A 72,089-nucleotide genomic window follows, 5' to 3' on the forward strand; every position below is an offset into this window, starting at 1 on the left:
TCTTTGTTTATTTATTTATTTTAGTTGTAGCTTTTCTTCTTTGAAATTGCAATGTCACAACGTGTAAACACAGTGTCGAGGCTCGGGAATGAGGAAGACTTTGGAATAAAACACAGAAGAAAAATCCCTAACTATTAATTATTAATTTTTTTTAGTTGAAAGAATCAACCTCTCACCCTCTCCTTTTTTTCATCAATTTTATAACTCTATATTCAAGTGAGTACTAGAAACTTAAACTCTTTAAACATTTGTCAGGGTTGGATTCGTTAAGTGTTTAAAAAGGTGGTAGAAAATAATTGTTGAGTGTTGGTGAGGTACAGGCAGTATTTGCAATTCCCCGTTTGATCGGAGACATTGTTATTCGTAAATCGTGATCGATGATCCGTTTGCATCGGCGGTTACTTTGGGTCAACACAAGCATCATCTGCAGTTTCTTTCCTACGTGTGTCGAATCTTACTGTTTATCATTGCTGTCAAAGCTTCTAGAACGAAAGAATTTTACAGGCCTTCATATTTTGTCAGCTAAATATTGATTTTACTAACGGGGGAGAGGTTTGAGGCGGTGATAAAATAATTTTTAAAAAATATGATTTAAATTTAATTTTTGAATAAATAAAAAATATGATAAATTAATTATTTCATTAAACTTGACTATTTTATTATTAAGTATTATATTTAAGAACTAATTTAATAATATATTATATTTTTATAATTATTTTGATATTAGGTTATAAAGTTTAGAGATTCTTTTATCATTAAATTATTTGTATTGTGACATTATTTTCATATTAAAGAATTAAGTTTAAATTTTTATCTTTTAATAATTAATTCATTATCTGTTATAATTTCATGAATTAATTTATTATCTTATTTCACAAATCCTTTAGGTCCCATTCGAGATTACGGTACAAAAAGTTCAAATAAAATAAATTTGACTCCACTTTTTTTTTATAAGTACTTAACTCCACTTTTTATTCTCAAATACTATAAATGTATGATTTTTAATTTCAAAAATTCCAATTATATTAATTGAGTATTTGGATATCACAAATATATAATTTTAATTCTCATATTTCAATTGAGTTTTTAAGTATAGCAATTATATAATTGGAATTTTGTTTTTTTAAAGGTGAAAGAATATTATTGCTAATGTTTTGGCCCACAAGATGAGTTCCAAAACCCAACATACAGAAGAAAAATAAAACACAAGGGTATCTGTTTTTCCTCCCCAAAACAATAAAGCTAAATGCTGCAAATGACTGGAAAACAAGACATGCAATTTATACATATAGCTCTAATTTAAAAGCTGCCACTATCCCCGGAAAGCTAGAAACAAAAGCTAACATATACGGAATTTGTTGATGTGGTCTTGATCGATGATGTATCACTTACATGATAAGGTCAACATGACAACATGCTAACATGATGTGTAATTTGATATGGTTGTGTGATTCCTAATTTGGCATGTACAACTTTAATCTTTTAAATATTATAATTGTGTGATTTTAGTTTTTTAATTTTTATTATATTATAATTTTAGCCCTCCAAATTCACCTTTGTCTACAATGCTAGCATACCAAATTGGTATTTGAGATACTAAAATGCACAATTGTAAAATTTGGTGAACTAAAATTCCACAATAATGAAACCTAGAAACTACATACCAAATTAAGGATCATATAAGCATACCAAATCAGTCATCATGTTAGCTTGATATCTTCGTGTGAGTGTCACATCAGGTAACACATCAATAAAAATTATGACCTCAATAAATCGATTTTAATTGACAAATATATTAAAATCATACAATTACCATGTTTAAAAGACTCAATTGATGTAAATGTAGCTAGCAATAAACCGCACATTTTTATACTTAGAAGACTTAATTGATACACTTAAAATTTAGGAGACTATAATCACATAATTATAATATCTGAAAACCAAAAGTCCAATTAAACCAATAAGTCATTTTTTTAACTGCAACAAAAAAGTTATGAAACCAATAAGTTATAATGTCATATTTTCATATATTATTTGGTGACTTAATAGAATAAGGAAAATTTATTATATTTTTTATTATATTATGTTACATTTCACAAGTTATTCCAAGGGAGAGTTGTGGGTTTTTAAATAATAGGTTAAATAACTTAATAGGTTCATGAATTATTATTTGAGAATGTTTAAATACATCTCTAAATAAAAAAAATGTAATTAGTTTTTTAATCTTGTAAACTTTTGTAATTGGATAATTGGAGTTAGATTATGGAGGCTTAAAATCATAAGAAAATTAGAAGATTTATTTGTTTTAGTTTGGAAACCCAATTAAAAATTCGTAAATATTTTAAAAATCAACCTATTGATTAATTTAACCTAATTAATAACATAGGATAAAGATTTTTTTTTTCTTTTTCTTTTACCTCATACTACTTTCTTCCTTAAATATAACATTTTTTAATAAATTTATCATATGAGATAGACAAAGAATAAGTAAGTAACGTTAAATTTGTTAATAATTTATTTATTTTTTCTAAAGTTATCCCATAAAATTATTGGAAATCTTCATCTCACACTTTCCAATTAATTTCTATTTAAATAATTAATATGTGTTAGTCCTCTTCAATCCTTACGGAAGAGATAATGAATTTATCTTATTAATTTTATAACATCTATTGTAAATAAATTAAGAATATTTTAATTAAAAAAATTAGAGTTATTAAAGAAAATTTTGAAGATTAAAGCCATACAAGATCACGCTATCTCCTATTTTAAAGTCAATAGAAATTTTATATTTAGAGTGACAAACAGGAAATAAGGCAACATTAAATTCTGTTGTTTGGCCTTAGATGAAAAAAAAATACCTGTGGTCTTGTGTATAAGAAATTCCTAATAAGTAGTCAAATAAATTAATTTTAAATAATAATATTATAAAGTTAAATTTTATTTTAAAAAATCCTCATATAATTAAATGGTTTAAGTGATGAAAATTTAATGACTTTATTCATAATTTAAGAAATATTTTTTTCAACCAATAAATATAACATATTATTAATAGACCTATTAATGCATTCACTTTTATGTAAAATGTGTGAATGTCTCATTAATAAATTACACACTAAATTAGGAGTATATAAAAGAAAATTAGTAATTAATATATTAAAAAAATTGGTATATGTTTCTTATATGAAGAAATTTCTTTCTTTCTTATATAATTCATTCGTTTCGAATTATATGATATTTAAGGTTTTGATATAGGTACTAAAAAATGCAATTAATTTTTTGAATTTTAAGAAAATATTAGATAACTTTTTAATATATCTTTTATCTTTCTAATTACTAATTTGTTTACTTTTCTTATATACTACTTCCACTAAATATTGATTAACGATAATCTTTTAAAAAAATATTTATGCAACATTGCTTTTATAAAATGACATATATTTTGAAATATTTTTTTTTTTTCTTTAAAACATAGTATAATCTGAAATGGAAGGAGTAAAGAATAAGGGATATTACTTAAAATTAAATTCACATTATAAAATATATTTTAATAAATTTTGCATTAATCTTTGTAATACTATCAGTAACCAAAAAAATTTTAAAAAAAAATTAATTCTGTTATAACTTAACAATTGTTATTTGAGTTTATGGTGATGATAAATGAACAATAATTTTACACTATTAATTAATTATAATTTATTAATGATATGATTTTAAAGTAATTATTATAAAATTAATAAATTTATAATAATAATTTTTATCGGATGATATTATAAAATTGTCTGTACATAATTTTTCTCTTGTTCTTTATATCTGTCATTTATTGTGTATGAAGCCGACCCGACCAATACAGTTAATGCACTTACATCCCTGCCAATTAGCCAACAGGCACTTAAAACATGTGCCCACAATAAATTTATCTAAACAAAATTATACGGGATGAAACACCGAAGTAAAAGAATTAGTCGGTGATTGATTTTCAAGTAAAATTTTCTTCCATCAACAATAATCATATAATACAAGCAATATTAGTCTTTAGTTGAGAAGATTGGAAAACATTCGTATCTCAGACTTATGAGAGAAAACAATAAAAAAGGAACTACTAACCTGTAAGATTTTGCCAGGATATTCGCCAGTCAACTGGAAAATCACTTACACCAGAAGTCAAATGCACGTTATTCACGTGTAGTTATATTACGAAACAACGACAAATTTTTTTTATTTATTAAGAATTTAAGATACATCTATGCACGTCCTTCTATATTTTTTTTTTAAAAAAAATTGTCATCTATTTCTAATTTCTAATTAGTTATAGATTTCATATATTTATATTCAATGAATCTATTACATATTGTAAGGATCTTAAAATTTATGACTCCCTCATATAGTTTGAAGGTAAGTAGAACTTATCTTGATCCATAAAAAACATAAGTTCTTCCATCTTCTTTGTCGTAATTTATCTTTTTCCTTTTTTTTCCCTCTCAAATACGTTCTTGATGGTAATTAAAGGGAAAACGCTTATGGCTGAGATAGAACCCTTTGTCTTTTATTAACCAACTTCCATCAAGTTAGTTATCGAAAGTTTATTAACTTTTCATTAGTTTAACAAACTTCCATCAAGTTAATTATCGGAAGTTTATTAACTTCCTATATTTGTCAATATGTCTCTTTATTTTATTAAATCAAGTTTAGGCTCTTAATTCACATGAGTCACATTATTCTAACATTCTCTCACTTGACTCTTTGACTCTTGTGATGCCATAACACTTCATGATTTAATAATTACATAAATCATAATGCGCATTAAAAGACTTTAGATAAATTGGTTCCATCATTAATCATAATTAAAGATAAAAAAATAATAAGAGTCATAGCGGTTACATGTCATTTAATCAACATATTCCCTTTCATGTACTACTATATTATCCTTCTCTTTAATATGATTGTAAAATGAGAAGTTCATAATGGGTTCAAACAAAAGTCATTCTTTAAAAAACATAATATGTTTTCCACAACATAATTTGCATGCATATACACATAAAGTAGAAAACACAAATTTCAGAAACTTACATAATAATGAACTCCAAGTGTCTAATAGACATTATTAATAATAATAACATTCAACATTCACTAGCAGACATAATGCCCATATTCACTACATGGCCAGTAAATACTTTGGGCGATAACCCTTTTGTTAAAGGGTCAACAATCATTAGATTAGTGCTAATATGTTCTATTGACACTCTATGTTTCTGAACTTCTTCTTTAACGATAAAGTATTTCAATTCCATATGCTTAGCACCTTTAGAATACTTGTCATTTTTATAAAAGAAGACAGTTGCGGTATTATCACAATAAATTTTCAGCTGCTTGACAATACTGTTAACTACTCCAAGTCCTGAAATAAAATTTCGCAACCAATTAGCCTAAACTGTGGCCTCAAAGCATGCCACAAATTCAGCCTCCATGTCTGAATCTGTATATCCAATCACCTCAAGATGACCAGATCTCTCCTATAATTAAGCATGTGATCCTTTTTCCCTTGCAAGTATCTTAAGACTTTCTTTGCAGCTTTTCAATGATCCAATCCTGGATTACTTTGGTATCTACCAAGCATACCAACTGCAAAGCTAATATCTGGCCTTATGCATGTTTGAGCATACATCAGACTCCCAACAACAGATGCATAAAGAATATTTTCCATCTGTTACCGTTCCAGATCATTCTTTGGACATTGCATGAGACTAAATTTGTCTCATTTCTGCATTGGAATGGAAGATGCTGAACATTTATCCATTCTGAATCTCTCTAAAACTTTATTAATATATGATTTCTGAGACAAGCCTAACAGTCCTTGTGATCTATCACAAAATATTTCTATTCCTATCACATAGTCTGCCTCACCCATATCTTTCATTTTAAAGTTGTTAGAGAGAAACTTCTTAGTCTCACTTAATAGACCAAGATCATTAGTTGCAAGCAAGATGTCATCAACATAAAGAATAAGAAATATAAATTTTCTCTCACTAACCTTCAGATATATACACCGATTAGCAGTGTTTTCCTTAAATCCAAAGGACGTAATAGTGTAATTGAACTTAAGATACCATTGCCGGAAAGCCTGTTTAAGTCCATATATTGATTTCTTAAGTTTACACACCATGTGTTTCTTTCCTTCTTCAATGAACCACATTGGTTGGTCTATATAAATATCTTCCTCTAAATTCTCATTCAAAAAGGCAGTTTTAACATCCATTTGATGCAACTCAAGATCATAATGAGCTACCAGTGTCATGATAATCCTGAAAGAATCTTTCTTAGAAATTGGAGAAAATGTTTTCGTATAATCAATGCCATTTTTTTGAGTAAAACCTTTAACAACAAGTCGAGCCTTATGTCGTTCAATATTGCCATGAGAGTCACGCTTAGTCTTAAAGACCCATTTACACCCAACTCTCTTGCATCCTTCAGGAAATTCCACAAGGTCCCATACACCATTTTGTGCCATTAATTTAAGCTCATATTTCATAGCATCTAAACATTTTCCAAAATCATCACCATTAATGGCTTCTGAAAATGAAATTGGATCATTATCAATGCTTAAGTCATTTTCTAACTCTTGTAGATAAATCACATAGTCATTCGAAATAATAGATCTCCTTTCTCTTTGAGATCTTCTTAATACTATTTCTTGTGATTGTTCTACTATAGGTTCATTGTTAACCTTAGGATCATTAATTTATTGTTCTTCTTGATTGTTGTGTGGTTCAACAGAATAAGGAACAACAATTCTTGAAGTAGAAGCACTAGTTAAAGGAATTTGTACTCTAACTTCCTTAATCTCCATATTTTGTGAAGTTTCACTATTCTCAATGAACCTGAAATTTCCAATTTCAACAATTCTTGTACTATGGGTAGGACAATGAAATATATACCCTTTTGATTTTACTGGATAACCAATGAAATATCCACTGATTGTTCTTTCATCCAATTTCTATTCTTGTGGATTATATTCTAATTTCTGTCTCACAACCCCAAACATGTAGGTGTCTCAAACTGGGTTTCCTATATGTCCATAGTTGAAAAGGTGTCTTTTGAACTGCCTTACTAGGAACCTTGTTCAACAAATACATGACAGTTTTTAAAGCATACATCCACAATGATATAGGTAAAGATGAATTACTTAACATGCTCCTAACCATATTCATTAAGGTTCGATTACGCCTTTCTGACACACCATTTTGTTGTGGTGTACCTGGCATTGTGTATTGAGCATAAATACCACGCTTTTCAAGGAACTTAGCAAATGGACTAGGATGTTGTCCACTTTCACTATATCTTCCATAATACTCACCACCTCTATCTGATCTGACAATTTTCACCTTTTTGTCTAATTGCCTTTCCACTTCATTTATAAAAATTTCTAAGGCATCCACTGCTTGAGATTTCTCATGCAGTAAATAGACATATCCATAACGTGAAAAATTATCAATAAAAGTGATAAAATACTTTTCTTTATTGAAAGAATTTACATCAAAAGGTCCACACATATTAGTGTGATAATTTCAAGAAGTTGTGTGCTTCTTGTGACTCCTTTCTTTGTGTGTTCTATTTGTTTGTCTTTAATACAATCCTCACATACATTCAGATCAATAAAATCCAAATTTTGAAGAATTTCATTCTTTACTAATCTTTGCATCCTTTCTTTGGAAATGTGTCCCAAACGTTTATGTCACAAGTAAGAAGAACATTCATTCACTAAACTACGTTTAGTGTCAACATTATGATGCAAGGTCATAAGAGTTTCAACATATAAACCATGTTTCTTATTGACTTTCTTTCCAACTCCCTGATTATTCACATTATGAATGGAGTGACTTTCTTGATTTTTAAGTCTGGTTTCCTCCTAAGCTAATATACTATGCAATTCATGCACATTCCATTTGTCTTTCATGGTATTATAGTTCATTTGGAAGGGACCATACTCAGACAATAATGAGTTCAAAATGAATTGCACAAGGAAATTTTCATCCACCACCATTCCAAGAGACTTAAGTTTTGCTGCAATATTTGTTATCTCAATGGCATGTTCATGCATAGTACGAAAACCATCAAACTTCATGGTAGTTAAAGTACTCATTAATGTCCCAGCAAGAGACTTATCAGTAATTTGGGAACGTTCTTTCACATATTTCATAAATTCTTTTGCACTTTCAGTTTTGGGAAGAGCAGACTTTATGTTTTTTGATATGCTCATGTGCATAAGCATCAAACAAATTTTGTTTGACTTTTCCCAGGCCTTATAATGGGTTTTCTCTTCATTGCTACTAACATCAATAATAGCATCAGGTTTTTTCAACTTGAAGAGTCAAATCAAGATCCAACACACCAAAGTGAAATTGGACTTGTTCGCTCCAATCAGTGAAATTTAACCCAATAAAAACCGAAATAGACATACCAAGAGAATGCAAAGATACAAGAAGGGATACTGCAATTAACACATGCTTAACATTGATATCTTGAATCATAAATTAAACATACAATACAGATTCAAACAACAAACAAACATTCTATGTATACTAATGTTCTCTTTTGGGTGATACATTAATACACACAAAAAAAAACATACCGATGCTAATAATTTTAACATTATTTGGTAAGGCATATGCATTAATTAGAAATACTTATTATCTTTGGATATATAAATAAAACTAATAATACATACATACATACATACATACATACATACTACCAACAATCATATCCAAAATTATAAGAACAACTAATAAACCTTTGGGTGATCCATAAATATCTTATAATAATGAACTTCAATTAACCCATAAACCAATAATCTATAATTTAGCATCCATTCTTTGGGTAATTGAAACAAAATTTTCACTAATTTGGAATTAAACAAAACATAAAGATTTGACCACTTTGGTGATTACAAATCCATCATACATTTAATCCAATTTACTTGATCCAATTTTGAATTGAAATTGACGTAAGAGAGAGATATTGAATTTCAATTCAAGACATTCAAAAATTGGTTTCAGGGCATTCCAAACTCAAAAACAATTATAATATGCACAGTGGAAAACAAAATGGTTTGAATAATTTTCCAATTGGAATCATATTCATACAATGCGTGGAAGAAACATCATTCATGAAGAATCATAAATTCAATAATCTAATGCTCTGATACCACATGTTAGTTATAAATTTCATACATTTGTGTTCAATGAATCTATTACATATTGTAAGGATCTTAGAATCTATGATTCCCTCATACAGTTTGAAGGTAAGTAGAACTTACCTTGATCCTTAAAAGGCATAAGTTCTTAAATCTTCTTTGTCTCAATCTATCTCTTTCCTTTCTTTACTTTTTCCTCTCACGGTCTTGATGGTAATTAGAGGGAAAACGCTTATGGCAGAGATAAAAGCCTTTGCCTTTTATTAACCAACTTCCATCAAGTTAGTTATCGAACGCTTATTAACTTCTCATAAGTTTAACAAACTTCCATCAAGTTAGTTATAAGAAGTTTATTAACTTCCCATATTTGTCAATAGGTCCCTTTATTTTATTAAATCAAGTTTAGACCCTTAATTCACATGAGTCATATTATTCTAACATTTCCTACAATTTTAGGCCACCTAAGATGTTGGCTCACTTACTTTGTGTAATATTTATTTTAAAATAATAATGTGATAAATTTAAGTTTTAAATTATATGATATCATTTTATATTATATTTTCTTTATAAGATTCAAATTTAAAATGTTATTTTTTTTATAAGATTCAATTTATAATATTTTTTACATCAATCATTTTTAGACAAGAAATACTAGTTTAAAGAAGAATGAAAATATATTATCAAACTATTAGAAGAGAGATGTATTGATGACAATGATAATTTTAAAAAAATTATAAATTTAAGATAATTTTATTGTTATTAACTAAATTAATTATTCTTCTTTGGGGATGAATTAGATAATTGGATCTTATATATAAGAATTGATGATATATATATATATATATATATATATATATATATATATATATATATATATATATATATATATATATATATAATCACATTTTAAAAATAAATAATTATAAATATATAAGTTTGTAACTATTTTTTTCATACTTTTATATATTATATATATCAAATTATAAAAACAGATATTCATAAATATATAAGCTTGTAGCTAAAAATTATTTATATTTTAAAAGTATATCATATAAAATAAAGTTAATGGATAAAATGTTGAATAATTTTAAATAATAAAAAGTTCATTATTGTTTTAAATTAATAAAAAATATTAATTACTAAAATTTATTATTTGTAAAAAAATAAGCATAATAATATAAACCTTTTTCATTATTAAATTATTATTATTATTGCCATTCAAGAAACGTAATATCTACCATACTTCTAGCTTTCATTGCTCTTGTGTAACTAAATTTAATTTGTTAGAATATTGGTATATAATCCATTATGGATATAGTTAGGCTATGCTTTATAAAATTAGTTGAAATATTAACTGAAAACTAAATATATAGTTCATTAGGCTTATTGAATTATAAGTATTTGATAATATTATCTATTCAACTAGTTATAAAATATAAAATAATAAAAATGGACATATCTATGTGATATTTTTATATTATATTTTATTGATAAATTAATTAAAAACTAAAATTATAAATGCCCTAAAATATATTTTTATCAGCAAAATAAAATAATAAATAAATAAAGTAACCTATCAGATAACAATATCAATATCTTAAAGTATACGCTAGAATAATAAAATAGATATTGTAAATAGTATAATGGTTAAAATAAATAATGGAGAATGAAAATATCCAAAAATTAATAATAAATATCAATATAATAAAATAATAACGACATTGATATCTTGAAGTATAAACTGAAATAATAAAATAAATATGGTAAATAGTATAATGGTTAAAATAAATAATGTAACATAAAAATATCCAAAAAAATAAAATAATAAAATATAAATAAAAACCTATTATTTATTAATATCATTATTTTATAAATAAAAAAGATAAAAATGTGAAAATTCTATCTTATGAAAAGCTACAAATGAAGATGATTATTGATGACAATTACAGAAAACACACAAGATCTCCTGAGTGTCTAGGATCGCATCCTTCACCAATTAACAGATTCAATTTTGTTGGTATCATATCCAATAATTAAGGCCTGCCAAGAAAATACTAACACCTTCGAAGGAGTCAATTTAATTAGTGTGTTTTCTGTCATTTTTCTTGCTTCCAATTTTTTGAAGTAAATGTTTGCAATGCCCTATAAATTTTGCGTGAAGATTTGCCTCGAAGAAATCTTCATTTGCCTTCTTAAGCTTCAAGTACAAGCATTAACAGATCAATATTTTGAGTTCCACCTTCTAATGAATTAATGCTTTTGTACTTGGGTTGGAAATTCCACATCTTAAGATAAGTATGTTATTCCAAACAGCATCTTTCTTTAAAAAGTTCGACCTTCATTTTCCCAATAGGCTTAAGTTGAACCAACACGAGTTTTTTATCCAATGACCACCATCACTCCAAGGTTTTTTTTATTTAGGGTGGTGCCGAAGAAAAAAAAGAAAATAAATAGATTTTATACCAACCATTTTTTGCGATTATTAACGAACCAAAGCCGTCAATATTAAAATTTCTTCCAGTGATAAATAAGTTGAACATGTGATACTGACCCAAAAAAAAAGTTGAGCATGCGAGAAGAATCGTAAAATTTTCTTGTGATATTATAAATTTAATTATAGTGATATATAAGTTAAGCATGCGACAATAATCATAAAATTTCTTGTGATGATATATTGTGAGCGATGTTTTCTTAAGATCTAACAATTACGTTAAAAAAAAGTTACGATTAAAATAGTAAATAATAAATAAAAAGATGTAAACATTTAATTCTTTAATATTTACCGATTGTCTAATATTTTTCCAATTGAAAATATTATAAAAAGATATAGAATCATATTTGAAATGATTTATTCTCCCTGATATTGGCATATTGTCGAATCTAATCCTTTCTATAGATTGGTCGGGGTTCTTTTTTTTTTTGGTAAAGCTATGGACAGGGTTCTGATTCCTTGTGATGGCACTAAATTTTTCGTTTAGCAACTCTCTTTGGTTCTCCTAAGACTAAATGAATAACGGTAATTGTGTGGTTGTATTTTCGGTTTGTAATCATTTTTGGTATAATCTTGGAAAGTATAAGATTAACTTCATAGTAAAATGAAAAAAAAATGAAGTGAGAAATCATGGATTCGAATATTTTTATTGATAAACTAACAATTAATATTTGTCAATAAGAAAATTATTGACATTTTCAATATATCATTGAAATCCTTTCTCATATTTTAAGCATAGTTTTAAAACTCAGATAAGATCGAATTGACTATCAAACTAATCATGCAATGAATTCAATGTAACTTAGTACGATCTGATCAAATTTGTGTTTAAATCAACAATTATCTAATTGATCTCCATTAATCTTATATGGATCATAGCTTTTTTAATTATTTTTTTACTCAAAAGGACATAGTTTTATTATTACAATGTGATTGTTTGATTTATTTTTTTTATATTACTTGTTCAATATGTTATGTTTAACGAGTATTTATGTTTAATTATTAATTCTATTTATGAGTAGTGATTTTTTTTACTTTTGTTTTGATGGAAAAAAAAAATCATATTTTCTAATACATGTGGGTCAATTTTGATCACTGATTTGACCGGATTGATTATCACATTGGTTTTTTTTTGGAGTATGATAGATAAATTGTTTATTTGGAATGACACGTTTGATAACATGGCAATGATATTAAAAGAAAATATATCACACGTCATTGGGGGTTCAATTAAGCGTTATTTATTGCGTTGGCAATGGACGCATTATTGACGTCGCAAACCTGACCCAACAAACAAAGCCACGAATAAAGATTAAAGAACCCACAATTTGACCAAAGGCTAGCTAGCTGTTAGTGAAGACATGGGAGTGCCCACTTTTCAAACAGTATGAACTAACCCAAGAAAATGGGATTAACATATTCACACTATGGCTATGGTCAATAGAGAGAAAGCGGGTACGTAGCGTGTACATGCCCCCTTTATAATACACTCTCATAGTTTCACCAATTTGTTCCATCGTTGCTCCCATCCTCCAACTTTGATAACAACAACAACAACAAACACTTCTTCTTCTGAGCCTTCTACCTTTCTTTCTTTCTTCAATCAAGGTAAATTAACTTCTCAGTCTCCTTTCCCAAACATGCACATCACTATCTGCTTGTATTTCTCCATCATCAACGAATTCTTCAGATTTTTCATACCCTTTAACTAATTCTGATGTTTTTTGATATAATTCGAAACAAGATTCAAATAATATCTGCTTGATCAAAACAATATCTTATCATTTTGATTTAGTTTAAGGTTCTATTTCAATTTTAGGAAATCAAAGAGTTTTTTTATCTTTCAATTCTTCCGAGGTTTTGATTGTCTCCTTTGTTCGACTTTTAATTTTTCAGTGTCTCATAATACCAATATCCAATTAATTTCTAAGCAAGCGAGGTGAAGGATGATGCAAATTTCGTCAAACATGTACATGCCTGAATTTGTAAGCATACACAACCTTAATTTCAAGCAAACTAATAATCACAAAATAGATATAATTACTTACCAATTTTTCTTCACATTAACACAGGGAATGGAGGACCCCACTTTGTTTCATCAATACCCTATGGATTCTTCATCAGCATTATTCCAGCTCGAAGATCTTGACTTTGAGTCCTTCTCCGCATCCCCAAAGAACTCTTCCTCTCACAATAAGCGATTATTCAACTCAGAAAGCACACAAAACTCTTTCCACAAAAGTCCTCATGAACAATATTCTGTTGCCCCACCAAGACCAACCAAGCAAAATAAGACTGTGATGAGCACTACTTGGAGTGCTTACAACGCTCATCACCATCATCATGACATGGTGGCTCCGAAAGCTTCTTCTTCTTCGTCCTCCAAAATCATCTCTTTTGATCAGCACTCCAATGCATCTTCTGTTACTTCCCAACAACTCTACAACAACGTGGATGCGGCTGCCAAAGTGAAGAAGCCTAAGATTGAAACTGGGTATGGTGAAAACTTGGATTTTTCAGCAGCTGCTGCGGCTGCTTCTCAAAGTATCTGTGACAACAACAGTTTTCTAGATCACTATGATAATCAAGATAAAAAGGCTGCGGCTTCAACGACTAGAAACCCTACCCAAGCTCAAGATCATGTGATAGCCGAAAGAAAACGAAGGGAAAAGCTAAGTCAGAGGTTCATTGCTCTTTCTGCCATAGTTCCTGGACTCAAGAAGGTACCATTTGTAATAAATTTCATGCTTGATATTTACTTTATAGTGCCAATAACCTACAACTTTGTACAAATTATCTAAACGTTTTAGCACTAGGCTCACTCTAATAAATGAGTCAAATTTCATGCACGATGCATTGATGTCAAATCATGGACACAGTAAATGCTTTTGCAATATAATTACTGGAATCATAGAAAATTATGAACAAACATGGCTGATACAGATATAAATTGACAATTAGAGTTACTGAAGCCTCCGAAACTGTAATATTGTGGCTGTGATTTGAAACCTTAAACTTATATAATACATTTTATTTAATTTAACTGGGTGCAGTTAACCACTAAAACTCACTGAACTGATGACAAATTTAGTGGTGGAAAGTTACTTTTTTTTTTTTTTTTTATAATTCTGGGATAGCTAAATTATAGTGATAGATTTTTATAAAATTATACATAGATTGTAGACCAATTTGGGTTTAACCAGCTATATAATTTGTATCATATGTTTGTGCATGAACATTGTTTCTTATTGAATTATGAATGTTTGCATGCAGATGGACAAGGCTACCGTATTGGAAGATGCTATAAAGTACGTGAAACAACTGCAAGAAAGGGTAAAGACTCTGGAGGAACAAGCTGTGGATAAAACAGTTGAATCAGCAGTTTTTGTGAAGAGATCTGTTGTGTTTGCCGGCGTTGATAGCTCCTCCTCCGACGAAAACTCCGACCAATCGCTCCCCGAAATGGAAGCAAGAATTTCTGGTAAAGAGGTACTAATCAGAATTCACTGCGACAAAAACAGTGGAGGAGCTGCTGCTATACTAAGGGAATTAGAGAAGCATTATCTCACAGTTCAGAGTAGCAGCTTCTTGCCCTTTGGGAATAACACTCTTGACATAACTATTGTTGCTAAGGTAAATACATTAACTTCAATTTTTAAAGAAATAATCATCTTCTGTATTTCCATTAAGTTATAAACGAGGAGAAATTATTACATAGTCTTGAATCATTATTCTTTCAGTCAATATCTACATGATACATAATCAATTCTTTTTAATTAACTCTCGCTCGTTAATTGAAAAATTGGATTATGTATCATGTGGAAATTGATCGGTATCATGTAATAATTTATCGTCCTAGAAAAAGTACTATGAATAAGTGTCTTTATGCATTTTCACATACTGATCATAAATATATATATGATTTGTGTTTTTTTGCAGATGAACAACGACTATTGCTTGACAGCAAAGGATCTCATAAGAAGCTTAAGTCAGTGTTTGAGGCAGCTTTGATAGTGAATAATAGTTAACCAGTTCAAGAAATTCACTGATTTAGCTACATTTGATTTGTTGTTGTGCATGCATGACTATAGGAAAAATACTTACAATAAGATTTTTTTTATCTCAGAGCTTTCTTTTTCCCTAGTCCATCATCTGGATTTTGGAGTATAATATCAATGTTCTGCGACTGCAACTGCCTTGAGTCTGTTAGTTATGCTGTAGACTTCAAGATAATGCCAAGTGTTTTCCCTTTTTCCTCATAGTTTTTGCGTAGTTGATTCATTAGCTGCGTTAATATACCCCATAATGGCATTTTCTAATTTCCACAGCTTTTGTTGTTGTTATTTTATTTTATTTTTTATTTTTTTAAAGAGGGTTTTTATGAGAGGATTTGACTATTCAAATAGACCTCTTTCCATTCTCTTTCGCTTTGTGAACAGGATCCAGTTTGATTGAAAAAAATGCTGGCAGCATTTATTTTATATTGTTCTCCTTGTCGGATTGTAATGATCACTTATGTATAAAATTATTATTGTTACTAATGACTATTTGTTCTTTGTTTAAACTCTTTTGGATACTCATGGGTGCATATCTTCAACTACTAATAGTTTTTTTCGGTTTAAACGAGATTCTCGCTATTTGGACTTATTTTGTACCAGTTGAGCGATATGATCCACTTAAAGTAATTTAATTTGCTTAAATTAATTTTGTTTTAATATTTTTTAAGATAGACAATGGATAAGTTAAAAAAAATATGCTGTGCGAAATCTTAAACGAATATCAACTATTTGTAGAAGAAGTTTATTATTTTAATGATTGTCATTGGATCCACATGACATTATCATAATTATTGAAATTTAATATGGGAAACCACTTAATCCTACCCCAAAATTTGAGATCTGCGTGCTAATCTTCTGAGTTGTGATCATTTAAATACACACGTAGTCGCTTGCTTTCTTCCATGCAGAGCAGAGTTTATATTATATATGCTCTGTTGCGCCTAATATTTTTAAATTCAAATAAAATCTAAAAGTATAAATAAAATATTTAAAATTAAAAAGACATGTGTATGTTTAATTTAGGTGAATTTTAAAGGGAAATAGATTAAAAATTATGAAAAATACATCATATCTCTCTCTTTATATATATATATATATAAAATTCATGAGAAACTAAATTTATAAACTTATAAAAATATGTATTAGTCTTTAAGAGAGAGTTAACATGAAAGCTTAATTATGAGAAAAGAATCACACTTTTTAAAAAAAAAGAATATGAAAAAATATACATTATACCCTTAATATAATATAAATTAGTTTATTCTTGAGAAAATGGTCCTAGTATTTATTAATGTATACATAAATATGAATTAATTAAACGATGTCATGTCCTATACATTAGTATCATTAATCTATATGCACATTATATTTATTAATATAACTGTCTAATGTCACCTGAACATAAACTTACCTATCTAGCTTTATCATTATCATTAATATAAACTAATTATATATCAACTTGTATGTTGCCACGTGGATGTCAGAGCGGGATTAATCCCATCTTCAAGTGGGCGTAAGAGTGTTTCATGATTTTCTTTTTAAAAAAATAAATATAGATAGAGATTTGAAGTCTAATGACTCATTCAAGATGTGTAAGAAAAATTGGCAGGAGACTTCAACTGCCAAAAATGCAAAATTGTTTCTTGTTGATGAATATTGATCGTTATATAATTCTAATATCTGATGATGATGTATTTATTAACAGTATAAAATAATTTTATATTATATTTTATTTGTAAATTATTATTAATATTATAATTTTAAATAATTATCATAAAAATTAATAAATTTATTATAAATTATAAATTATAATTCGATAATAGTATAAAATTATTTTATATTATTATATATATCTTATTTTTTTATTTTTATATTATTATAATTCTATACATAAACTTTTAAATTCTTATATAAGACATTTACAAATGCAAATATATTGATATTTCTGCTAAAAAATTTGATATAATGGTAGGTTATACGCAAGAATCATTTATAGTTTTTTAAGATTTTGCAGCACGTTAGAGAGGGCACAGGGGGGACATCAAAAGAGAAAAGGCTATAAATTGAATTAAGGTGAGAAAAACACTCGAAGGATTTGTAAAGGGCAGCAGAGAGATCTCGGAGGAAGCTTTGACCAGATGAAGATAGTTGCATTATTTTAAACTCCAAACTAATTAACTAAGACTGCATCATTAATTTTTCATTTTTAAAAATCTAATGTGCTTATATTGTCGATAGTGATAGTACATAGTAGTTTATTTTTTTCAACACCTTTAATTAAATGATCGTGATATCGTGATACACGTGGTTATAATGACAAGTACACAACAAAAACAGTTGCCACAAGTTTACAAGTATTAACGGTTTCAATTCAGCTTAATTTGTCCTTTTAAACTTAATCTGTGTAATTAGTGTACAATCTTAACTTAATTTTGATAACAGTTATGCACACTTTTTTATACTTTCAATTAATTAAAAATTACACTGAATATAACTTTCAATTTATTTATTGCAATTAAAAGTGAATCATTTTCAAAAAGATATTCAATCTATCATTAAGAAAGTACGTCAAAATAAAAAAAGACCATTAAGAAAGAAAAGGTGCGTTATAATATACAAACTTTTTGACCACTAAACTACATACAAAAGAATAGTCAGGGTAAGTTTGTTTGTCTTTAATTTCAGTTTTTTATTTTAAAATTTATGTTGCAAAAACAATTCTATATTGCTCACAACTACCTAATTTCTAATTTGAAATTTCTTAGTTTAATTTAAAATTATTTCTAAAATAACTGTTTTAAAAACTATAAAACAGAAACAGACAAAAAATATTTAAATTCATATATACACTTTTATATTTACATATGATTATTTAAAAAATGATATGGGTTTGTACAAGTAAAATTGAAGATACAGATGAGAGCGATGTTAAACATGATCACTCCAAATAAGTAATTAAATTAGCCTCAAACTTGAACTATGAAGGGTGTGTTTGGTTTGCATTTTTATTTTCTGTTTTTATTTTCTGAAAATTATTTTCATTTTTAAAATATTAGAATTCTGAAATTATGTTTGGTTTGATTTATTGTTTTTTGTTTTTATGAAATAAAAATACTGAAAATTTATGATATATTGATTTCTTGTCTTTTGTATTTTTATATTTGCTTAAAATTACATCCATTGTCACCCCAATTTCATCTTACCCGAAATGAGGGTTCTGTTCTCAACTGAAAACACTGAAAATGAGAATTTATTGTTTTCATTTTCTGATTATTTCTTATTTTTATTTTCATTGAAAATGTTTTCAAAAATCCAACCAAACATATTTTCATCAGTGTTTTTTGTTTTCACTGAAAATGAAAAAAGAAAACAACCAAAGCATCCCCTAAATTTCCCAATCTTGATTTGAAACATGAACATTAAGAGGATCCGAATCCTCTTCTATATATTCTCCGAACAATTGGGGCAAATAATTTTGCTAAACATACGTGTCCTTTTCTTTGTAGGCAAGTGAACTCATATAATAAATGCAAAGTCTCCTTTATAATTTTAAGAACATTATCCTGATTAATAACTTGTTCCTTTCACACATTATTTTTTCCAAATTTCCCCACTTGAATTTTTTTCTTTAGCTCCTCCAATTATAAGATCGAATTCACATTACCTACTAACCATAGACAAAGAAAATGAATGGGAACACACCAAACCGACCACCCCAAAACTGACCAAAACATATGGGCGGCTTCAGAATTTAACAGCATCTGTTGTCTTATTGATTTCTTCTCTATGGACATTATGAGAACCTTGACACATCAACTGGCTCATACACTATGGTCGGTGATCTTATTGTTACTCCAGACTTCCAGGAATAGAATAAACAACATCATTCTGATATTGATTTCGATTTAACTGATTAGTCATCACTTCTCTTTTTCACACTATATTTATGCCAAAGACTTTAGTACACACCAACTTTGAAGATGAAACGGAAAGACTTCAGTGTGAAAAATCAACCGGTACTATGCGCTCATTGTTTTGATGCAATGAAATTTCCCAAGTATTATTTTCTAAATATATATCTTTGTAGTTTGCTTAATAGTTTTTAATCATAATAATAATTAGGACTTTTGGTTCTTGGGTGGGACTCTACGGTATCCCACAAGTTTCCACTCTTTGGATTAATTATGAAATCAATAATTAGTATGAGGTTTAATCATGTTTTAAAAAGTTTATCACCCATTTCTAAAAATGTATTATGCGATCAATCTAATCAAAATATTTCCCCACAAATTTAACAGGTGTTGTCAAATGAATTATAACCATGTATTGAGACATAATATATATATTTAAACAAAATTGATATGATAATGGAATGACAGGAATATTGAACCACAATTAGTCAATTAATATTGTTTATTGTAAATTGTGATTTGTCTTATTACAGTTGGTATAGATAGGAACAAAATCTTCCTAAAAAAAAGATACCAACAAACTCAATTGCAGCGTACTCCAATGTGCCTCCCACTATTTGGCCTTTGCTGTTCTTCAGCCAACGTATAAGCGTGTATTTGAAAATCTAGTGGGTGGGATGGTGAACTTACTATCTTGGTGAAAGGAATTTCTCTGCATTTTTGGGTTGGACGAATATTTTTGGAGGGTTTGAAAACTATTTTTAAATATAGATTATGTCCCCAACAACCAATCTCTAACTTTTCTCAAATATTATATTCTTTTTTCACTTTTTTTTTTTCTTTTTGAACCCATCTCATTTCTTTTGAAAAATGATACAGAAGCACTCAAGCACATCTTGAAAAACGTATCATTAGGTGTCTTTAAATTGGGTTTATAAATGAAATAAATTTTATATTTGATTATTTGGAGAAAAGCATTTACAATATGTAATATTTGAATTTCTAAAAAAACAATTTTACGATAAAATTACAGACAATAAAGAATATGAAGTTATTATAATAACTGGTTTTATATTTATTTATTCTATATAGACTACACTTCATGGAATGAAATTTTATTGAGTTGGGTGATACCATAATAAGTGAGGGTTTTTTTTAACACGATTGCATATTCAAAATACAAATTCAAACATCTTATTAAGGTAAAACAATCATGCGTGAGTTTATTCATGCGCTTAATGGTGATTTTATATTTAAATCAATCAGTTATTGTAATAATTTAACTAGAAATTAATTTATTGATTTTTTTAATGGAAAATATAACTTATTTGAAAAAAAATATTATGATAAAAAGTTAAGAATATAATATGATCTTTACTAATAATATTAAGATTATTTTTCTTTGGTAAAAAAGAAGATCATTTATTACTTAGAAATCATAAGTATTTTTTTTACAAAAAGACAATTTTTTTTCTCAAACTAAATAGAACGATTATCAATGACAAAATCCACCCATTGAATATTTAACACAGAAAACTATTTAATGTTGAAACTCAAAATTACTTATAAACTAAAATATTGATTATGAAGGGGATTTTTTGGACAAATTGTATGTGAATTATTATAAATTTATGGTATTTGTCATAAAAAAACTGAAATATTAACTTACACATTTATTTGCTTCCTGATAAGTATTTATGATAAAATATTTGTTCACTTATAAGTATTCAATTTATTTATTTTTTTAAAAGTAAAAAGTAAATATAAAATGAGGTGCAAAGTGGGTATATATTCTCTGTCTTATTCCATGCTCTTTTGTTTTTGTCCTTTTGTGCTGACGTTTTCTTCTTTGTCAATAACTCCAACTTTACGACAACAACGCTCAACCAACTTTGGGGTGTATATATCTCAAAATCCAATATGTCTATATTTTTATAAGAGAACGTCTGTTCAAGGAATGCGACATCTTTTGTTGATGGCAAATTACAATAATCGACAAAACTTTAGAGCGATTTTCTTATAATAATAAAATAGGAAAAAAAATCAGTGTATACTCCATTTTGGGACATGTGAAGAAAGAAAAAAGAGAGAAAAAAAAAATATAGACGTTGTATTGCTTATTTGATTTCACGTTGAATTTGTTATAATTACGTTGAAACACTAATTAAAACGATGTTAGGTAAATTTTTACATTTTTAGGTTGTATCCGGTTCAGCAAAGAGAAATAAAATATGGAAGACAGACTGAGATATCCAAGTTTGATAGGATAATTTGGAAGAGAGTTAACTTTAAAAGTTGAGATTCGTAAAATAATTTTCTCTCTTCATATTAAAATTATCTTAAACAGTAAAAATTAATTATTTGTAGTTAAGAAACAATTATTTTTTTATCAAAATAATCGTTTTTTGTGATTTATAATCGATTTTTTTTTTTGCCTATCAGAACTATTCACATAAGGGCATAATGATATTTTTGTGTTTCAATTTAATTCTCTCATTCCTATCTGATTCATACCAAATAATTTTACAATATTATTTCTACTATATTTCTTCCTATTTAAAACAAGCAACATAATATATCATTTTATTTCTACTCTATTTTTTATTTTTTTATTTCCATCTATTTTATTTATCTCCTCTAAACAAAATACATTGTTAGCTTTACTAAGGAATTGATTATGACTCTAGAATTGATTCTAAATTGAAATTAGCCTTTAGATAACTTTTATATTAGATAATAAAAATACTAAATTTTACTAATGATTTATTTTAATAGTAAAAATATCCAAACATAAATTACATTATTAAAAAATTGTTTCAATCAAAACTAATTTTATTTAAAAATAATTTTGTCAATACTCATTTAAATATATTGATGTAATAGATTGTGTTAAAAAAAATGAATGAGATAAAAAAAAAATGGGTATGCGTATATAATAATAAATCTCTTTTTTTTAGGTGCGGTTACCTTATTCTATAAAAAAAGAAAAGAAGAATAAAAAAAAAGTGCGGGTACCTTTATAAATAACATATATTATGTCCCCACGCCCAACTTAAACGTGGTTGTTCGTTATAAGAAAAATGGAATGTATTGATATTGATAAAATATTTTTATACTTTATTTCATTGGAAATAAGTATTTTATTATCAGTTTTTTCTTCAGAGAAAAGTATTTTATTAGCATTTAAAAATAGTATAAAATAACGTAATAAAATGATATTGATAATAATTTTTATTTTCTGAAGTCATCAAATAATGGAACGATGTGCGCGTCAATCTCTAAATTCTAAATCACTTAGCTAGCTACTTTGTCCAAAAACTGGAAGTAATATAAAAGGAGGAACTTCCAAACATTCTAAATAAATATAATGGTTTAGTGATCTAATCAAAATTTTCTTTCAGCTAGTATAATGCAACTACATATTTATAATTTAATTTCTTGTATACAAGTTTTGTTTTCGCTTTATGCAATACAGGAAACATATCTTCATGCAGCTAGTGCTAGAACTGTAGCTGTAGGGCAAGGCAAGGACATATATATTGACTTGAGACTTGAGAGGGTTTTAAGCGCACAAGGGTATAAACGAGCAAAAAGTAGCTTTATTAATATTGGGTCCATCTAAAGAAAATAATTTTCTCCTGAGTTAATTCATGTGCATCTAAAGTTAGCAACTTTTTTTCCATGAATTGTTCAAAAAGGTTCAGCACCAAAGATTTGACACGTTGGTCCATGTCCAACACCTGTCAACTTTCTGTAAGCCACATTTCAAACTTTAGATATCCATAATCTGTATGTTGAAGGTATTTTCCAAATCTTTATGTGAAAGGGATTTTGCTACGTGACTCAAAAAGTAGCTTTTGTAGTGCTACAAGCAAAGAAGATTAGGAATAGACAGATTAACATAATTGACGACAACAAGACTTTTAGGCACCCATAATTATTACTTGAGACGTAGGCAACAGACATACATTCACTAATCAGTTATGAAGTTTCGTGAAATTATATAAATATTTTTTTTTTATAAAAGATACTAGTGTAATATATAAAAGAACGTTATATATTTTAAAATATTAAAAAAAAGTGTTAGTATAATATTTTTAAATATAAATAAAGATTTGTATGGGAATAGATAAAAAAGTGATATTATAATTAATTAAAGTGTAATTTTATCATTTATTTAAACAAATTTTTTACGTGTCAATACCAAAATTGTAGGTCTTTTTATAAAATTATCTTTTAGATCAAAATAAATATTTGAAAATAAACATTAGTCACACTAAGAAATCAGCTGCACCATGAAAGTGCTATGGACCATTGTTATTGTTCCATAAGCCCAAGCCTGAGTTACTGAAGTAATGGGCCAGGCATACTCCTAAGGTGGTTAGCCCATTTATGTGAATGAAATCTCAATCCCTTGATACTCGTTCCTTCCTGTATATACTACATAAACGGATTTCAGTTATTTTGATTTTTTCATACCCCGAGAACTTTTGTTTTTCTTTTTTTCAGGCAAATTGATCCACAATAATATAACAAAAGCATTTATTAATTAACTTTCTCCGATCTTAGATTTGATTATCATTGTTGAAGGATGAGGAAAAATGTGGTGGTGGCAGTGAGCACAACAACTCTTGCGCTGGTAGTAGTAGGGGTATTGATCAGAAGGTGGAAGCGATGGAAAGAGCAACAGTTGTGGAAAACAAAGCAAATTATTCGAAAATTCGCTAGGGAATGTGCCACCCCAGTAACTAAACTTTGGCAGGTTGCTGATGATTTTGTCTCTAACATGAAAGTCTCTCTTGGTTCTTCCGATGAAAACTCCACTCTCAACATGGTGATCTCCAATGTTACATCACTCCCACTTGGGTAATTCACATATTTTTTTGTCATAATGATATTGGTGCAGTTCGGAAACCTCATTGAATATCTTTAGTGATCTCTCTTTTTAGTAATATTTTTTCTCTTGAATTTGAGATCGGAAATCGAGTCTAATTTCACTTAAACTAACCACTTGTTGATTTACTAACTAAGAACAAAATATTAACTCTAATCAGTTAGTATTTATCGTAGTGAATATGCAATTTAATGCTTATTTTAAAAATAATGATAAAATGCATTGGCATGTGGCAGAGATGAGGAAGGATTTTTTTATGGGGTTAATTTGCAAGGAAAGCATTTGTTGATGTTGTGTGCACGGCTAGGAGGAAAGAGTATGCCTATCTCTGCGTTACAAAGAGAAGAGATTTCCATCCCTGATGCTGTCTTGGCTGGTGCTTCTGAGGTACTTTTACCTTAAAAAATAAAAATTCAGTTTCTCTAATGAAATAATTACTTTCCCAGCGGTATGGATAGAAAATTATTGACATGGCATAACTTATCATTTTGCTTTTGCATACATGTTATTTTCTTAATTTGATTGATGTGAATCTATGAATTATAATGCCCAAAGCACACGTGACAGTTTTTTCTTAACAGGAAATAACTGATTACGTAGCTACAGAGATAGCTAAGTTTGTTTCGTTGCATCCTGAGATTCAAGATGGTGCACCCGCCAAAAAGAAGAAATTGGGCTTCACCTTGTCATATCCAGTGGACGAAGTTTTGCCTTTTGCGGCCACAACATTTCAACGGAAAAGCGCAAACAACCCAGTTGAGTGCACTGACTCCACCTGTTTTGTTTTGTAATGTACATACATACATCTTATATATATATATATATATATATATATATATATATATATATATATATATATATATATATTATGTATCATGTAGATAGGCAAGGTATTTACTTATTGCAACAAGTCTTGTATGGATACATCACTAATTATTTTTTTTTTAAGAATCTTATTGCAAAAAATATTTATCTAATCTTATTGTCAGAATTTATTTATATATATTTTCTTAAAAAAATACTCATTAAAATAAGGTAGTTATTTGGGGATATAAAATTTTTATACATGTGATTTATTTGCTAAAATCTCAGTTTAACAGATAGATTAGTAAAATTCAAAAGTTCTTAAAAATGTGTCAAGACTATAGACTTAATAGTCATGGAATGAGTCGAGGTGGCTTGTGATTTTGGTAACATCTCAGTTTAATGATGAATTAAAAATTTGACTTATTTGTAGGGATTAAAATAAGTTTAGTCGAGTCAGGCTTTGTCGGATCTAAATTTATCCTAGGTTAAATATATATGATTTGAGTTTGACTTAATTTATTTTTAGAAAAGATCTAATCTAACTTAAGTTTGATGTAGACTAGGTTATAGGTCTTTGTTAAACAGTATAATCTTTTTTCACTTTTACTTACTTATCTTGTTAGTTATGCACTAGCTAACCTTAGCATGATGTATAATTATATCAATACTTTTAATCAGGATAATAATCTAATTAAGAAAATATATATTAACACTTAATTGTATTTTTAGTTTAACTAAACTATTTAAATTAAATATATGTAAAAATTGAATTTTACTAAATGACAAATTTGAGCTTAACGCATTAAACTTGACATATTTAATTAAACTAAAGTGGATGCAAGTTCATTAAGTTCAATCAATAAGATGAACAAGTTTGAGCCCAAAACTAATTTAAGTCATTTTCTTTTTTATTGAATTGGGTTGCCTAATTAAATTGATTGTTCAATTGAATTCTAATCCTAGCCAAGACTTATCATAGAATAATTGAACCCTTTGAATGTTGCAAGACTAAGACATTCATATTGTGGTATACCAGGTTCGCAAAGGAATGGTGAAAGACCTTAATAAAGCATTGACTAATCATGGAATGAAAATGCATGTTTCTTCACTGGTTAGTGGCTCTATCAATTAATTGTATAAATGTTACATTTTCATGGGTCTTTTTTTGTCTTTCCATGACTGAAACTACAGCAGATTCAAAACATTCACACTGAATAGGTTGATGAAACTATCGGAGGTTTGGCCGGTGGAAGATACTATAACAGAGAGAGCGTGGCTGCAATTACCCTTGGCATGAACACAAACGCCGCTTATGTAGAATCGGCAGAAGAAGTTGCTAATGACCTTACACAATCTCCCAATTCAAGCGAGCTGGTTAGTTAATAATGTCTTCATTTCTTTTTAATTGTCCAATTTTTTAGAGAAAAAAATCATATTTATGCCATATATAAAATTTAATACCACATTAACTATTCTTTTATTTCATCTGATCTCAATTATTAGCACACAAAAAAAGTATATTTTTACACTCAGAAAATTAGTTAATTTCATTAAATTATGTTCTTTTCCATTGAAAAATAAATATTTTTCATAAATTATCATTTATTGAAACTTAATATTAAGCATTAAAAAAAGTTTTTGATGTTAATTGACTAATGAACAATAATTTGGAGATACTCTAGTTAAATAAGGTAAAGATGATTGAAATTTATTTATATTTGAGACAAAAAATAAGAAATTTTTGTTGTTTATATTTGAGAAGAGAGGAAGTATAAATTATATTATTATTATTTGTCTCCTAGCTTTTAATTTAATATACACATGTATTAATTGTTGAGTCAAGAAAAAAAGATAAAATGTTCAGTAAAAAAAAAACTCAACTATTTTATTAAAATAAAAAATTATTGCATTTATTGATTCCTACGTAATAATCTTAAAAACAAACGAAAAGGAATGGATGAAGTAACTATTATAACACCTACCCAGGTCAGTCATGCACGAAAAATTTTTAGATAGTCTTAGATCGCTGCATATTTCAGGTTTTGAATAATTCTTAGAAAACATACAGCCGAGTTTTCAAAAAAATTAATAACATTGAACTGCATGTCATGGAGAGATTAGTTATGATTATAAGAGTTCTGAACCATATAATAATTTATCGGCATGAACGCATACGATTTGTCAACTGTGAATTAAGCAACTTAAATGATTAATTCGGGTGTAGTATTGCAGGTAATTAGCATGGAGTGGGGAAAGTTCAATTCTCCTCATCTTCCTTTAACATCATTTGATGCGAGTGTAGATGCTGAAAGCTCAAATCCTGGTCGCGAGGTATATAGCTCCTAAAATCACTGTTGTGTATTAACCCTTGTAATTCGTAATTCGAAATTAATCATCTAGAATTGGCCACTGACTCTTCTGGTTTTTTTTTCTTACCTCATCTCAGATTTTCGAAAAGCTTATTTCAGGAATGTATTTGGGAGAAGTTGTGAGACAGGTCTTGTTAAAGTTGGCCCGAGAAACAGCCTTATTTGGAAGCAACGTGCCTCCAAAGTTAATGACTCCATACTTACTAAGGTATTTAAGTCCACAATTAGTACCTCGTATTGCAAGCCTAGATCACTTTATTGCAAGGTTTTTCAATATGTGCTTAGGTCAAAATTGTTTTTTTTTTAATGAAATTGATTTTAGATAAAAATTGATTTAGAATATGTCCTTATAAGATTTTGTTACAACGTTGTCTTTAATTACAACCTTTAGGACATTATGATATGTGGAATTTTTTCAATAAGGTGTCGTCTTCAATTGTTGTCTTTGCGTGAATGAAGAGTACTTGTAATTCAAATAATGAAGACTGAATATTTGTGACTTTGTGTAGGTCTCCAGATATGGCAGCTATGCATCAAGACATGTCCGAGGATCGTGAAATAGTGAGTGAGAAACTCAGCGAGATTTTTGATGTAAGATTTTCATTTTTTTTTTTTATAGAATCATGCTAAATAATATTCTTAGGACATTGGTTAAAAAATTAAAAAAAATATATTTAATATGAAAGTCATAAAAAAATGCAAAAATAATCCTAGACAACACATTTTTACTTTAAGTTTCTTAACTAACATTTTTAAGATATTGGTTAACATTTATCTTTTTTATAACATTAATACATGCATGGTAAAAAAAAGAAGAAGCAAGAAATGAATTAATATGAATTGAAATTGAACGAAACACATGCAGATCGATAGTTGTAGCCTAATGGCAAGAGAAATGGTGGCAGAGGTGTGTGACATAGTGACGGAGCGTGGTGCACGCCTAGCCGGAGCCGGAATCGTGGGGATAATCAAGAAGCTTGGGAGAGTTGAGAACAGAAAGAGTGTGGTGACTGTGGAAGGAGGGCTTTATGAGCACTATCGCATCTTTAGAAACTACCTTCATAGCAGCATCTGGGAAATGCTCGGCAAGGATCTCTCAGACAATGTCATCGTTGAACATTCGCATGGTGGCTCTGGAACTGGTGCTTTGTTCCTTGCTGCTGCTCAAACTTATGCACACCGTGCGGATTCTTGAACCTTCTGTTGTTTCATGTTAAAGAGTTGTTTTGTTTTTTATGGCTTCTTGATGATGCTTGAACTTCAAGGAATTTGTTTTGCCTTCGAATGCATTCTTTTATTTCATTGATTTAGTTTATAGTGAGTGATTTGGATTTTTGACTCGTTAAAATGGACCTACCAGGGTGGATACACCAGCTATTTAAATTGGGGGCATTTGAATTCTACACCTCCTAACTTAACTTGTATCATGCACTTTTCATTTTATGGGTGTGGACAAATATAATCCTTTCACCAGGAACTCCCATTCCAAAATGATCATTCTAAAAGGTAATTTTTACCTTCTGAATGACCATTTCGATATAGAGATAAGGTTTCCAAAATCATTCATTATAAGAGAGGTGTCATGGCAGGTCTTAGGACTACAATTAATCAAAGGAAGGTATTAGAATATTATAGTCTTTTCAAACATTTATGGGAGGTGCATGATTCAAATTCATTGGGTTGCTACTAATTGTAAACAAAAGTGGTTTATTTAGTATGGATTTGGGCAAGGTTGATATTGGGCATTTCATTTCTACGTTTAGGGTTTAAAGGCAGTTTTGAAATTGGACAAAGACTAAGGTGGGAAAGGAAAACTCGTTGCCTATCGTGAGTGAGTATTTTATAACCATTGAATATATAATATTTTTAATCAAAGGCCAAGATTATTCTTTATTTTTCTCTTTTTCTTTTTTCTTATTTTATCTCCCTTTCCTCATTTTTCAACTTTGTCCTCTGTCCCCATCTCTCCCATGCACTAGCACAAAGAGCCAACATCGATGACACCACCGCAATCATCACAGTGACAACATCAACAGAAACCAACTACAGTGACAACAACCATGACAACACCGCAACAAATCTTCCTTTCAAGCCAATGACCACAACACATGCAACCACCACGCCGACAATGACAATGACAACGACAAAATTGTCACCACAACGACTCCCTTCCAAGCCTACAGTGGTGACACCACCACAAGCACCCTCCATTTCTCAGATCTGAAAATCGCAAACCATCCCTTTTTCTCAAATCTAAAAAAAAATTTGCAATCCCAAAACCTACAACCACGACATAGTAGCGCATCCAATCACCACAACCGTCATTGACCAAGCTTGCATTGTACGACCGTCGTGCTCCCATGCTTGGAGCCACCAACGTTGATTTGCAAAAGTTGTTGATTTCAAAGGGATGCTAAGGGGGAGTGATTGTGGCTCTTAAACTCAGATAACACAAATCAATCACAAATCTAACAAAATAAAGTTTGGATTTATCATTGTCTTTTGTTCACAATTCTCAGCACAAATTTCCACACCTAGTAGATTGCAAAAAGGGTGGGTGGAGATGCGAAGGCCTTGGTTGGTAGCGGTGGCATAGCAAAGGTGGCGGTGACAACACGAAGAGGTGACTTGCGATCAGGAGCGAAACTAGAAAAATAATTAGGGGAGCAAAAAAAATATTTCACAAGATAAAGATGGTGGGTGAGTGGAGAGGCGGAGAATGAGGAGGGTAGAAGGGTGGGCAGAGGTAAAATGGGAAAACAAGAAAAAAAATCAAACTCACACTCAGTAGGCGACGAGTTTTCCTTTCTCACCCTAGTCTTCGTCTTGAAATTGGATTTCAACAATGGGATTGATAGTGTTTATTTTTTTTCTCTTATAAATTCCTCGCAACACCTCTTTTACATACTAGAAAGGCTAATTGAAATATAAAATTATATTTTGAATTAGTCTTTCTAAAATGTAAAAATGTCATGAATGAAATTTTAAATTAAAAACAATACACTCTGAATGTTGAGATCAATTTGTAAGTTTATCTCATGGGTTTAATTCATATTTGAGGTTTTTGGATGTTAAACTTAAAACAAATACACTCCTTAATTTTCATTGCAAATGAAAAAAAAATATTTAATATGATTTTTTAGAAATACTAATGACACTTTATCTCACTTTCTTTATAATACTCTCCTAGTAATTGACTAAAATTTGTTAGAAATCACAAATTTTAATGTGTTTCAAATTTAGATTAAGAGAGAGAATTATTAAATAAGAAGTGACACTCACTAAATTAATGATTTTCAAGTTCTAATAAATTTAAATCAATCACAAAAAATATTAAAAAAAGTGTCAAATGTTACAAATATTTCTGATTAGAAAAGCTCCTTATTCCTTTATTTCTTATGCAACCCATACTTTTTAATAAATGATATATGAAATATATTTTAAATGAAAAACTACATAAAATATATTAAAAAACAAAAATAAGTAGTTGAAGAATCATGTCATATTATTCATTAATAATACATCGTATAAGTTTTACTCCATATTTAACTACTAGTGCAAAGTACCGGAAGCTGAGTATGGGATGATTTCCGCATGGTGGAGATTAGAAAGTTGGATGAAACTTTTTCTTGATTATAAAGTGAGACTGGATAAGATTCCATGCATTAAATCAGATGATTTAATCAAGTAAACGGGTAACTAATTAAAATTGGATAAGACTACATTAATTTGATTCAATCAAGACTGATTTAGAAAACAATTAGTAAAGCAAACTACACCTTGGATAAGACTTAGTCTTGACCTGAAATTTGACATAATGGAGTTTTCTTGATCAAAATTAAGGGTAGGTGAGATTGTTAATTATTGGTACATATAAATTTTACTTTTAGCATTTCATTAATCATAGGCGACTAAATTAGTGAAGAATTTATCTTTTAGCAACTAAGGCTGTGAATGCCATGGTTGTGATCAGTTTTAAATTATGAAAATTTTAGAAATTTTAAATGTTAATACTAAATTATAATTTCAAATAACATACAATTTTGTTATTATAAATTGTAATTATGTGAAATAAATATTTATTTTATGAAATATATAAACTAAAATAGTTTTACAAAATCCCACTCATAGAAACAGACGAACATAACTTGCCTTCTAAACTGCCAAAAGCCATTACCCTTTGCAGATATTTGCTGACACTTAAACGTGAAATAAGTCATGGATTTGCCACGGGAAAACACAAACATCTAACAAAGGATAAATAACTAAATAAGCTTAGTTCCTCTTAATTAATGCACTTCCCATTAATCCCATCCCGTTAATATTTTGAAGGAGCACCTTTTCGAAACTTTAGCATGTCAATGGCATAATTACTTGCGTGCTTAAACACAATGGTGGTGTTATTGTATACTATATGCGGGCCACATGGAGAAGACTTATATATAGCTAAGCTGAGCTAAGAGAAGACTTATATATAGCTAAGCTGAGCTAAAAGGGAAGGAAAGAATGGACTCGACATAGATTGGGCAACCACCACAGCTTTGGGGTAAATTGGTGTTTCTATTACACATGGATCGAATATTGTTGGTTCTGCCGAAGGGTCTTCAACCATATCGAATAGTCTATCTTTCACTTGTAATTCATCTTCGTCTTATGATAGTTGGTTGTATTTACCCATTTTTGTAATAATAGCTTGTTGGTGTGTGCCTTGACGCTGAATGGGTGATATTTACAAAAGGTACTTTGACGCTCAAGTGAAAGTTTAGCTCAAAGCTATAAATTCAATAGCAAGAGTATATTCAAATGAATGGTGATTTTTACCTCGTGGTTCTTCCATTTATACTTGTTGGGTCTTAAATTCTTGGACCTGAGTGCATGGATTATCATCTAGGTAATACACTCTATAATCATACTTAGGACCCTTAAGTCAATGATTATCAATAACTGGGGTTAAAGGTCTTAAACTAGGTCAAGGGGGTACTCGGCTTTGTAATCGAGTAGTGAACGACATGTGTTATATTGTCATTGTGAGTTCGGACAGATATTCAGCGTCCTTGTTGAATACTTATCTAGTATACTTCGCTAATGTGGAATTGAAACAAAACAAAAGAATGTAAGATGAATGAGAAAAAAAAGGTTATTACATGTTGATGATGATTCTGGTAGAAGTTGACAAGCTGATAGTAGACATAAATAGGCTACTTCATATGCTTGTTCACCTTTTCAAAAGAGAAAAGTTTAAGACAAGAAAAAATTACCTTGATATGACCTCCATTTATTTTCAATCATAGGAACTGAGTTAATAGAAAGATGTGAGTAAATTGAAATAGATAAACAAGTGTTAAGGAAACTTACAGGTTGTGATATTTTGGAGGTTTTATCTGCAGGACTTTGAATGTATACTACCTTGTCAGTAATGTTCTATGATATTCATGTTGATTAATACTTAAAAACAATTTCAACAACCTGATAGATACAAGAAATTGAAAGTTGTACTCAACATCATAGACAATTGTGACCATAAATACAACACATTATAGCACTCAACATTACCTTCGTATTTTTTTTATGAGGAAAGGGGGAATCAACCACTACAAATGAACTCTACGGGGAAAAATAGTCCCAACAAAATCAATCCATAAAAGAAACTTTAAACCAAATGGGGGAACCTCAAGCTGCTGAATTCCCAACGGAATATTGTGCTCCTGACCAGCTAACAAATCTATTGCATAGTTGCCTTCTCTAAATGAGTGATGGAAGTAAATCAACCAATCTTTTTTGCACCAAGTCTGAATTCTACAAATTAGATTAGCATAAATGTGTTTAGGTGAATTCATTTCATTGATAAGGTAAACACTAAATCGTTGAATCACTCTCAATACATAATCTTCTAATTCCTTTATGTCACGCCAACTCTAAAGCTTGAACAATAGTTGTTAACTCAACTTATAGAACACTGCAAACCCCTAGATTATTAGAAAAACCCTAATCCAGTTCCCTTGGTCATCTCTAAGAACACCACCACCAGTTGCTAAATGGCCATCATTCTTCACTGAACCATCTACACTAAATTTGCAAAAACCTTCATGTGGTCTTTAAAAAACCTAATATTCTACTCTTTAAGATTAAAAAAGATCAGTTCTTGAAATCTACATCAATATGATCCATATTGCAAACCTTGATTGTATTCCAAACCTCTGTAGCAAAAAAAAAATCTCTAAAAAGATGCACATTTGTTTCCTGTTGATTACCATAAATAGCACAAACATCATTATTTGAAAAGCCATAATCATATCTTTTGATGTTAGTCTTTAAACCTCCATTAATAAGAGACCAAAAGAACATACGCAGCTTCTAAGGACCTTCCCAATGCCACACAATATTCCAGTTGAAAAGCTTATTCCCATTAAAACTATTTGCAACCAAAGAAAAAGCAGATTTAGTAGAAAAGGCCCTAGTTGAGGTCAAACCCCAGGCAGTTAAATCTTGTGAATTTGATTCACATGGAGGACAGGTTGCAACTATTTTTACCCTCGGGATAAGCCATTTTTTGCATGGATGTTAGGGGAATCATGATTGACATGGATATTTTGAAGCCTAGTACAATAGTTGTCATGTTTATCTTGCTCGCATCAATAAGAATATGTGGTTGAAACCTATGTAAATCATATTTTCAGCACATCATCATTAGTTTGTATTCTAGAAATAAAATCACATAAAATATCAAAGGACCATAATTAATCATTATAGTTTTGTAACTAACTACTAGAAAAAGGCATTTTTTGTTTTCCTACAAAATTCATTGGTCCTATGCATCAGCTGCATAATAGTAAAACACCACCTTTGGCCACTTTTGCTTTGCAATAGACTCATACTAACATTAGTGATCTTTATTTTCATAACTGCTTGTTGATGCTACCCTTCATGAATTCTACATAAAAAAGACATATACCTTAAGATATCAATTCTTTCATCACAACCTATAGGTTGAAACAATGATTGCCAATGATCTACTTGCAACTGAGGCATAAACCTTTGTTGCAAACAACACCAACTTACATATATTTGATACATGAACAATCATCCTTTCACTCTTGGCTAGTGGCTTCATTCCATCTTGTGAAGCATTTAACATGTATACTTAGTTGAATTCTCTTCATAGATTTAAATGAATCATTCTTCTGCAGGTGTTTGAGATGGTGAAGTTTAATGGAAAATCAAATTTTCATTGGCATCATATTCAAGACCTGTTAGTGTTGCTCCATGTATGACAAATTACAAGTAAATCATGGTAATAGAACAATCAACCTTAGTGAGAGGGACCAACAACATCGATGGATGAGTCACTGATGCATTTGTTTCCAAGACTATGGCTTTTCCTTTAACATCCTGGTACAATTCATTTACATATGTTAATGGTGTATCATTGGCATCAACTTTATATATTCTATCAACATATGTTTCTAAAGGGATGTACTCCTTAACAAGACGTGATAATGCATTCAACAACTGACCCATATTAGAACACTGATCGGGGTGCTTTAAATAGCAACACCTTGCTAGCTTTGCAACAATGTCAATATTGGTCATGGTTTCTTCATCAAGTACAATGGTTTGGTCAATGATGTCTCAAAATGAATTGCTCGTCATCCCTTTTGGTAGCTTCATTTCGAACCATGTAACAAGGTAGTGTTCCTCATCTGATTTATTGTTATCAAATAATTTCCTTCCAATTATCATTTCCATAAGAATACATCCAAAGCTATATACATCTAATTTTGTTGTAAATTGTTTCTGGAATACATACTCTAGGTTGTATAGCCAGAGGTTCCAGTAATTACTTAAGTTTCACATAAGTTCTTTCCTTCAAGAACAACCCAAACTAATCCAAAGTCTGATACTTTATCACACATTTTATTTCCCAATTAAATGTTCAATGTTTTTATATCCATGTGGACAAAAAATTTTCCCATCAAACCATAGTAGTATTCACTCCTCCTAGCAACATCCAAGGCAATATCAAGCCTTGTCTTCTACTCTAATGGTCCAACTTCATTTTTCCAATTTACCAGATATTTTTTAAAAGAACCCCAAGGAATATACTCATACATCAAAAGTCTTTCACTTTCATTCAAGCAACACCCCAAGAGTTCAACTACATTCCGGTGTCAAACCTTATTAAGCATGTCAATTTCAACTTTGAACTCATTCATTTTCCTTTAATCTAACATCTTTTTTACTACAATATTTGTTCCATTAGGCAACTGTCCTTTGTAAACAATGCCAAAATTGCCCTTCCTAAGAGGTTTTCTTCACTAAAATTGTCGATAGCTGTCTTAAAAACTTGAAGTGGGATTGACATGTTGCCATTAGGACTTAATAAAGAAATTCCTACCTCACTTGCAGTTGGATTTTGAGTATGGTTCCACTTTCTTTTGAACATAACCAGTATTATAAAACTAACAAAAAATAAAATAGTAGCTAAAACCACAATTGCAAACAATTAATGCAATATAATGTTTGTTACCATTACCCCAGAACCCAAGCCAACCAGTTTATCCTTTCAATATCAGGACAAAAAACAATGTTGTAGTCCGTTGAAGAACACTCAAATGTAGTTGTGTTATCACCAATGCAAGGGAGGTTGAAGGCCCTTAAGGAATGTCTTCCTAAATATCTAAGTGTACTCACTTGGCTCACACAAATTCAATTCTCCAATGCAACAAAACATCTTTTATCGTGTAATTGAACACAACACAAGCATCTGACATGCCACTGCTTGCCTATTTTCTTTCACCTCAACTTTGGTGGACAAATCCTATTTGGATCCTTTGGGCACTCCGTGCTGATGCACTTTTTGCCAGGAACGTCAAATGGAACCACCATCACCAACACATTGAATCCATGCTCCAAGCTGATATGGTATAGAACATGTTCGTCCATGTTGTCTGGATAGATCTTCACCAATGTGGCCAATGAAAACACTCCATTTCTGCTACATTCCACCTTGCAAGAGTCGCAGTCGCTGGTGACGCAAGACCTCTTTGGCATGGTGGCGACACATCTTGAAAACTTGTGCATGCAATTGCCTCATGATCAAAGACAAGTCAATCTAGTCTTCCATGTGTACCTTATTGTTTTGTTGATTCATTGGTTATTCCATTCCTATTGTGTTCATTCCTATTCTGGTTACTGCCATAGCTTATCAGTGTTGGGATCTATGTCATTTGATTCCATGGTGGCCACCAAAATGTTCCTGTCAGAGATTGACTGGATAGTATCCTTTCCACCTTTGTCTTGGCGTGTGCCTTGACGTCGAATGGGGTAGCTGCAAAAGGTATTTCAATGCTTAAGTGAGGGTTCGATTCAGAGCTACAAACTCAATAGTAAGAGTATATTCAAATGAACAATGATTTTTACCCGATAGTTCTTCCCTTTATATACTAATCTTGTTGGACCTTGAATTCTTAAGCCTAAGTGCACTAACTATCATCTAGGTAATCCACTTTGTAATCGTGCTTAGGACCTTTAAGCCAATGATTATTAATAATTGGGGTTAAGGATCCTAAATCGAGTTGGAGGAGTACTCAGTTTTGTAATCGAGTAGTGAATGACATGTATTATATTGTCGTCATGAGTCACCATGTAGATTTTCACGTTTTCTAGAGAAAATAGGATATCTTCTAACTCTTTCAATTTCAGTAATTGGGCATGGCTTTTCTTGTTGTTATCATGTTTCCACACGGTTATTTTTTGTCAATAAAGTGTGTTCTTGTAAGTATCTAAAAACAATATAAAAAAATTGTGTTATGAACTAAAAATAATAATGATATTTCAATATCTAGCTTGCAGTTAAAAGAAAAAACACGTATCACAAAGATGGGAATGGAGATTGGGCTGGGGCAGAATAGGGCAAGCAATGGAAAATAAATTAATCTGGCATTGGTAAAAATTGAAAGCATATCTTGCAAGTGCCTATTTGATTTGCAATAATCAAATGTCTCTTTCCTTACCGGAAAAAATTAAAAGAAGAAAGATACATTGAAAAGGTATCTTTTGAAAAAAAAAAAAAAAAACTACTGAATTACCATATCCATGTCACAATAAGGGTCAACGTCCCAATAGGCTTTTCAACAGAAAAACACAAATAAAAGCTTCCAAAGTTACGTTATGACGTAACATATCTATATAACAATATACACATGCTAATTTGAAGAACTCTGTTTAATCATAAATAATTTATTTAAAAATATAATATATATATATATATATATATATATATATATATTTAAGGATATTTTTCTGTCTCAAGCTATTTTTTAAGCAGGTAAAAAATATATTGACAACTTATAATTTACAAATTATAAGCCAAACGTGCCTCGACACACAAACACCAGTTCCTGGCCTAGGAAACATCACTTTCTTAATTCCCAACCTTGCGTCAAAAACAAATATAAAAAGGTTCAATAAAAGGCATACATCGTCTCACCAATCACTTTTATACCACATCATTATGTCGATGTTATCTCACAAATTTAATTTCATACTTTATACGAGAAAGATATACAAGAAGAATGACATGCAATGGTTCCTTTCCAATTCCAAGCCTAGACAAAGTTAGTGGGAGTTTATACTTGACAGAGAAGGGGTATGCGCATGAGTGCATCCATGGATACATGCCAAAATCAACATTAATGAGTTAGCAATGGCAAATGCATGCATTGAGTGTTAACCCCATTTTCTTTCTTTTTTCTTTTATTTTCTTTTCTTGGGTTCGTTTTTGCCCCTTTTTTTGTTTTTGGTTCTGAAACTGATCCTCAGCACATCAACTATGTTTAGCCCACAACCGGACAAAGTGGAGGGTAATACTCTTGGGCTTGTAAATCGTATTCAAACCCCAAGAAATTATCCTTTTTCAACATAATCTTTGTCCTTTCTAGACCTCGTGTACCCAAATGTTGTCCTTTCAAATTACACTCAACATTCTTTTTTTTTCATCAGGTAAAAAAATCTCTTAATTATTTAATTAACATTATATTTAGATTATCTCTTAAATATCGTTAAATAATTTAACTTGACAGAAAATAAGCACGTGCTGGTTATATAACTTTAAAAGAAAATTTGTATAAAATACTCATCTTTTTTCTCACACTCGCACCCCCTGTGTTTTTTTTAAATTGTACTTGACACCCTTCCTTTTTTACATCTTACAAAAAATCTCTTAATTGTTTAGCTCACATTATACTCAAATTTTCTCCCTTCTAACCACCGTTTAATAATTTAACAAAAAATAATCAAATATTGGTTACATGACTTTTAATGAAAATTTATGTCTAAAATAACTTCATCTTCTTCCTCTTAATTTCATAAAAGACATGACATCATTTTCAACCTCAAAATATTTTAACACTCTTCATTCTTTTTTTCTAATTGGATGTAATTTCAACTTTTTGTTGGACTTAAACCTACCTTGTTAGTATGCATGTCTTAACACCCTCCCTTATTCTTCTTTTTTTTAGTTCAATTTTGTTGGTACGTGTTGGGTCGTTTGACTGCTGTATTTTTATTGGATGTGTTCTCAACAATGCCTATTAACTGAATATGGTTTTTTACTTCAAATTTTAGTGTTTTGCTTCTGCATTTGTGTTTTTAAGTCCTTTCTTTGAAATATTTATTGTTGATGACTAGGCGTTTAATATAATGTCTCAATCAAGAGTTACATTTTCTTCAAATGTTAGCAACAATGAAATAAGAGTCAAATATTAAGGAGAAAATTGTTATTGCCTTAAGAAAGGTCCATTCATAGGGTCAATTATTAATTAGTTATTGAGTATTTAATAAACATATTAGGATAATTTCGTTTGTTCACATATTTCAATTGACATTAATTAACAACGATAACAGAAGGAGGGTAAAAGTAATGTAAAAAATAGAGGGGAATCAAGTACAATTTAAAAAAAATACAGGGGATATGAGTGTAACAAACATGTTAGGACAATTTCGTCTGCTCATATATTTCAATTCACGTTAATTAACGAAGTTAACAAAAGGAGATTAAAAGTAATATAAAAAAAGATAGAAATATTAAATGCAATTTAAAAAAAAACACAAATATAATTTACTCATAAATTATTTATAAACTTCAATTAAACCGTTTAGAATTTCTTTATGATATCAAATGAAAAGCAGAAAAAAGTAAAAATATGAAAAGGTTAATTGAGGTGTAGTACATAAGTTGGTTCGTGAAATTTTTGAATTTTTTTATTAAACTAGTTAATAATGTAAAAGTTTTTCGATTAAGTATATAGTCATTAATTTTTAAAAATTTAAAAAATAGACATTATACCATGTATAACAATTTTACACTATTATCCAATTATATATTATTATTCTTTAAAAAAATCACAAAACTATAATTATATTGTAATAGGTTTATTGTTTTTTATAAAAATCATACCAATAATCATTTCTGATTAAGGTAGTATAAAAAAATTATACTAATGACCTGTGTATAATCATTAAACTGAAATTAAACTAACGCATCACTCATTTATTTTTTGTTAATTTGGAGTTTAAAACACGCGACACAAAATGTAAGTAGTGGTTGCATGTAGTAACAAAAAAAAATTTATTAAGTGGTTGCATGATAGTAGAATTTGGTAAACATTATCAGGTAGCAGTCGGTTAAGTAAACTTGATGAGATCGAAAAGAACAAAAACACGCATTTATCAGTTCAATGTGTCCTCTTTGTCTTCAATCTTCAGCGGTAGTTGTTAATATCTCATTGAAACTTTTGTCGTTAATCTCTATATCACTATATAAAATTGCAAGTAAAGACTATGCTTAGTTTGTTGGGTAGGGACTTGGGAGGGTGGATTATGACGATATACTACATCAGCGTGCGGAACCCTTACTCTTTTTGTGAAATTGAAAAGAATGGCTATGCCATTTCCTTCACATACAAAACAAAAGTTGAATAATGTGCATCAACCACTTGCTCTGCTTCAATCTTTCGACTTTCATGATTCATCACACACAACTCCAAGAAGTTACTTGTACGTTAGAAAAAAGGGAAGGAAGGAAGGCAAGTGAGGGAGCAGGGACCAGTTATGATTTTCGAGAGAATTAGAGGGACAGACCCATGAATAGTTTGGGGTTCCAATGGTGTTATTAAAGTAGACAAAAGGAACAGCATCCGAGACACAGTTTAAATAACTCTAAGAATAGGATACAACGTGTTTTATGGGATACTACAACTTACAAGAGCTTCGGGCTCCCAAATTTTGTTCAACTCAACACAAAGTCTTTCTTGTTCCAAGTGAAATCTAATGCAATTACAGCTAGCGAATCTTGTTTGTCCCGCACTAGAATTACACAATAAACTATAATTAGGTATTCAACATACTATTCTCTCTCCGTTTCAAAGTAAAGAATGATTTTTTTAAGAGTGTGGCACATTGATTAAAAAATATTCAATTGATATACATTTAAATTAAAATATCCTCAATTTTTCATCTACTTTTGTCATAAATTATTCTATTAACTATCAATAACAATATATTCTATTACCCACTAACTTATTTTTATGACCAATATCTCATTTCAATGTAAGTATTAATTGATGTTCTTAATCATGTCTAGGAGTATTGTTGGAAAAATAGTTTTAAAAAGCTAAAAAGATTGTTATTTTAGAACAAAAATAAAAAGCTAACAAGATCATTGTTTTGAAACAGAGTGAGTACCTAATTAGTACTTTGTGAAAACAAATTTATCCACCAAAAATGTCATAAATAAAGATAAACAATCTTTGACGTTAAGGCTTATGAGATTCAGACTTAAACAAATGTATTACTATATCCCAGTTTTAGCCATAAACTTTTCTTAAAAAAGAATATATATATATAGTTAAGAATCAGCTTAAAATAAGGAAGCTTAATCTATGTAGATAAGGAAGCTTAAAATAGTTTTAAAAATTATTCCCAAAATTACTTCTCTAGCTAGCTAACCCCAGAAATATTGTGAGATTGATCCGATCACGTGCTTTGTGATTAGAAGTTAACATCAGCAAGATTAATCTGACTTTGCATGATGATTAATTCGATCTGGTCAAGTAAGGCACGTAGAAACGAGTCTCCAATTCTTTAATGATTAATCAAAAGGTTATATAAGGACAAACTTGACCTCTCTTGCAATAAAGTGGAACACTGAGATACACCGATGCATATATTTTCTTGGATGCTAGAAATGAATCATGGCCTACATTATTCTAATGACAATATATCTAATTTAAGCGGCCAAAATCAAAAAGCACCCCCTTGATAGAAACTACAGCACCGGAGTGAATGCGATTGATTAGGAGGGCATCTCTTAATTAATCCTGTTCTTAATCAAAGTGGGCATCAATCTGCCTTACTAAGTACAGTGTATACCAATTAAGATCCCTGCTTGATTCTTGAATTGGACAAGTTCACAGTGCACAAATTTGGTAACTACTGGTTGAAATTGAAGCCAATTGAAATGGTTGTGCATGATGATCTGCTTCTTAATTCGCGGATATTCAGCTGTTTAACGTCATCAAGAGAACGCGGTTCCGACATTATTGGCTTTTTACCTAGGCTTTAGGAATCAGTATCAAAAGGGTGCGTGTGTAACATTATAAAAGATCATGGAGTAAAAGTATGAACATCAATTTTTATTTTTTTATAGGTGCAGAAAAAAGTTATGGTAAAGGAGAAGATCACAAAAGTTATATCATCTTGATGCAATTCTATTAAAAAAAAAACTCTTAATACAATTCTAACTTTAATGGTTAGTGTAACATTCTAAATTTTCAATTTTTCTATGACTTTCACACACTTGACGCTGTGACATTAAACTCAACGAACAGAATCCTCCACGCATCAGAACCTTTATTTAGATAGTTCTTTTTTATACCTTAAAAATCAATTTTACCTAATTTCAAGTTCAATGACTGATTCTACAAACTAATAATTTTCAAGAATATTTTATCTTCATTCATACATTTTTTGAAAAACTTCCAAAAAATCACACATTTCATAATTACTCAAAGCCAAACATGTTTAATTAAGAAACTCTTAAGTGATGAATTATCAAAAAAATAGATATATTTTATTAGTATAGATAATACCAATTATTTTCTTTAAATTATTCTCAGTTATACATTTTTATACTTGCATAACCTTTAGCTCTCTCTTATTTTGATGTGATTCATGAGGTTAGACTTAGTGGTAACTTATAATGGTTTTTTTTTTAAATTATTCAAAGTGAGTGGTGACTTATAGTAGTAGTTTTTTGAAAGAAAAAAAATACTCAAAAAGGGCCCAAAGGCTAGTGACTTATAGTAGTAATTTTATAAATTGTTTCCAGAAACTATCAGTTGTAAATCAAAGGTCCAAGTAAAAGTGTATTCAATTTTCTTTAAAAGGTAGTTTAAAAAAAATAAAAAATTGCTATACTTAGTCTGGTTTTTAACAAACAAAAAAATTTAATCATTGGTAATAACACACTAATAATAAAAAATAAAGATTATTATTTAGATCTTCTAATAAAAAATATTGGTAATTGATCATTCATCAATCGATAAATAATTTATACCAATAACTAAATAACAAAAAGTAATCAAAGAAAATCTCATTGCGAATAAATTTTGGAATGAGATAAAATCCATTAAAGATGAACATCAAAATGATTATGGAAATTCTTACAAATTTACCAAAAGGACATTGATTACTTATAATATAATCTGAAATCACCGTCTATTCATAAATTTGCTTTAATCTCTATCTAAAATATAATTTAATTTTATTAACTTTTTCTATAACTTAAAGAAACTCGACTACATACATCACATGAAGATTTACCAAAACAATAAATAGTGCTGTAGTATATGATGCTCCATACAATAATTTCTCCGGAAGAAATAAGGGCAATTAATACCCACCTAGTTAAAGTGATAAATGACATTATTGGTTTTATTACCGTAAATACACATAGCTACCATTTGCAGTATGTAGTTACTTACGTATCTGTTGTTAATTGTCACTTTATTCAAACCTGATTGAAATTTGAGGGCTAAGGCAAAGGATTGCTTGGTTATTTATGCTCCAATAATTATTAATTGATGTATGCGTTTGGTCACTGCTTGGTCATTCTCTTCCAGAAAAGGTATGTTGTTTCCTTGACATTGAGGGGACCATTGTTTTGTATTAGATGGGATAATAATGGTAATCTCAGTACTTCTCTTGCTACCCACGTTTTGATGGCTTCACTCTTCGCTTTCACTGCCCATACAATACATAGATAAAGATAGTGGATGAAACTCCAACGCTTATTTTCATCGATCAACACCTGCTACATATATTTACATAAAATCTTCTAAAAGTATCTTCTAAAATATTGACAAAGTAATGACAATAGCAGCTAAAAAATTAAAAGTAAAAGTTATTATCAATACTTTATAGTACTAGTAATTCTTTAATTATCAAAAAGTGTAAAAGTTTTTGATAAAAAAAATTATAATATATATATATATATTATAATTTTTTAATTAGTATTTTTTGGTAGAAAAATATTTTTTCTTCCCAAACTTTTTACTTTCACTCTACATTAATAGGAAGTCCTATGGCCCACATTTGTGGCTTGGTAATTTGAGTGAAATAAAAGGGTAGAAAAGAGATAAAATTTGCAAGTCCCATTTCCCCAATAGAGTGAGTGGAAGGAGGACCTCTCTATCTGTTGTTGTTGTAATAATGCGAGTAGCGCAGAAGACAACGAACATAGGGTTTTGTTACTCATCGTCTTCTTCTCTCTTCCTGTGTCAGTCAGCAACGTTTGACCAGCTTTATCCAATCCAACAAAATTATTACTGTTTAATAATTACCTATTATATTGTTTTTAATTTTTTTTCTTTTTTTCAATTTCTTCGTTCTTGCATGTCCATTTCTAAGCTGTGTGCGTGGTAAACTCATTTTTATTTTTTTTTGTAATGATTATAGTTTTCTTATCTTGATGGTCACACACACTGGCTGTGGGTCCTCTAGTCCATTTGATGCATCACATCAATGGGTCCAATTCATTCCAAAATATTATACATCGCATGATTGTCACAAAAAATGTAAAAGCACGTCTATGTTATGTAGTAATGTAAATACTAAATATATTTCCCTGGCTTTGGGGTAAGATTCTTCAATACATATTTATTTTCGTTTATTTTTTTAGAAAAATATCATTTTTTTATGAAATGATGAATATCAATTAGTACCTTAAAATATTGGTTAAAAATAAAAAATAAAATTTTTTCGTTAAAATTATTATTAATATATTTTATTGTAATTTTTAATGTTTCTCTAAATTGATTTTTGAAAAATATTATTAAATAACTTTTTTTATCATATATAAACAAGAACTTACTTATTTATCCAAATACCCGGATAAAAATAGGAATTCGAATTCAATGTGGATAAATGAGAATTGTAATTGTTTTTTTTTTTTTTACTGGAATGAGAATTGTTAGATGAAAATCAAAATAGTTCAACATTATTAACTTTACCAAATGCATCAAATTTTGAGTACATAAAATCCGATCCTAAAAAGCCTGACACATGCATATTAACCAAATATTTAAAAACGAAACAATATTTCATATATCTTGTACAACAGGAGTATATATATTTTTTGGAAAGAGATATATCTTATAGAATATGATGAAGATTTTTGTACACAATAAGTATAAATACTTGTATATTCTTACTAATAGTATAAGTTGGAGTATATAATGTAAAATGGAAATTATGAATTTCTTTAGATAAGTAGGGATTTTCATATAAATAAAAAATTTAATTGAATTTTAAAAAGAAAAACTACCATTTAAAGTTAAGTAAATATATAAGCAAGTACTTATAATTCTATATATATATTTTATTCTTTTAACGAAATTTTTTATCTCTTCACATTGATATTTTATTATAGTTTATGATATGCTTACATATTTTTTACCATTTATTTCAATTAATAATTAAGTTTTCTAAGATTTAGGAAAATAGTTTTTCGTTTATATAATAAAATTTAACCTCATTTTTCTTTAATTATTGTCATATACTCATATTTGAGTAAACATCCTCAACAAGTACTTGTAAAAAAAATTTAAAGTTCTCCTACAAATTAAAATTAACTTATTTAACTTAAATAAAAATTATCTCATTTTACTTCGTCAAAAGTTTATCGTAACTTAGGTATAATTTTAATTTTTTTTATTCGTAGAAATTCTATAAAATATTAAAGAATTTATAATACTCACACACGTTAGTTAATTAATTAAACTAAACCTTCTTAATTTGATATGTATAATTTAACTTTAACTTAAGTGAGAAATTTAATTTATTTTACCTTTATATTTTTTTTCTTGTATAAATATTTATTGAGAAATTTATACAAACATAATCTATAAAAATAACTTATATATAAGTGTTAACAATTATTGAATAATCGCTTAGTTAAATTGTTACCTAAACGCCCCACTAATATAAAATCAATGACTTGTTGCTTTAAATAGGTTTTGCCAAAATTTAAACTGAATAAAATAATATATTCTAAATTAAATAGGGACTTGTAAATTTATAAAAATATTATATATGTGTGTTTTGTGTTTGGATATTTTACTCAATGCCTTGTGAGAAGATAATGAAGTATTAAATAATAATAAAATAAAATAATTATCGTACATAATATTTATTATATTATTATTATTTCTTTGTTGTTATTTTTTCTGTTTATCATTATTTTAAGAATTTAATGATTGTAACTTGTCTATGTAAGAAATTAAATTATCAATCAATAGAAATCATTAATAATTTAACTTTTAAAGTAGTTATTGTAAATCAAAAAATTATATATATATATATATATATTTAGATGAAAATATAAAAAATACTTCATACTATAAGTGCATAGTTTATTTTTTCTTATTTTAATACAGTATGTATAATATAATATTTACATGTTAATTTAAAACTTAACTTTACTTGTTTATGTGCTTATATTAATTAATTATTTAAAATAATATTTAATATTAAAATATATATATATATATATATATATATATATCCAATTATTATTAGTTCAAAACTAGTTAAACCAATTAATTATAAATGTATATCTTTAATCGATTCAACAACTGTTTTACTTTTAAAAATATTATTAAATTTTAAAATAGTATATTTAACTATACAATTTAGATAAATTATAATTTAATCAAGTTTTTTTTTGTAGAAGCAACGTATATTAAGTTATATGTGTTTTCTTATTTGCTTTAGGATGAAAACATGATGATTTTTTAAATCAAAAGTGTAAAAAAAAAAAAAAACACTACAAGGTTTGAAACTAATAAAGGTAAAGACATCCTACGTCTAAATGCCATTTTAACATAATTTAACATGACTGGCAAGTGCATCCACCACGTTGTTATGCCACCCAAGTGTATAATCATTAATCATAACTAAAATAAAGGAAATGAGAAGCACATCAATTAATATCTTAGAGAATGCATTTATCATACGAACAATCTACAATTCCCTCGAAGACCATAGAATAAAAAATGACCCTCTAATAAAAATTATGAAATCCTAGTTCATATATATTTGAAAACCAACTACTTTATACTGCTAAGAGATTCACCATTGTACTATTGTAGCTTCATCAATACCTTTGCACCTCTTGTAACAAATATCCTGACATTAACTAGTCGTTATTGTCTCCGATGACTAACATCTTGGTGATCACCAAAAAAAAGCAAAAAATCTTGGCATGAGAAATTATTACATGTTACAACATTATCATAATTTCTACGTGACACATAACAGAATTTTATTAATTTTTTTAAAATTAAAAAATCTAGTTACATATCGCGTAAAGGTTAATAGAAATAATGAACATGTGGTAGTCCTAATAAAAATAAAGACAAAACCAATAATCAATATTAGAATTAACCAATACAATGTCAATGATATTTTAATTATTATATAAAGACATTTGTTAATTTACACCCACTTATTTTTTTCAAAAGAGTAAGTTAACAAGTTACACCTATAGTTTATTTTAAGAAACATGTAAATATAACTTACTAACATATTTCTTCTAAAAATTAAGTGAGTGTAAGTTAACAAACCCTGATTACCACACGACATACATTTTACATTGTCAAATCTAATTTTTGAAAAACAATGTTGAAAAAGACATGCTCATTTTTTAAAAAATTTAATATAACTTTACAATATTGTTCTTAACAATTGATGATGTAAACTTATTTCGACATCAATTCTAAATAAAATTAATGTCGAAAATATATTTCAACATCAATTTTAACTATAATTTTTAACTATAATGATCTTGAAGAAAAATTTTAACGATTCAAATTAAAATTAATATTGAATCATTTTTTATCTTTACTAATTTGAGAATTTCCTTTTCAATGTCCTCTCATTCCTTACTTGTGAAATCCTTGAAAACAACTTTATTCTTTGTGAGTGTGATGCCAAATGAAGAACTTGTTGCCACACCATCAACCCAAACCCCAACCACCTTAGATCTCTCAGTCGTGATCTTGCTGCAACCCCTTTGAACCTTCATTGTGATTGCATTGCAACCTCGCCGCCAACACCTTCGAACTGTCGTTGTCTCATAACTGATGATCTTGTTGCCACTACGACTTGACACAGTAAATGTCTTCTCATCCTTCTACCTCTTTTGTCCTCCTCTTCTCTTTATGATTCTATTTTTGTTTCTAGTAGTGGATTTTGTATGTTTCAATTCATTTTTTTAATGTTGTATGATGTTGAAACATGTTAACTCATTAACAAATGCACTAAAGTGTCACAAGTAGTAAAGTAAAACAAAAGTTTGAGTATCGAGTCTACAACAATTTTGTTTGTACTTAGATTGATGTAAACCCAATTTTTAAGCAATTATAAGAAGTAGAAAAGATAAAGAAGTGTAAGTGTGAAATTGAAGGGTAAAAGTAAAAGAAAAGAAACAAGAAAAATAACAATAATTTGAATGCAAATGTGTTGGGGCCTAGCATGCCAAAACTACTTGTGATGCAATGTTAATAATTTTTCTCTATCTAATGTTATCCCTGTTTCCTCCCACATCTAATATTCTATCTTTGATTTCTCGCATGAAGAGTCTAATTTATCTATTTTTCTTTTCCAAATTTATTTACAAAGAAAAAAATAGTGAATTTCATTAAGATTAAATATGTATAAAATAGGATAAACAAATCTCACTCTATTTCTAGCAATGATTTCATTTAAATGTCCATTCCCAGTTCTTAGAAAATAATTATTTTTCAATGCATTATCTCCTAAATAATACATGAGCATGGATAATCAGACCATAATAAATAAATAATAAAGCACAAAAAGAGCAATAAAAACTGAATTGGATTAAATAGATAATGGAAAAGAATTACATTACAAAAGTTGGCATGTCAGGCTCCCAACAATGAGGTTTAGCATCTCATTGCTATGAGAGACTTTACACTTTAGGGATTGATGTGGATAGAAGAAGAGAATGGATGAATAAAAGAAAAGAAGGGAAGAATGGCTAGAGGAGGATGGTTTCTCTTATTAGAGATGACCAGACTTTGGATGTATTCAATAGAGAGCTCTGAGACTTGGTGTATTTTTCCCTTTTGCTTCCTACTCATTTTATAGGCCTAAGGTAGCTTAAAATCCATGTGACCTCGCACTGAGCGCACACTTTTGGGCTTAGCGGGAATGAAAGTGTGATAATACGCTGAGCACGACAACGTCTGGACTTAGCGAGTATGGCGGCGATCACGCACTTAGAGCAGGATTCGTGCTAAGCGCGTCTTTAGGCTTCCTCGTGGGCCTTCTTTGCGCTACGCGTGAGCTATCCGTTGGGCGAGGAGATGCGTTGGGCATGTCTTGTGCACTAAGCGAGTTGTCTTAATCTTCAAATTTTCTTCAAGGCTTTTTCTTCAAGTTTTTGCATCAATTTTCCTCTAAAGCACTTGAATTTTTCTTCTTTTGAATCCTGCTGGTAAAAAATCAACATGATATTAAATTTCTCATTATTTCATTAAAAAACAACAATAAAGTAAGGAAATTCTAATCATTCTTAGTCAAAATTGACTATCAATTAAATCCAAATTTCACAGTTATCAAAACACTAAGTTATTGTATTCTCGAGAGAGCTGATAGATGCATTAAGACTCTCAAAGATCTTTAACATTTAGTTGTTGACAAAAAAATGTTTAGCATTGAGTTCCTCCCTACCATCAATAGGAGCAGTGAAGTTGGATGGACATTAGACGAAGAGGCATACCAACTTCATTTTGATGGTAGTTTGGTGACCATATAGTTATTGTGGGGCATTACCCTATCCTCAAAGTCAATTCAAGTACATGTTTCGTACAATGAGTTTGTGGGACCTGTTGGACAAGCGACCTCAATAACTTAAGATGAGGGGTGAATTAAGTTTCAAAATTTTTCTACTAACAAATTTTAATCCCCCTTTTAAATGACATATGATAGGCTTAGAATGCAGAAGAAGAAGCAACAATTAAATTAACCAATATTTTTTAAACGTGCAAGACAAAATTAGTTGCAATAAAATAAATGAGATAAGGAAAAAAAGAATTGCAAACTCGATTTATACTGGTTTGGCCACTTCCCGTGCCTACGTTCAGTCCTCAAGCAATTCACTTGAGATTTTTTACTATCTTTGTAAATCCTTTATAGACTTTTAACAGACCTTGTGATCCCTCACCCTTGTATTCAAGATTCTCACAAGCTAAGAGACAAACAGTCTTTTGATTACAACTGAGTTTTTAAGATGTACAAAATGATTTCTCTCTTATAGAGTAGATGATACAAATTAAAGATCTTAGAAGAATTCTCAATAGATTTACAGGTGTTTGGTCAATAGTTGTTTAGAAAGTATTTGACAATTAAGTTCTCTTAGAACATCTTTTTTTTTCAAAGTCAGACACACATATATATAGGCCCATTGTGCCTTTTCAAAATGGTTTATAGAGATGTATCTTTTCAAAAAGCTTTTCTGAAATTTTCTCACTAGTAATCGATTATAGGATTCTAGTAATCGATTACACAGTTATATTTCTAAATGGTCATGACATTTCAAAGTATTTTCTGAAGTGTCGTTATTGGTAATCGATTACAAGATTTAAAATTCAAATTCAAAAATCCCTTTGAAAAGCCCATTTGCAATATTGTCTTTGGTAATCGATTACCAATGGTAATCGATTACCAGTCCGAGTTTGTTGAAATTAATTGTTTGAGGCAAAAAACTGATCGACCAATGAGATTCTTTTAACAAATAAACTAAGACCTTATTTTTTTTTCTTGATCTTGTTTGCTTGACCTTGAATTAATCTTGAAGCAACCTCTGTTTGCTTAATCTTAAATGTTTGTTAAAGCAATTTTGTTTGATTATACTTTTGACATCATCAAAATCCTGTATTTATATATTTATATTTTCTCCCTTTTTTATGATGACAATTATTATCAAATGAATTTTTTTTACATCATTAAAATCTGCATGATTCACGGGACCCCTATGTGTTTATCCCCCTCATTCACCCTTTGTCTACTCAACATATCGGGAGTCCAAGGGCTTATCATATGATGTTTGTGTTGAGACTCATGATCTAAGTAATTCCCTCAATCTACTCGATATGTGGAGAATGTGATGCTTATCTACGATGTTCTATGCTCAAACTCCTGCGTGCTGACATGGACACGATGATGAGGATGCAACCACTTCTTAGGGTGCTTTTTTTGTATGCTCCTCTCCATTTTTGTTTATAAAATAAAAAGTGTCTATTTTTATCATTCGAATTGATGAAATTTTATGATTAAAATGCATGGAGTTAGTGCCTATTTTTATTGCTTGAATTGATATTGTAATGTGATTGTATTTTGATGTGAATTCTTAATTAGTGTTTGTCGTTTTATAAACTTCGTGTAATTAACTCCAATTTGATCACTGCTTGCATTGCTTGTGCCCGTGCAGACTCTCTTGTATTCCTTAATGATAATAGTGCAATTTTTTTTGTTCTAGAAGATTTGTGGTTTTAACTATTGTTTTATAATTTTATTGATTTAACTTTTAATTTATAATTTATATATATATATATATATATATATATATATATATATATATATATATGGATGGATGGATGGATCATTGCAGGTGTATAAAAAAGTATACATAATTAAAGGTTTAAAATATGGGTAGGATGCAAAGCATAATGTCAAGTTAAAAAAACACTCAAATTCTGCATGGCTTTAGACTCTTATCAATATAAAACATCATATTTTACATCAATTAATAAGAAAATTGATGTTGAAATCTATACTTTTAACATGCGGTGAGGACAACTGATATAAAATGTGACTTCAGTCATATAAGATAACACATATCCTAGATGGGTTAATAAGATAACTAATGTTAAAATGTGTGGATTTCTTTATTTATTTCTAATTGATATTGAATATGTCTAAATTTAACATCTAACATCATGCGGTATATAAATAAATATATGATAATAATGCAAATATTATGCATTTCAAGTTTCGATTTCACTTCAACCATTAAAGATCAACAAAATAACGAAAAACAAACCAAAAAATGACCAAATCGGAGGAAAAAATGAATAACATAGATTGTATAAATAAGAATTAATTCATAACAACTCACCCACTGCGTGTGTATCGTTTACTCCTTTTTTTTTTCCTGGCACTTACTCTTTTTTTAAAAAAAAAAATATAAAACTACGTATCATCTTGTGCATTCATCATCACCAAACTACATTGGTGGTGTCATGCAAAAATAAAAATAAAAATGAAGGAATAGCTTAAACGGTGTGACACTTCATAAAATGCTAATTATACACTACTTTTTTCTTGACATATTTCAATTCCACGTCTACACAGGCGAACAGAATAATAAGATTGCAGAAATTTTAGAAAATCGTTATTAGAGAAAATCGTAATAAATGTATAAATGCGCAAGTAAAATCATTTACTTTTTTGAAATGAGCATAACCGTGAAATTAAAGGTCAAATTATTAAAAAGACACTGATATAATTAGAAAAGACAAACTAAAATATCTTTAATACAAAAAAAAGAACACAATTCTTAAATGAGTTATGCCACAGAAACCTCAAAACATGCACTAGGCATACCATAGGAGGGCATAGGAGTATAGGCATAGGTATCTTACGCAGAGTTTTGTTTTTTTTTTTTCTGGAATTATTATTTGTTATTATAATATATGTATATATTTCATTTGATTATTTATTTGAGTTATTTTTCTGTTGTCTTTATCAAGTAAATAAAGGGAGGCATATAAAAGTGCAAAACTCCCTATTTGTTTAAACTTGAAACGATAAAGATCAGAAGGCCTGAGTCCTGAGTCCTGAGTCACTCTGCTCAGTAGCAGTTGTCATCTTGATTTCTACTTCCATTCCCACAAAATGCGAGTCCTTGTCTTGCTCATGCTCTTCCTCCACTCCCTCCACGCAGCGCGAATCTCAGAATACCGCGCGCTTCTCTCTTTCAAAGCATCTTCCATAACCAACGACCCCACCCATGCTCTCTCCTCCTGGAACTCCTCCACCCCCTTCTGCTCCTGGTTCGGCGTCACGTGCGACTCTCGCCGCCACGTGACCGGCCTCAACCTAACTTCCTTATCTCTCTCCGCCACTCTCTATGACCACCTCTCCCACCTCCCCTTCCTCTCCCACCTCTCCCTCGCCGATAACCAGTTCTCCGGCCCCATCCCGGTTTCCTTCTCCGCCCTCTCCGCCCTCCGCTTCCTCAACCTCTCCAACAATGTTTTTAACCAAACTTTTCCTTCTCAGCTTGCGCGCCTCTCCAACTTGGAGGTTCTCGACCTCTACAACAACAATATGACTGGCCCTTTACCTCTCGCCGTCGCCTCCATGCCGCTCCTCCGCCACCTCCACCTCGGCGGCAACTTCTTCTCCGGCCAGATCCCTCCCGAGTACGGCACCTGGCAACACCTCCGCTACCTCGCCCTCTCCGGCAACGAGCTCGCCGGCTACATCGCCCCGGAGCTCGGTAACCTCTCCGCCCTCCGCGAGCTCTACATTGGCTACTACAACACCTACTCCGGCGGCATCCCTCCCGAGATTGGAAACCTCTCCAACCTCGTACGCCTCGACGCCGCCTACTGTGGCCTCTCCGGCGAGATTCCGGCTGAGCTAGGAAAGCTTCAGAATTTAGACACGCTGTTTCTTCAGGTGAATTCGCTCTCCGGTTCTCTCACTTCCGAGCTGGGGAACTTGAAAAGCCTCAAGTCAATGGACCTTTCCAACAACATGCTCTCCGGAGAGGTTCCGGCGAGTTTTGCGGAGCTGAAGAATCTCACTCTGTTGAACCTGTTCCGGAACAAGCTCCACGGCGCGATTCCCGAGTTTGTTGGAGAGTTACCGGCTTTGGAGGTGTTGCAGCTTTGGGAGAACAACTTCACCGGAAGCATTCCTCAGAGTTTGGGGAAAAATGGAAGACTCACTCTCGTTGATCTTTCTTCGAACAAAATAACGGGGACGCTACCTCCATATATGTGTTATGGGAATCGTCTTCAGACTCTGATAACTCTCGGGAACTATTTGTTCGGTCCCATTCCTGATTCGCTTGGGAAGTGCGAGTCTCTGAATAGGATTCGGATGGGAGAGAACTTTCTGAACGGTTCTATTCCGAAGGGTCTATTTGGGCTTCCGAAGCTTACGCAGGTCGAGCTTCAGGATAATCTTCTCACGGGACAGTTTCCCGAGTATGGTTCCATTGCCACTGATCTTGGCCAGATTAGCCTCTCTAATAACAAGCTCTCTGGGCCGTTGCCATCCACCATTGGGAACTTCACTAGCATGCAGAAGCTTCTTCTTGATGGTAACGAGTTTTCAGGTCGAATTCCTCCTCAGATTGGTAGGCTGCAACAGCTTTCGAAGATTGATTTTAGTCATAACAAGTTCTCGGGTCCCATTGCTCCTGAGATAAGTAGGTGCAAGCTTTTGACCTTCATTGATCTCAGTGGTAATGAGCTCTCTGGTGAGATTCCAAACCAGATTACTTCCATGCGGATATTGAATTATCTCAACCTTTCAAGAAACCATCTAGATGGGTCTATTCCAGGTTCCATTGCCTCTATGCAGAGTTTGACTTCTGTTGATTTTTCATACAACAATTTCTCTGGGTTGGTTCCTGGCACTGGCCAATTCGGCTACTTTAACTACACCTCTTTCTTAGGGAACCCTGAACTCTGTGGCCCATATTTGGGTCCTTGTAAAGATGGGGTTGCCAATGGCCCTCGCCAACCCCATGTTAAAGGTCCACTATCTTCTTCATTGAAGCTTTTGCTAGTTATTGGGTTGCTTGTGTGTTCCATTTTATTTGCTGTTGCGGCAATAATCAAAGCCCGGGCTTTGAAGAAGGCCAGTGAAGCTCGGGCATGGAAATTAACCGCGTTCCAGCGCTTGGACTTCACTGTTGATGATGTTTTGGATTGCTTGAAGGAGGACAACATAATAGGGAAAGGGGGTGCTGGCATTGTATACAAAGGGGCAATGCCTAACGGGGATAATGTTGCTGTGAAAAGGTTACCAGCTATGAGCAGAGGATCTTCCCATGATCATGGTTTCAATGCTGAGATTCAGACATTGGGGAGGATTCGACACAGACACATTGTTAGACTGTTGGGTTTCTGTTCAAATCATGAGACAAATCTCTTGGTGTATGAGTACATGCCAAATGGAAGTTTAGGTGAGGTTCTTCATGGCAAGAAAGGGGGCCACTTGCATTGGTACACAAGGTATAAGATTGCTGTGGAGGCTTCAAAGGGCCTTTGCTATCTACACCATGACTGTTCACCACTCATTGTCCATAGAGATGTTAAATCCAACAACATCCTTCTTGATTCCAATTTTGAAGCACATGTTGCTGATTTTGGGCTCGCTAAATTCCTGCAAGATTCTGGAGCATCTGAATGCATGTCTGCTATTGCTGGTTCTTACGGATACATAGCTCCAGGTAATATATTGAAATTCAACACAATTGATGATTACATGTTGAACTAGTGTGAATAATAGTAGTCTTTATTTCTTCTATATTTCTATCTAGAATCCTTAACTGTCGGTGTTTGTCTCGTTTCACTCAACATCATTGATTTAGGCGTAGAAGTGAACTGTAGGTGTTGCTGTTTGGTGTGCCTTAATTCATTAATAAATGCTAACATGCTATGTTGCCTACCTTCCCTTGTCAAACACTAATAACCTCTTGACTTGCCCTCTAAATTAGTATGCTTCCAATTACTATTACTATTTAAAGCTAATGGTAGCTAACTGTGACCTTTGAGTCTTGATCGTAGCCCCCAACCTATAATTAGTTAAGTCCTGTAGTTATAGGTTAGAGATGTTCACAGTTGGAAACTGATTAATTGGCAACATGTACGTCAAAGTAAATGGATGCCATTTTCCATTCCTTTTATCACATATTGACTTTATCTTAATTGTCTTCAATTAATGTGGCTGTATTATTTTTGTTCGTAGTTGTTGATTTAAAATGAAATTTTGACTGCAGAGTATGCCTACACTTTGAAAGTTGATGAGAAAAGCGACGTGTACAGCTTTGGAGTGGTTCTTTTGGAGCTTGTAACAGGCAGGAAACCGGTTGGCGAGTTTGGCGATGGTGTGGACATTGTACAATGGGTGAGAAAAATGACAGACTCAAACAAGGAAGGAGTTCTAAAAGTTCTTGATCCTAGACTTCCCTCGGTTCCACTTCATGAGGTGATGCATGTTTTCTATGTAGCCATGCTGTGTGTTGAGGAACAGGCGGTGGAGAGGCCAACTATGCGCGAAGTTGTTCAAATTCTGACCGAGCTTCCAAAACCACCAAGCTCCAAACAAGGAGACTTAACAATCACAGAATCCTCTTTGTCTTCATCAAACAGTTTAGAGTCTCCAACCACGGCATCAAAGGAACCCAAAGATCAACATCCTCCTCAGTCGCCACCAACCGATCTACTTAGCATTTGAATTTTGAAGTGCTCAGTTGGGGACAGGGTTGTGTTTCATATTTATTTCGTTTGGGTTGTGATAGCTTATCTTATCTACTTGCTTTCTTCAGTTTTCTTTTCTTCATTTGGGGTAGGGTTTTCTTTTAAGGTGTTAAATGTTTGAATGTTTATTCTCTCTTTAATGTTTTTGTAATTTGTACAGTAGGATTGGTGGTGGGAGTATTTTTCTTATATAAAGTCTTTGTCTTCATCATGTAGCACTTGTTTTATGGTACGTACAGCGCTGTTGCTGTTCTGATCCTGCACCGGGGAACAGTGTAAACATCGTGAGAAAGTTTTTTTTATTTTATTTTATGGGGTACCATTGACAAGGAGAGTGACAGGGGTATGCAATGACACCATCGGGTTTGGTATTAAAAGAGAGAAATGTGTACGTCGCTTATAATACTATTTATGAAACCAGAGAGGACAGAAGCAACGAAAAGAACTTTGTAAATTTTGAGCCACAACAATAAACTTTATGGATGAAATCTCGTTACATGGCATATAGGGTAGAGAATTACTTCCTACCAACCCTTCTTTTATATTTAATTTAAAAATAAAAGAATTCACAACTAGATTTGCATATGGAGAGGGATTACCTTTATTTTTTATATGCATATCAACATTATGATCATATGGTGGTAATTATGATACAAAAATGAGAATGAGAGTCTCCTCTCCTGCGATATTGTGATAGCAATATAGTATAATATACCCACGGTAAGAAAATATAATATACTTCAAACTGCGGAAACACGGGTTTAAGGGATTATTTTTTTGGATACAAGATTTTAAGCGATTATTATTCTTCAAAGACAAGTAAATTCATATGAATTCACTCTTTGGTGGGCATTTCATATGAACTAGCAATAGACATTTCACATACCCATAAAGTATGATAGAAGTGGTTAATAGCATGGGTCGTGTAACTATATGACAGAAGTTCAATTCTTGATTATACGAATAGAGCGACATTTGTGTGGAAAAAAAAATCTATTAACTGGTTCTCATGGCTTTTATTAGTGGAGGTGCCTTGCTTTCAAGATAAAAAAAAATAACATTTCATATTCGATATTCAATTAATTCGGTATTAGTGTATTACTAATTTTTAAGTTTTAGCAAGTAATTGAGCGAGCTACCTTGAGTAAAATTATAAGAAAATGCAACCATTGCTTCTTTTTGGAAAGTGAAAACAACTTTAAAATGGATTACAACTTAGAGTCAACCCCCCATAACAGGTTGTGGAGTGTGTGGACCATGCTTTGAAGTATGGTTGCATTGCTGCCATGCATAGGGTCAGGGATGGATAGTCCTAAACAGGAATTCTGGCACGGACATTTTACCTTAGCATTTTAGAAAGGGTCCCAAGTAAGGTATGCACGTGACACACACGTTAGAAAAGAATGGTTTGTTACGAGTTAAGTGAAACTGTATTTTTGGTTGTTGAAACTGTTGTGGCAGATTCATCTTCATCTTGAGTAAGTGTACAAACCCTTTTCCTTGGATGGCCAAGCTAGCTACCACACTTAAGTTAGGAGAGGTTTGATATGGTTAGAATTAGAGAGTTACGCCTGCAGTGTGATATCTCTGGTTGGTGTGTCATAACTAAAGAGAGATAGACGCATGTGAAATTTATAAAAATTGGGTCCAACTTGCCCCCTGCCATTTCCTAAAGGGAAAAACCAGGACAAAATTCCACTGCCTCTTTGGTTTGGTTGATTGTGGAATGAGGATCTATAATAATATTAGAATAAATAAATACCATTAACATGGTTGACATATAATCTTGTTTTTAAGTATGTGATAAAAAATTTAATTATAATGTGTGCATATATAAAAAATATATCTCGCAAGAATTAGTCTTTAATTGCCGTGCCGACCAATAGAAACTACATTTCATCTAAAGAAAGAATAGATAAAGACAAGGGTGCATGCTTAAACATCCCTTTTGATCCCGAAATGAAACCAAATTAAAACGACATTGCATGCAGACAGGTTGATTTTGCTTGCTACGACCATCATGATGGGATGTGATGGCATTCAATGGAGTGGAACAGCTGGGCCAAGTGATGGAAAAAGGAATGGGGTGTACGAATGATCGGATTCGTAAATTATATCTAGCTTTGATCATTAATATTATTGGAGTCAAGAGAAATTCCCCCTTTTGTAAAACAAGGTTATGTGGTAATTATTGTGCTTTAAATCCAATCAAACCACTTTAAAAACGAAAAACATAGATTAGATACTGTAAAATTACGGAAAGCGTGAAAGAGAAAGTTATGTTTAAATTAAAGGGGATTATAGGTACTACTAGTAGTATATTACATTAAAGTGTTTATTTTTTTTATCCGCAAATATTATTGGTTAATTTTTTTAAACGATGATTGAAACCCACGACATTAAAGTGTTTGTTGGTTATCATAAATAAATGTAAGATTATTATTTTTTTTAAAATGTTTTTGTATCATCAATTTTTTAGTTGGTCCAACGAGGAAATGCTTGTGTGGAACTCTAGAATCAAAATCAATGGGGTATGGAACCTCTACAGAATCAGAATCCATATATCCATGAGGGGTGGCTGCTAGCGGACACCAAAATTAGTTCATAGAGAATGTAATGGTTTTCGAAGGGTCCTAAGGAGAAAAAACCAAACACTTGGATGCATTATTATTACTCTATGATTGAGGAAGTGAAATTTGGAACATGAAATTCAACCCAAGATCTTGACACTGAATAATAATACACCATGTAGTATATGACAAATCATTCGAAGTTTCAGTACTAGGGGCAAGAAAAATCCAACATGGTTCACACACTAAAAATTAAATAAAGCTCCTCGACACGGCAATGGAATTCAAATTGTTTGTGTTGAAAAACGAATTCCAAGGTAAAAAAACAATTGAAAGTTGAGACTTGAAAGACAGCAAAGCTAATTCGGTACCAACATGACAAACAACTTTACCCCAAAATCTATCAAAAGAAGGGGAAGCAGTGGAGGGACTTGCACTTTTGGTACAAAGGTTTTCTGTTTACTTGGACCTATTGTGTTGTCTATATAAAGTATCATATCACCCACTATATTCTCCCCTATTTTAATTTTGATGTTATCTGCTACTCCTACTGTTTTTCTTTTGTACTTATGTTACTTTTGAGATTCAATAGATTGAAAAACCTCACTTGCTATGTTTATGTGTATAAAGATCCGAACAGTGAATTGGCATTTGGGTGTCCTCTTTGATCCGTGTAGCTGACTAAGATATTCCTTCCATGGATTTTTCACTTAGATGTTTATAACATTTTTCTTATCACAAAGTTACATGTTAATATGCTCATGTGGCCTTTATTAGTAAATATTAAATTAATGAGCTATACTAAGCATAATTTTAATTTTAGTTTTATCATGTAAAGTTTATATTGTTCAATGATAAATGAGAAAAAAATATTATTTTATGTCCTTAAAGATGTGTTATTCATTGCTACTTTATTGATAAGCTATTTCGTACAAGCAATTCATATGAAAATAACATGAATGAATTTGAAATCAATCACCGAATAAGAGAAGGATACACCATACTGTCTATACACCGATACACATTACAACACATAACATCTAGGAGTACAAGAGAAAATAAATCAACGTTAACACCATCTCGTTTTGTACTGTTCATGTTGATAGAATCCGTACTAAAAAATTCCCCTTGATTATTATTTTTTATGCATTGTTTAATACAAACACTATGGTATGAAAACAGCACAATGAATTTGCAACCAAAACCGGACAAGAAAATACACAAGATTTGCTTTTGGATGAGGAAAGGATACACAAGATAGTTAAGAATATACAAGAAAGTAAATAAATAGCTAACACCACTTCATTTCATTATATTCATGCAAATAAATAAAATTCATACTAAAAATCATTTCCCTTACTCTGACAAATTTAGTTTTTTTTTTTTTTTTTTACGGTTATGACAACTTTAGTTACTATATACTTTCATCCTTAAAAGATGTAGAAGTCGTCCCGTAGTCTTGCACTACCCGTAAGACACTAAGACATTGGGCTTAAATTAAAAATATGATAACTAATATTGATGATTGATATTATTTTGGCACTATCTTCTTTTAACTTTAATTCCTTTAATTATAACTTTTTATCCTTGGATCCCTTCCTTTTTGTGAATTTCATGTAAGGGTTTCTCCCTCTTTAAATTTGTACACTATTATAACTCAGGAGTATGCATTTGTAAAAATCGTTAATGAGAATTTATCAAAATAGAAACTCCGTCAAAAACTCACTTTTCAATACAACAAGATATATTTTTTTTTTCTTTCTACCTCATAAATGTTATTTACCATAAACAATTTTGTTTGAATTTGACGAATCAATATAGAAGGCAATTTTTCCTTTAAATATTTGACATAATTACACTCATAAAACTCAAATCGAAATCTTCAATTAAGCTGAAATTATTGTAAGTCAATGCATCCACACATTTAATAGTAACAAGAGGAGATTTGAAAAAAGAAAAAGAAGATAAGTAACAAATTAATTTAATGTTTAAATTGATATAAAAAAATATTAGTAGAGCATAATTTGAATCACCTACCATTTAACTATTATCTGAGTAGTAATTAAAACAATAAACAAACAAATTGTACTGCAAGTAGTCCAAATTATGTGAGTAGTAATAGAAATAACTTTCCTATTTATGTTGTCAACAAAACATGAGGACTTTAGGTACCTGCAATAAAAGCAGTGGATACAGGATGACAAGTACAATTACATATTATAGTTGGGCTGATTAATTATCCCTGTGGTAGCCCACACCATTGTCATTTTATCATTGCTTGATCTCATTACTCTCCTTTGACTTCATTTAATGTTGCAGAGAACTCAAGTAATTATAATCTGCTGTGCATTGCATTGTATATTTGTATTGGACAACGGTAAGGGAACCCTGCTCGAATATTCAATTCATCTATACAAAACACCAAACAAAAAAATATATGCTCATTAATTGAAATCTTGTGCATTTGTCATATATGACTCCTTTGGTGCTTAAACTACTTTTAAATCAAAGTCAATGCAATAGGGAAAGCTAGTAAGTGAAGTAAATTAAAGTTGGGAAACTTTTCCCCTGTCAGTTTTTTTTGAACTTGTTTTATACGAAAATTAAAGTTGGGGACTAGCGAATTTGATTGGAAAACTAAAAAGTTGAGCATTTGTGATGCGAAACTTTAAACACCATTTTTAATTTCCTTATTTCAATTCATTCTTTAAAGGGTGAAAAAGCACCCAGAAATAGAGGGAAAAAAGAAAGTTGAGAAGGCTACTAGGTCTTGACTTGATAGATGCACATGGGTTTCGAAAAAAAGAAAAATACTAATAAAGCAGTTTGCCCTCAATGCAAGTCCACTCACACAGCCCCACCGTTTTGCCCTCTTTTTTGTATCGAGATCGAACACAGTTTGCATGACCAAATTGTAAAGACAATTACCATGCGGACTGAACATGTCAATCCCCCCATTTTGTCCTGTTTTAAACCATTGAAATTTTTTGACACAAAAGGAAAAAAACATTGATAATTTAGAAATAAATATTATTCAACTTGGGGAGATAGGTTTCTCGTGAGAAGACATTTGAAGCTGATATTAATAATTTTGCTGTGAATGAGAGGTGAGGAGTGAAGAAGTACGAGTTATGGATGGACAGTGGCAGACATGCCAAGCATTTGTGGGGTCATAACCATGAATTTTAAGGCCAAGAGGAGATAATTATTTGAAAAATATAAATGTGGAAATTAAAAAATTCTTAAGTAAAAGATAAGAAAAGAATAAAAAGATAAAAGAAACCCTGAAATCATGCAGACGATCCACGAGTGTTTGTGGATCATTGTTGTGGCAATCATTTGCGTTGCACATATCGTTCTCATGAACACTATGTTACTTACCATGTAATCAATTACGAGCCCACAATGGTAAAGAAACTAATAAAGAATTGTTAGCAAGTGGGTTGTGAATCTAACCAAGGTTTTTAAAATGGGATTGGTCACTAGTTGAAGATTCAATGATCCATAATAGTTTAATCATTTTTATATTTTGACATTATATTATTTTAAATAATAAAAAATCCAAACTTATAAAATATTAGGATCTAAAACATTATAAATTAGTATAAATATTAAATTATATGTTTTATTGAAGAAAAAAATAATAGACAAATTAATTGATTTATATGTGAAATATTTAAATATGTATCTTTATTTATCTTAAAAAATAATTTAAATTAAATAAAAACTTTAAAAAAAATTAAGAAGACTGGTTTCATACTGGTTCTCTATGTCGGTTCAACTCCAATTTTGGACCAGTTTTACTGGTTCCAACTGGTTTTGAAATGCCTCATTTTAAAGAGTGTCCAAACTGGTTGAACAAGTTAGTCTGGTCCGATTTTCAAAACATTGGGTGTAACTCTAACTCAACCTTATAAAACCGATTTGTTTCACTTATATAGTCTAGTTCAACATTATTTTTAGTCTATGTGCGACTTCAACTTGTTTTCCTTTTGTCCACGACTACTTGTCTGGTAGGACTTTTAACACACCCCTTTATTTAGGAGTGACTACCATTTATGTGGCTTTTTCACTACTTTTCCTCATGCTCGTGACTATCCGTTTGTAGTGTGACAAACACAAAAAGTCTATCTGTGACACCCTCTACTCCGATATACATATTTATATAATAAAATACATGGAAATGTGGAATTACATAAAATGATTTTATTCAATAAACATAAAGGAGCTCATGTGGATAAAATATTCACATTCGTGTTTATCACCAAATTAAAAACTTATCAATTAAGGGTATGAAAACATTTCCGGCTCAAAACAAGGTTGACCAAAACTCTAGATAATAAACTAAAGACTCAACATGTGAAACAAAAATGATAAAAACTACATGTCTAGAACTTCATGCGATTAATATAGAAACTCATGCTCCAATGTCACACCCTATTAGAGCATTGTGTCACAGCGTCTTCTAGCACGGATTCTTTAAAGTCATCCACCTAACCATCTGCTCCCACGAACACATGGTTTAAGATCATCTCAGGATCTAAACACAACCAACACACAAATAGTGAGTTATCACATTCCTAAATAGGTAAAGATAAACGAAAGTGTGCGCGCACACACACACACACACACAATATAAGTATAATAAGCTCAATTTAGCACAATTCACTTCATGTTACCAATCATTGTGTAAAATCATTTTCCCAATGATTTAATCACAAAATCATATTACACACCTTCACATTAATCATGTGTTTAGAACAACATATCTCAAGTACAACACAACATCTCACACTCACACAATTCATTACCAACCATCACGTAACAAGTTACAATGATCATTACATAAACATTATGCAATAAATACACTAAGACTCAATTCTATATGCAATGTGGTATCATGTCAATGAAAAACCTCGTTGGGCGTCTAGAATTGCATGACAAGACAGACCACACATTGGTAACACTGCTACAAAAATTACTTTCTACGACAAAGATTCTACTGACAAAAATTACTTAGAAAGAAACACGATGACATTTTTGTAAATAAAGGCAATAACTTTACGATGATTTTACAAAACCGTCTTAGAATATTTTTCACTCTTTTAAATATTTCGTTTCTCCCACACTCTCCCGTGCTCTCACTCTTTGACTTCCCTTTCTCTCTTCGATTCCCCCCTTTAGGGTTCGTCGTCATTGCAGTGTCGCGAAAGGGACTAAACCCTCACTAGAAGAGTCTCCTCATCCTCGTCCTCTTCCACGATGAGTGTCCACATGACATTCCTAGACGGCTCGGTGAACGTGAACTCCCTTTTCACGACCACCATCTTCGTGGGCCTCTCTCTCACCACCTCGGGGCCAGTGCAGCCTCGAGAACCACTCCTCATGCATCGCCAATGTTGACGTAGTCAAGAAGCTCCTCGTCTTCGAAGTGGTGTTGTTTAGCTTCTTCCTCTTCTCATCACTAGTGCCACAAAGGCTAAAGCTGGCGTTGAATCTACTTAACAACAAGGACGCCGATGAGGCCTTCCAGGCCCACATCAACCTCAAGGCCCTAAGGCTCGACATGCTAGGCTCCGCCATTGGCTTCGTCTTGGGCTGCCTCTTTCGATTGGGAATATTGTCGTGTGGGAGCAAGGGCACCACGCACGTCGTGACCGTGATAGTCGTGTTGGTCTCCTCCGCTCTCGTGGTTTATATTTCCATTGCCCTTCTTTCTTTTATTTGTTAGATGTAATGGTTTGGATGATGATTTTTTACATAGGGAGATGACTAGAAAGAGGATATAGATCAAGAAAATCAACAACATTAGTTCAAGGCAAATGACTTTGTCCAAGAAAAGGAAAAGGGCTTTTCAAGAAGGCTCAGGGAAGTACCTTGCCAAGAGGAACACTCTTGGATTGTTCTGCATCAATAAATTGTCTATGCTATTGGATTAAAGTACACATGTCTCAGGTGATGGTGGTGAGTCCTGGAATGATTTGGTGCAAAATTATGCTAAATGGTGGGATAATAGATTAAATAAGGTGAGCCCATTTTCTGTTTTGTCTATGTGTTCTTAAATCTTTACAAGTTTATATTACTTTATTAGATTTTTTTTGTATTGAGTTAGTAGTTCATTTTGATTGTTAGAGGAATGTAAAAGCTCCCGATTTCAAGCACAAAGAAACCGGTAAAGGGTTGTGGCTTGATTCTTCATCAGAGTGGGTGTTGGAAAAATTGATGCCACCTCCAAAGCCTAAATTGTGTTTATGACTCAGACTATTAAATATATTTGTAACTTTTTATATCAAATTTGAATATAAATACTAGAATATTATCATTATTGATATTTATAAATTATAAATTATAACAATTTTTTTTGGAAGGCTCAGTACAAAATGTTTTTCAATTTTATATTTATGTGTTTGAAAAAGAATATTGCAGTTGAATTGTTGAAGTATGACAATTCAAAGAACTTTTTCTTTAATTTTTAAGAAGAAAAAACTCAATAATTTAAGAAGAAAAAGTTTAATTTTTGTACTAGGTAGGGGAACCTATGCTTTATTTATGCTTTGTTGAGTGAGGAGACGTATGTCTTCATCTAACAGTGAAAACTTTTGAAATTGTTAGTTTTTGACACCAATGTTATCAATATTTGTGAATTTAAATTGGTTCCCTTAGTCTCTTTTGTTGAAATCGAGCAGCTACAACTTGTTTTCTTTGTATCATGTATCACTTATACTATTACTCTTCCATTTCATTCATCCTTTCTTTTTTTTCCTATCATTTTGCCATTAGTCATTTCATTTTCTAAGAGGTTAAGTCCAATCTTACATAAGGGGTTAGCTGGAGTACAAGGACTAAACATGGATTAGCAAACATCGCCAGGTGTCCCAAGCTCTCGCAATGTGAAGATGATATTGCGCTTGGATATTGCTAATGATAGCTATCCAAATGTAAGAAGATATGTAGAACATTTTAATGCCTTTTGTTGTAACCTTATGCAGGTTTATACCATGTATTGTTGTAATAATTTTATTGTGTTCTGCTGAGCTTTGAGTCACTAAGCTTAGCATAAATTTCAATTCAATTTGGTTGGATAGCTTCTTAGCCCTAGGGGTAATTTCAGTTCAATTTGTCGTGTATTTATCAGAGGGGGAGGTTCAATAAAAGAACTAGATAAGGTATCATCTCTTCTTTAGTGGATTGTCTTACAAGTTGCGAATCCTAAGAACCTAATTTAATGTCATAGTTGCTTCTCCTTTCAATTTGCTTTTAAGGTGCTCTTAAGGTATTCTTAAAGTGCTTAATGTTCCCTTTACCATTTTAGTTCTTGTTTGTTTTTGATTTTTTTGTTATGTGTTGGAGCTAATGACAAGATTTCATATTTTCCTTGAATTAGGCTGTGGAGAATGTTAATTCAATTATAACACCTTCTCTTCTTGGCAAGGTATTATGCAACTACAAAATTGGATTATGGCGTATTGTTTGAAACATGTTAGTGGTGGATGATTGATTTCGTCTGTTATTGTGTTTTCTGCTTTTACAGGACCCAACCAAGCAGACTGAATTTGACAATTTTATGGTACAACAACTTGATGGAACTGTTAATGAATGAGGGTGGTGTAAGCAGAAGGTATCACTATGTTTTTTTTTTTATCTTGTTGGGTTTGGCGACTATGTCTTTTGTAGCTATGTTGGCGATCCATTTTAAGCTAATCTGGTTTTCACAATATTGAAATTTTCAGCTTGGAGCTAATGCTATTTTGGCAATGTCACTAGTTGTCTGTAAGGCTGGTGCTGCAGTGAAGAAAATTCCTCTGTACAAGGTATGTGAATTTTTTCTGTTGTGCTCATGATGGGTCGTTTTTACTCTATTTCAAGGATTATTACAAAGTGTTGAAGGTTGAATATGATGCAATCGAATGCTATTTTGGCAGTATCACTATGTTCTTTGATTAAAAGTAACAAAATATCATTTTGCAAAAAAATATTTTTCATGTACAAGTTAATATATGTGAGACACAAGTGACAGTTTAAAAATAAAATGAATTACAATGTATAATTGATTGCATGATAAATAATTTAAAAATTTTGTATCACTTATCACTATGACTCGATTGTGTTCTTGTAGGTACTATATGAAAGATGTCGTCCTTAAAGGGGGTATTCCATTTAACAAAGCATATGGAATGACAACCTTTGAATACCATGGAATAGATCCAAGGTTTAACAAGGTTTTCAACAAGGGGATGGCTGATCACTTTACAATTACAATGAAGAAAATTCTTGAGACCTACACTGGCTTTGAGGGCTTAAATCTCTGGTTGATGTTGGTGGAGAAACTGGAGTTGTAGCCCATAAGACAGGCCCAGCGCGCCAACTCGATCAGCGGCTAGAACAAGCTTAGCACAAAGAATGCCCATGAAGAAGCCCAAAGACGCGCTAAGCGCGTGATCACCATCATATCCGCTATGCCCAGAAGGGCACGCTTAGTGCGAGGTCGCGTGAACTTTAAGCTACCTTAGGCCTATAAAAGGAGTAGGAAGCAAAGGAGAAAGACACACTGAGACTCAAAGCTCTATATTGAATACACCCAAAGCCTTGGACATGTCTAATAGGGGAAACCCTCTTTCTATAGCTATTTTTTCCTTTATCTTCCTTTATCCATCCCTCTTCTTCTTCCATCCTCATCAACCCCTAAAGTGTAAAGTCTCTCATGGCAATGAGAGGCTAAACCCCCATTGTTGGGACCTGACAAGCCAAACTTTTGTCATGTAACTATTCCTTACTATCTATTTAAGGAAATTTCAGATTTTATTGTTCCTTTCTGTGCTTTATTGTTATTGATTGTGGTTTGATCATCCATGCTCATGTATTATTTCGAAAGTAATGCATTGGAAAATAGTTATTTTCTACTGGGAGGGAAAATAGATAAATTAGGCTCTTCATGCGGGGAACCAAAGATAAAGTATCATAGTAGATGCAGGTAAATATTGAGATAACATTAGATAGAGAAAAATTATTAATATTGCATCACAAGTAGTTTTGGCATGTTAGGTCCCAACACATTTACATTTTGAATTCATCTTTCACATTCAAATTATTGCTTATTTTTCTTGTCTTCTTATCTTTTACTTTGCCCTTTAAATTTTCACTTACGATTTCTTATCTCTTCTATTGCTTGAAAATTGAGTTTGCATCAATCTAAGTACAAATAAAGTCTCTCTTGACTTGACACTCAGACTTTTGTTTTACTTTACTACTTGTGATAATTTGGTACACTTGTCAATGAGTTAACACATATATGCAATGTAACTCTCATCTAATGTTAGTTATCATTTACTTAGATTGAAAAAAAAATTGACAGTGGTTTAAGTTGATATTATTATTATTATTATCATTATTATTATTTCAGAATATATGAAATTGAAATAACATGTGACTAGGAATAGAAATTTGAGATTGATTGCAAGAAATGTATATGAAATTTTTAATTTTTTTAAAAAAACATTCTAAGACGATTTTTCAGAGAAACGCTTTAGAATTCTCAATTTTGTTATTTTTTAAAAAATACATTCTTAGACGATTATTTGCCTTAAAACCGTTTTAGAATGTTAACTTTTCTAAGACGGTTTATTAAGAACCATTGTGGAAAATAAAAATTTTCCACGACATTGTCTTCAAAGACGGTTCAAAATCATCTTTGAATGTGCCATTTAACCGTCGTCAAAGGTACACTTTCCAGTAGTGTAAGTTAGGTCACTTTCACTAGGTAAAATCATAGGGAGACCAGTCAGGGTCATGCTGTTTTGGGAGAATGCTCCAACTATGTGGAATTGACACAGACTTAAAGGAGTACTCAAATCGAGTGTATTTATCCCCAAAACCTAAACTCCAAAGAATCTATTAGAGTTTTTCCCTCCTGATTCAGGTCCAACTCAGAAAAAAATTTAACACACAGAAACGCACGACTTCTCAATTGTTTTCAAAATAATTTTAACTCGTCGCGCCTCAAAGTGATTAAATTCGTTAGTTCCCACAGTGGATTTCATCACAATACTAATCACGCATTAATTCATCGCCCTTAAAGGGTCTTACAGTCGTGTAATTGTATGATTCATAGCTCACAACTCAATGCATACAATATCTCAATACACATGTATCTTACAATTCAACATGTACTCAATCTATCACATACACCCAATCTAAATCATAATGTTATAATCTCAAAGCAATACGTTGTCACACCTCATGAATCGTATACAAATCACACAATATTAATATACACATGGCACAAACACAAACTTTACCTATGAACTATGCAATACACACAACTACTCAATTGTTTTCAAAATCATTTTAACTCGTCGCACCTCAAAGTGATTTAACTTGTCGGGTTCCTACAATGGATCTCATTACAATACTTGTCGCCTTTAAAGGGTCTTACAATTGTGTGATTGTACAGTTCATAACTCACAACTCAATTTATCACTTACACACAATCTCAATCATAATGTCATAATCCTAATATAACAATTTATCACGCCTCATAAATCATATACACATCACACGGTAGTAATATTTACATGACACAAAACACACACACACACACACACACACACACACATATTAAATCGAACTATATTATTTTCAATTAAAAAGAGTTTATTTTAATATAGCATTACAATACCTTTTTCAATCTACCGCAATATGCAAAACAAAGAGGGCTTTTTTTCTTTTGACCATTTATTCTTTATCATAGTATATGAAATTCAAACACAAACTCATAACACAGATTAACTAGTAAAGACATCATATTAATCATTCAGTTTCATCAATTCATGTTAATTAGAATAAAACTCAATTTCTAGAGTTCACACTCAACACAAGAACACATCAATTTCATAGTAATTTCGCATTGGGACATCAATTGATCCGTCAAACATGTATAATTCACAGTTATAGTTGTAAAGATAGAATAAAAATTGCAGAAACACCCCAAAACCCATCTCAATTGTTCCTCTAAGGATCTCTACAAATGTTCTCACTACTTCTCAATTATGAATAACTCATCCCTTACCTCTAAGCAAACCCACGTGTGTAGTACGGTAGCGATAGTGAAATCTCTAGTGCTTTCCTAAGATTCCTCAAGCTTTTTCTCTAGTTGTTTTGCATTGCTAGGGTTTCCAAGCGTTAGAGAGAAGGAGAATGGATTGGAGACTTAATTTCACTATCTCTGTGCGAGGGGTATTTCTCTCTATATAGACAATATTTTATAAATCCCGACGGTGAGAATGTGCAAAATTGAGGTGTCCAAATTTTAGGATGATCCAATGGTTAAGTAATCCAAGATCGTAGTTTTACTTAGGACAAATTTGGGTGTATGTGAAAAAAAGAGTTTTGGGAGAGGAAGAAGGGAAAACAAATTTGGGAAGAAGAAAGAGTATAGAGACACATCATAATTGTAAAAACTTATCTAATATGTCTTTATTTATAGCTAGGGTACTCTGAGGCTATTATTTACTCTATTTTCTATATTTTATTATTCTATAAAAAGAAACTCTATTTTACTCTTTCATTAAATAAATAACCAATTAAAATATTCCTTTATTTTCTAAAATATCATTTTACTCTATTTATTTTCTAATACTATGAAACCCTTATTTTAATTAACAAAAATACTTTCCTCTCATTTATTTAATTTCTAAAAACTTTATTAATTTTTAAATAAAACTCCTTTTATTTATTTTATGAAAAACGAGATGTTACACTACCAATGAATATAAAATAGACTCTGATATTATGTAAGAACGTGGATTTTGAGCCTAAGTCAACTTTACAAAGTGGATTTTATATAATTGAGTTAGAATCAAAATTCATTTTCTAACAAGAATGCATCTCTTCCTAAAAATATTAAATGAAAACTAACTTTTTAAAGAAACATTATAGACTAATATATATTTTGGTTTAGTACCACCGTAATTAAGGTCTTAGATTCCCAGTGGTACATCAAGGTATTCCCACAAGCTTGAGTCTTTTGAATCGGCTATCAGATTAATCATTGGTCGGGACTGAATCACATTTAAAGTTCTTTATCCCTCCTTAAAAATATATTCTGTGAAAATCAAACTCAGATATAGAGAATATGTGTGTGTGTGTGTGTGTGTATATATATATATATATATATATATATATATATATATATATATATATATAATTCATATGCATAATCTTTTCTTTTGTTGTGGTTTTAGTTTCGCCCAAGCACACATGTGCCTGAGCATCAACATTATTGAGAGGAAAGATAGACCAATTAGGAAATCTTGTAAGATTGAAACCGGTTATCATGACTGGATTGGGGGTATTTTGTGAGTGAGTCAGGATCATTTTAGTGAGTAATTAGTTAACTCACATGACTCGGTCTATATTAAAAAAATTAATAAATAATTTAATAACATGTAAATTTGTACACTTAAGATTTAAAGTTTAATAAAATTTTAATATATTTAGAAGCATAATTATGAACTTGTTTAAAATTTTGACCATGTAATATATTTTTTTAAAATTCGGTATATATAAATAACCTTGAGTTTGAATTTAAAATATATATTATTGTTATACAACGACAAACATAATTCAATACACACATGTTAGTCAAAGGAAAATTGAA

The 72,089-nt window shown here is 30.8% G+C and overlaps 4 protein-coding genes across 4 annotated transcripts; 3 read left to right on the forward strand and 1 right to left on the reverse strand.

Moving 5' to 3' along the window:
- The first annotated feature begins 13,088 nt into the window (after positions 1-13,088).
- On the forward strand, positions 13,089-16,222 carry LOC100785572 (transcription factor bHLH25). Its single transcript, XM_006600836.3, has 5 exons — positions 13,089-13,289; positions 13,578-13,666; positions 13,754-14,404; positions 14,955-15,314; positions 15,621-16,222. Exons 2-5 carry the CDS (start codon positions 13,628-13,630, stop codon positions 15,690-15,692), a joined length of 1,122 nt encoding a protein of 373 aa, XP_006600899.1. The 5' UTR covers positions 13,089-13,289; positions 13,578-13,627; the 3' UTR covers positions 15,693-16,222.
- An 8,019-nt stretch (positions 16,223-24,241) lies between these two features.
- Positions 24,242-28,915, forward strand: LOC100786100 (probable hexokinase-like 2 protein). Its single transcript, XM_041011391.1, is given in 9 exon segments — positions 24,242-24,516; positions 24,781-24,931; positions 25,126-25,299; positions 26,388-26,462; positions 26,570-26,729; positions 27,549-27,682; positions 27,798-27,928; positions 28,230-28,311; positions 28,586-28,915. Coding segments are annotated over 9 exon segments (1,512 nt in total).
- A 1,339-nt stretch (positions 28,916-30,254) lies between these two features.
- On the reverse strand, positions 30,255-36,771 carry LOC102660701 (thaumatin-like protein 1). The gene is made up of 2 exons (XM_006601399.1): positions 36,518-36,771; positions 30,255-30,366 (listed from the first exon to the last, which is right to left on the reverse strand). The coding sequence occupies exons 1-2, from the start codon at positions 36,769-36,771 to the stop codon at positions 30,255-30,257; spliced, it is 366 nt and encodes a 121-aa protein (XP_006601462.1).
- Positions 36,772-53,259: 16,488 nt separating this feature from the next.
- On the forward strand, positions 53,260-56,841 carry LOC100499646 (receptor-like protein kinase). Its single transcript, NM_001250759.1, has 2 exons — positions 53,260-55,834; positions 56,384-56,841. Exons 1-2 carry the CDS (start codon positions 53,260-53,262, stop codon positions 56,839-56,841), a joined length of 3,033 nt encoding a protein of 1,010 aa, NP_001237688.1.
- Positions 56,842-72,089: the final 15,248 nt, after the last annotated feature.

This window comes from Glycine max, chromosome 17 (assembly GCF_000004515.6).
Source record: "Glycine max cultivar Williams 82 chromosome 17, Glycine_max_v4.0, whole genome shotgun sequence".
NCBI lineage: Eukaryota > Viridiplantae > Streptophyta > Magnoliopsida > Fabales > Fabaceae > Glycine > Glycine max.

Bases quoted from the DNA above. Each gene is read 5' to 3' on its own strand.
- LOC100499646 (NM_001250759.1), top strand. From the start codon at position 53,260: ATGCGAGTCCTTGTCTTGCTCATGCTCTTCCTCCACTCCCTCCACGCA. The intron at 55,835-56,383 runs GTAATATATTGA...TTTTGACTGCAG, and splicing joins TTACGGATACATAGCTCCAG to AGTATGCCTACACTTTGAAA.
- LOC100785572 (XM_006600836.3), top strand. From the start codon at position 13,628: ATGATGCAAATTTCGTCAAACATGTACATGCCTGAATTT. The intron at 13,667-13,753 runs GTAAGCATACAC...ACATTAACACAG, and splicing joins ACATGTACATGCCTGAATTT to GGAATGGAGGACCCCACTTT. The intron at 14,405-14,954 runs GTACCATTTGTA...GTTTGCATGCAG, and splicing joins TAGTTCCTGGACTCAAGAAG to ATGGACAAGGCTACCGTATT.
- LOC102660701 (XM_006601399.1), bottom strand. From the start codon at position 36,771: ATGCCAAAGAGGTCTTGCGTCACCAGCGACTGCGACTCTTGCAAGGTG. The intron at 30,367-36,517 runs GTGAAAGAAAAT...TTATTTTTCTAG, and splicing joins ATTTGTCCACCAAAGTTGAG to TTTCGCTCCTGATCGCAAGT.